Genomic DNA, 60948 nt, shown 5'->3' with positions numbered 1-60948 from the left:
GGTACGCATATAACTGTGGTTACATTGTCAAGTGACATTAAGGAACCTAGATGATCTTTTTCCATTTTATAAACTTTTCTTGTTCGATTTTAATGGCACACATATATCTATTTCAAAAATAAGTGAGTCTCTTGTTCATTTATTGAATGAAAATACATTAATCTCATGAATAAACAACATCCCAATTTAAAAGTGAGTGGATCTGGAAAGAGAAGATAAGAGATAACTTACGTGGGTTTTTCAAACAGTAAAGGGAGTATCACCATTTGCCAGTCCTCAGTCAACCTCTTTCTCTTACCTTCCAAAATCACACTTCCAGGGTTGAGGAAGTATCAATGAAGTAAAGACTCCTGACCATTTCGAGGCTGATGGCAGCAGAGAGACAAACGGAGGTTTAATTTGATTTATTAACAGGCTAAAAATAGATGAGAAAAAACAGAATGCAGAGACGTGTTCTCGTGCAAGTGTGCATGCTTTCATTCTGATCACTTTGTTATATCAAATACAAAAAACACCTTCTGCTTTCTCTTTTCCAAAAGAAAGCCGTTATACATATATGAGATCAGGAGTCTAATTTTATCTTGGCAAAGAGAAAGAGAATTTGAGGACCTGTAGTTTTCCATTTAGGGTGGTATCAACAAGCTGGTCCATTCAGAGGAGAGCAAGCCTGTTGAAATTGCTTTCACTTTCGTAGCTTTTTCCTTTCCAGGGAGCAGTAGCAGCCATGGCTGGTGAGTGGCTTCAGTTCTTCTGTTGTTTAAGGTTGTACTTTGAGAACACTATAGTTCAAGGGAAAGAAGGAGGCAGACTGGAGAGGGTTCTCCCAAGACCTAATTATTTTACTCTGGGTGTAGCGGGAGATATGTGAGCTTGGTCACAGCACTAAAAATGCAAACCAAGTGTCTTCATGAATATGTTACAACGTCTCAAAAAAAAAAAGAGAAATGTAGACACATCTGGATCTCTGTTCTTAAACTTTTCCTTTGATTTTTAGACTCTTCTTTTAACTCATACTGACCTGCAGTTCTCACCCATTTTATAAGTGTTCTGTTACGGTGAGGGTGAGAAGCCAGACGGTTGAACAGGATAACTTGCATTTCCTCCATATTTCTACTCTCTGTGTGAACTTTCAAATACAGCAGCAAATGGGTCAGCTACAATATGTACTCTCAGTCTCGGCATGCCGAGCTTCCCTGTCAGCCTTGATAAAGGAAACAAAAAAGGTGTTATTTTACAGATGAATGCATTTATGTTTTACTGCTGCACATATTGAATATAATGTCTTTTCAAACTAGTTTTTCAAACTAGTTATTGATAAAAGTGAAAGAAAATGAAGAGATCGTAGGAGATGCAAAGACTAAACTGAGTCAGCTGTCACTAAGTTCCTTAGCGAATTCACTTTGCTTCTCTGAATCTATTTCACCATCTATGGAAATGGCTAGGTGAACAAGACAGGAGCTTCTCCACGTGTGGTCCTTGCACCAGAGGTTTTGGCATCACCTGAGAAACTGTTAGAAGGGAAAATTCATGGCCCATTCTCACCTATGAAATGAAAATTGTTTGCACTAGGGTGCAGCAAGCGCTGCTTACTAAGCTTTCTAGGTGATTCTCATGCACATTAAAATTTGGGAACCACTACCCTAGAAGAGGCTAACTAAAGTTCTGTCTATATCTGAGATTCTATCATTCTCACAGACAAGAAACCATCCAAAGATGATCTGGTCCACATGGTGAAGTTGCTGGCCAGGAACGTTCTATATGGCATTTTTGATGACTTGATGGAGAATGGGCTATCTAAAGTTCTGCCTATATCTAAGATTCTGTCATTCTCACAGATAAGAAACCATCCAAAGAGGATCCAGTCAACATGGTGAAGTTGCTGACCAGGAACGTTCTAGATGGCATTTTTGATGACTTGATGGAAAATAATGTGTTAAATACGGAAGAGTTACGCAATCTAGGAAAAGGTTTGAACTTCATGGTGAACAACGCTGGAAACCTAGTTGATAACATCACTGAGAAAGCGCAAATAGTAGGCAAAATACTTAAGGACCGCCTATTGAGTCACCCAAAACAGCTGAGTTTAGGTGAGTATTGTCGTACTAAGAGCTAGTAACTCATTCTTTCTCTACTATTCTTATTCAGTTTTTGTCTTCTTTACTTTTCCCTTCTCCAAGTGGAGAATAAACTATCCCCATTTTAGCACCTTCTTCACCATTTTTTTTTAAATTGAGATGGAGTCTCGCTTTGTTGCCCATGTGGGAGTGCAGTGGTGCAATCTTGACTCACTGCAACCTCCACCTCCCTGGTTAGAGCAGTTCTCCTGCCTCATCCTCCTTAGTAGCTGAATTTACAGGCACCCTACACCATGCCTGGCTAATTGGTTTTGTTTTGTTTTGTGTTTAGTTGAAATGGGGTTTCACCATGTTGTCCAGACTGGTCTAAAACTGTTGATCTCAGGTGATCCTCCTGTCTCAGCCTCTGAAAGTGCTGGGATTACAGGCATGAGGCACCAGACCCGGCCTCCTGTCTATCATATTTAATGCCACATAATACTCTGATTAACCCCAATTACTTTTACACTGCTGTTTACTTTTTCTTTAACAATCCTCACCCTCATCATTCCCTTCAGTTTACTGATTCATTATAGTATTATGTCTCCCTCTGCTGAAATGTAAGCCCCACCATGTGGGGGATCTTTGTCTGCCCTGTTCATGAACATATCCTAAATACATAGAAATGATACCTGACACATAATAGGTGCTCAGTAAATATTTGTTAAATACGCATATGGTGCTGGAGACATTATTAAAGGCTGATAGCCTTTAGCTATTCTGGGATACTCTGGTTTCACAATGTGGACTTTAGTGTCGTTCCCAGATACAGAATGTACAATAGGGGATATCCATTATCTTTTGCTTAGCTGTGGCTTTGCCCCGGAAAGAAATGTCTGGAAATCTAGATTTCTATTCAAGGAAGTAATAGGGAATTCATGGGTTGGTGGGGTACAGACGTTTCTTTCTCTGTGTAGCACAGGTTGTTGCACTTTTGCTTCGAAAGATAATGAATATTTTAATCTTTCTGGACCATGTGGCCTCTGTCATGACTCAAATCATCTATTGCAGCTCACAAACAGCGTAGACCATAAGTACATGATGGGTGTGTTGATGTGTGTCCCAATACAATTTTATTTATAAAAATGGGTGTCAGGCTGAATCTGACCCACAGGCTGTGGTTTGCTGATTCCTATTCCAGACTGTAATATATAAATGAGTATATTCCCAATTCTTGGACATGCATCTGGAATTATTTTTGTTGTAGATAATTTTTATACATAGATGTACTTTTCTTTGCTCAGAATGAACAATGCCGTTGCATAAAAACTTTGATTAAAGATTTTGATTATTCATTGAATTCTATAAGCAGACAGATAACAAGCTCCCTTTTGTTTTATAGAAACTCGGCCTCCCTTTACACTTGGCTGAAGGCTACATTCCTCTAGAACAAACTTGTTGCTTAGTGAATGGGCCAAATCTTCATGCTTCATACAGTAGCCCCATGCTAGCATAGTCATCTACTCATTAGTGAAAGGGAAAGAGTGTAAAGTGTGTAGGTTCTTGAAACTTAGTTCTGCAAACAAATCTGTTTTTTTATATTGTTTCAGAATATCAACATGAGAGTGAGGACCAGGAATCTGAAGAAAGCTCTGCATCATCTTCCTCTTCCACAGGTAACGGCCTCCAAAGGCCAGATTCCAAAAGAAAACTCTTGGGCCTCTATTGTGAGAATGTATCCCAGTAAAGACCTGGGAAACCTGTGTTCTCAGTCAATTTTCATCCTTGGAAATGGCTTTCAGAGTAGAGCACTGATCCTAAACCTTTTCTTCATTCTACTGCAGAATCAGAAGAAGAAAATGAAGAAAGCAAAGATGAAGAAAGAGCTGCATCAGCTCATTCAATGGCTGTTCCTCCAACAGGTAAATTGCCACCAAAAAAGTGGTTCATGGGAACCCTCAGGCATCGTTTGGGGGTAAGATAGCCTTAGAATGAGCCCTATATTACAGAGGAAACACCACTGCATTGAGGTTCAGACAACATAGTTATTTCTCACCTCCTGTTGTAACAAGGTGTCTCAAAAGCAAGATGAGCACCTACATCCCTGCTCTTCAATTCTCCTCAGAACCCAGAAATGAAAGTGAAAGTGAAGAAACTGAGCAGAATGCTGTATTGGTCCAAGCATCAGCTTTAACAATGACAGGTGATATCTATCCATGGACATATAATGATATTATTTGAGATAAAGCAGACCTTTTAAAGGTCTTATGGGGTAGTGCAAAGAGAACTGGAATAAAAGCTAAGAACATTGTATATGGTGAGCCCACCACTACCACTGACTATGTGCTTTGATGTAAATATCCCCACCTTTCTGACACTCACATTTTTAAATGGAATTCATCATATCTTTAAAAAATGTGTAAAACTACAGATATATAAGAAACTATTAACTGCAGAAAACAGAATAAGGAAATGGTTAAGAAAAGCACATAAAAAATAATAAAAACTGCATATGAGTCACACATTCTATGCAGTCACCAAGGAAACTGATCAATTATCAAGCTACATTAAAGAATTGTAGTGTCTAGAATGACAGGATGAGCATAAAAGATAGTATTGTCTTCCGAGTGCCATATTTTCAAAAGTTCTGAACAAACTTAAAAAGGAATAAAAACTTTTCAACCTTTTATCATGGTTTTATCCACTCAGTATATATTAATTGAAAACCTACTGCATGCTGTCTAGTACTGTGTGTATAGCAGTAACCGAGATAGACAAAGCTCCTGCTCTCATGGAGTTTACAATGTAGTGAAGTAGGTATATAAAAGGCATATAAATAATAAATAGTGTGATTTCAGAGAATGCATAAAATAAAGGAGGATTAGGTCATAGAAAGAGGTGGTTGTGTATGTGTGTGTGTGCACGTCGTGTGTGTGTCAGCCAGGGGTGGTCAAGGGAAGACCAGCGAGCCAGGGTGTTTGTTTAGTCATGACCTCTCCCCAGAGGTGGCATTTCAGTACATACTTGAGCTGTGGGGAAGGAGCTGTGCCAAACTCTGAAACACAAGTGTTCTCTAGAAAGAGGAAACAGGAGCAAGGACCCTGAGACAGTAACGCTCTTGTTGTGTAAGAGGGTCACAGCCAATCTGACTGCAGAGTAGGAAATTAGGGGTAGTGTAAGTGGAGCTATTAAAGATTCATGCCAGGAATTTTATTTGCAACAGAAAACATTGCAGGGTTTTTTTGTTTGTTTGTTTGTTTTTTAGGACAACTGTTTATTAGTAGTTGACGATCCTTACAAATTCCAGGAGTGTTGCATAGCCTCTGTTCTTCCTAGCCATCTATTACAGTTAACGTGCATTCCTAAAACAAGTGCTTAAACTTACATAAGTTTATCTTAGTTTACATAAAATAGTTGACATTAAAAAGCAAAAGCAATATAAATATAATAAATTGACCTCTCTGTGTAAGAATTTGGTACTCCCTTTAACCAAAATGTAAATAAGGTGTTTCCAACTGAGGGTTTTTAAATAACAACCCTCAAAGTGAAAGACAGCTGTTAATCTCCCACTTTTCTCTCTCCATTTCTTTCATTTCCCCTTTCTTACCATCTGTTTCATTTTCTTTCCATTGAATTCTTTTTCTTGTTCCTCTGTTTTTCCCTCTTCTCTTTTTTCCTCTGTTCTTTTTCTCCTTCCTTTCATTTACTTCACTCTGTACTCTCAATTCTCCCTTTAATCTTCCTGCCCATGTTGAAATCATTACATACTAATAATGCCAAGTAAATTGCAACTGCAAGGACATGACCTAATGTCACAGCAGAAAAATGATAAATGATGCATCTTGCCTTCATTTACACTACTTAGAAGTTGTTAAACGAGGAGTGATAGGATAAGCATCCCATCAAAAAGGTCAGTTGAAAGTGGTTTAAATATTTCAGTTAGAAAGACAATAGCTTTTAGACTGACTTTATGGCAATAGAGTTGATGAAAAGTTGTTAAATTTGAGACCTAGTGTTACCGGGGGTCCTTGTTCCCAGGGCTCCCAAGATGGTGGCAGGCCGCTTCCAAAATGGCAGCGGACCACTTCCAAGATGGTGGCGAGCCTCGTGTTCTCTGACCTGGGGTTCCTGGCCTCACAGATTCCAAGGAAAGGAATCTTGGGCCATGTGGTGAGTGTTACAGCTCTATTAGAAGCCATGGGTCATGGAACAGAACCGTGGAACCCGGGGACTAGTGCTCAGTTCAATTAGGATGAACCCAGGCACTTAGCTGTGCAGGAACAATGGCAAGCCTTTAGCCCGATCGGGAGTGGCAATGGGTGCCTTGCTGGATCAGGAGCACAGCAGACATCCTGCTGGATCGGGAGGGATGGAAGTCAGTGACGGGTCTGCAACGGGGGCAAACAGCAGTGGCGGAAGGCGAGTGAAGACAGCTCAGCTTGAGCTGTAACAAAACATGGACCAGAAGAGAGTGCAGTTGCAAGATTTAATAGAGTGAAAACAGAGCTCCCATATAAGGCGAGGGGACCCAAAGTGGGTTGACCTTGCAGGCTCCAATGCCTGAGTTTATATCCTGATCCTTGTCCCTCCTGCTGTGCTCTCAGGCAATAGATGATTGGCTATTTCTTTACCTCCTGTTTTTGCCTAATTAGCATTTTAGTGAGCTCTTTGATTGGTCGGGTGTGGGCTAAGTTGCAAGCCCCATGTTTAAAGGTGGATGTGGTCACCTTCCCAGCTAGGCTTGGGGATTCTTAGCCCAGGAAATCCAGCTAGTCCTGTCTCTCACTAGTTTTGGCAGCAGAATCAATGGAAACTGACTAATGAATTGGATATGGGATGTGAAAGAAAAGAAATAATTAATAATGACTAGGTTTTTGGCTTGGCAACTGGGGTGAATGGTGCCATTTACTGAGTCAGAGAAAACAGGTGTGCAGGAGATACAGATTTGAAGGAGTGCACAATATCAGGAGTCCTGTTTTGAATGTTTGGTTTGGAACACGTGTTACCTCCAGTGGCAGATGTTGAATAGGCAAATGGATGGGCTCACAGAGAAATCTGGACTGGGAAAAATCTGGAGATTCATCAGCATGTAGATAGTATTTAAGAGATTGAGACTGGAAGATGCCACCTGAGAAAGAGCATTGACAGAGAATAACAGAGTGTCTGGCATAGAAAAACACAACTTTTGGAGACATTGTGGGAGAGGAAGAACGAACGACTAAGACAGACAGATTTAGGAAGAATGGCTGGAAAATGCAGCATTACAGAAGCCTAGAGAATGTTTTCTAAGAAAGTATATTTTCAACCATGCCATGCTAAGAAATCAACAAATGATCAGTGGTAGTTTTGATAATAAGTATTTTATTTAAGGATTGAGGATAACAGCCAGATTGGATTGCATACAAAAAAAAAAAAAAAAAAAAAAAAAAAAAAAAAAAAAGATTGCTTTTAAGGCATTATGTAGAGAAGTAGAGAAATGGGACAATACCTGGCAAGGAAACAGGAAGGCTTTTTTCAAAAAGAAAAAAATAAACCTTTATAGATATTAAGGCATGCTGATGCCAATGGGCATAAGTCTGTAGGAAAAGAGGAAGAGATTGATGACATAGAACCTGAGGCAGAATAAATACCTGATAAAAACCCTTGTGGGTAGGAGGCGATGGAATTCAGAACTCAGGTAGGGGCAGTGACCTTTGATAGGAGGAAGGACACATGTTTTATGCAGTAAAAGAGAAAGTAGAACAGGTGAGCAGAGATGTAGGTAAACTGATGGATTTGATGGTTAAAAGGGGAAATATTTCTTATGCAAAACTATGATAAGATATAGGTTTGTTGCCCTAAGGGAACAAAGAACCAGGGGAGACCTTGTAGCTATTTTCAAGTATTTGAGGACAACTATTCACTAACAAAATTTATAAACTAGCAATCTTTCCAGATACAATTCTATATACTGGAAATACAAATATAAAAGTCGACTTCTCTATCCTAATTAAGGTTATAGTAAGTAAACACAATTAAAGTACAATGCAATAGTTGTTTATGTAGAGGGTATTTTCATGTAAGAATGAAAAATAGGGAAAGACATATTGGTCATGGAAGAATTCATGGGCTTTTACAGGGAAATGAATTAAATGTTTTCTGTATGATTCTGAGGTGAGAAATACATATCAATACCTAGAAGGTACACATTTTATTACATACATAAGAGTTTAAGAATGCCTTGGAATGTTTTGCGTTCCATGAAAGGGGAGATGTCTCAGAGAATGGTAATAATAAAGAAAGGATATTTCAAGTGACATTCAAATATCTGAGTAGTGATTCCACTAGGCTAAATAAACATTAAACTTCCTTCCAAATCTTAGTTGCTGTATTTATATAATGCTAATGTGTTGGGTCTGAAAGATTAGTCCATGCCATGAGCACTAACAAAAACACGGAAATTTATAACGAGGCAGTAAGAAGCAGAAAGAAAATAGGGATGTACTCAATATTTTTGTTATAGGCATTTTAAATATGAAGCAATTTTCTCATTTTGTAAAACTTTTTCATGGACTGGCAGCAAGCAGCTTTGAGGAATGAGAGCCTAGCAAAAGGGTCTGCAGGGTTGCAAGGCAGCAGACATTACTGCTTAATGAGCTACACAATTTTTTCTCTTTCAGCTCCTCTGGAAATCCAGGGTGCCCAACCCAGTGGCAGGTTAAAGCTTTGCCCTCATGCTCATTTCCGTGAACTGAAGACGAAAAGGGCGGATGAGGTGATATGCTTTGAAATAGGGAGTCATAAGATTACTCATTCAGACAAGACACTGGGGACTTACTGGGATGCTTTAACTCTCGTCACAAAGGCCTTAAGATCAGGAAATGATCTAACTGATTGGTCTTCACATTACATTTTCTGTTTCTTCAATCTCACTTTGGGACACAGTCTAAACTCCTCTCCACCACCTAACTGAAGCCAACTTCGTACAGTGAACACTTGCACCTCGTACATGCTTTTAGTCTGGTTTTCTGCCTCTTTCCTCACGAGGGTGTATTTTCATGCAGAAACTTTGTGTCACTTACTATATATTTATACTGGCCTGTTGTGTATGAACTTTGGAGGCAAAAAGGAAAAGGCCTGGGGAAAGTCATTCTGTGTGTATTAATTGCAGATATATCCAGTGATGGAGAAAGAGGGCCGAACACGCCTGGCCCTCATCATCTGCAACAAAGAATTCCACTATCTTCTTAATCGAAATGGTTCTGAACTTGACCTTTTGGGGATGCAAGATCTACTTGAAAACCTTGGATACTCAGTGGTTATAGAAGAGAATCTCACAGCTCAGGTAATGGCTCCAGAGGGCAGAACAAGCTTTCCATTTTTTTTTTCTTTTTTTTCCTTTAGATAATTTTCAACCTCTTAATTGGTAGCTACAAGAGCAAGATGTATGATATTATAGGAATTATATTTTCTCCAGAATAGGATCCCGTGGATTTCAGCCTTCTCTAATGCACCATCTTATAACATGTATGTGTGTGTGTGTGTGTGTGTGTGTGTGTGTGTGTGTGTGTGATTAGATAAATTCTATGTAGCAGAGTTTTAGTGAAAATATTAGGTCTTTCTGATGTTCACAATCTGGGAGACTACTAGATGGTCTGGTTAAGACAAAAGCCCCACACCCTGCCACGCGGCCATGTCTGATTCCTACAGAATTAGCTCGTGAGATTTTTAAAATGTCCATAGCAAGTGACTAAATGTAAAGGCAGGTATAGGTGAAAAAAATCACACACACACAAATATATAATGAAAAAGTTGTGATTCTAGCTCTGTTTTGCATGACCTTAGACCATTTTAAACTAACTTTCTGCAGCTCCATAGTGAAGGAATTTCATATTTTTAATACTTGTCAATTTTATCTTTTAAAATAAAAACTTACAAGAACACCATTGTTAAACAGATTATAGCAAAGTGGCCCTGTTGGTGTCTTGTCATCTCACTTGGCCTTCATTTTATTCCATCTCCCAGCATCTTCAGAAACCTATGGTTTTACTGAAAACCACTGGGCAAGATACTACATAAAAACCCTACTAGCTTGAATATTCTATACTGTTAAATTTTCTAGTTTTATGTCAGAACACTATTTGTCTTATAATCCCATTCAGTCTAAACCATCTGATTCCTTAGGACTGGCTCATTTTTGTGAACCCCATGTACTATGTGAGTACGAACTGCACACGTGTGGAGACTTCCTCGATAGTGACTCAGGGGTCTCTTTCAGGAAATGGAAACAGCCCTAAGGCAGTTTGCTGCTCGCCCAGAGCACCAGTCCTCGGACAGCACATTCCTGGTGTTCATGTCACATGGCATCCTGAATGGAATCTGTGGAACTAAGCACTGGGATCAAGAGCCAGATGTTCTTCACGATGACACCATCTTCGAAATTTTCAACAACCGTAACTGCCGGAGTCTGAGAGACAAACCCAAGGTCATCATCATGCAAGCCTGCCGAGGCAGTGAGTCTCCAATTAGAAAGCTATAAATCTTGATTTTGAGACCCACAGGAGTGGCTGTGCACTTTTAAAATTAGCCTGGCGTTTATACTTCATTTTCCTAGGGATAAGCAAGATAAACAACATTTCAGTACTATTCCTAGGTCCAGTGCACTTCGAAATTGTATTAAGTCCATACTGTTTTTTAAAGAAACTATAAGTAGAATAATTAGAAACATCCCAATCATCTGGGATGATGTTGTCAACATGGTTGTTCTAAACTCAAGTGGGCTCTGTTTTGTTCCCGGTAAGTGAGGCAGTATTTCTAGTAGTAAGGTACTTGCATTTTTAAGTAATGCCATGAGAAAATGTACTAAAGTAAAGGTATTATGGTAAAAGAGACAGTATTGTGTATGTGTATGCGTATGCGTATGCATATGTGTATATGTGTGTATGTATATGCATATGTGTATGTGTGTGTATGTGTATGTGTGTGTATGTGCATGGGCATATGTGTGCATATGTGTATGTGTATGCATGTGTGTTTGCATATGTATATGTGTATTTATAAATACCTCATGTTTCATAAGACATAATGTCTCTCCCAGGTGGTGCTGGGATTGTTTGGTTCACTACTGACAGCGGAAAAGCCAGTGCAGATACACATGGTCAGCTCTTGCAAAGTAGCATCTGTAATGATGCTGTCACAAAGGCTCATGTGGAAAAGGACTTCATTGCTTTCAAATCTTCCACACCACGTAAGTGATTTCAGAGAGAATAGTTTCTAGATTTCTTTGTAGGCTGCTAGATAGTCGACTTGGCTATGATTATATCTTATCACTGATAAGAGCATTTCTTCTCTAATTACTAGGATATTTTAGGTGGAGAAAAGATTTAAAATGCTGAGACTTTCATAATTAGAAAGCTATAAATCTTGATTTGGGAAGAAACGTTCAAAGTTAACAGGACTTTGGAAGGACTTTGGTGAGCATCCAGACCTGGAATAATCTAACTACAAAAAGTGAGGTGTTATCTGATTTTGTTTTTTGAATGTAGCAATGGCAGAGAAAGGTATCATTTTCTCACAGTGTAGCTCCACAGTCACTTACCAGCAATTAAAGAAGCCAACCACTGAAACCATTATGCTTGCTTCACACATCCCAGTAACTCTTGGCCTATTATTATTAATCTAGTTTCAGGAAACTAGTTAACATTTAAATGCCTAAATGTTAACTAATTTTGGATAATGAAGTCAATGAATAAAAAATCAGTCCTTTGGCTGGAAAGTCACAATGCAATGCAAAAATAGAGAATATTCTTTATCACTCATGGTCAAAATTGCAGATTTCTTTAACAATCACCCACAATATTATTCTATCAATGATTTGGATAACAGGAGCAATTTTTAAATACTCCTTTGCACAGTTCACAGTTCTAAATGCTCTAATTTATGGATTTCAAATTTTAATGAACATTGAAATCACTCGATTTCTTGTTCAGTAGTTTGCTTATGCAGTAGATTTCTTATTCAGTAAATCTGGGGTGGGGCCTGACTTTCTGCCTTTCTTAAAAGCTTTGTTGTGATTAGGGCTGTTGTTTGTGGCTGCATGTGAGCACTGAGGGGCTAGAGGACACTCTGAGTCCATCCTGGGGAATAAACAACTCAAGTGGCTTCCCTTCGTCATGTATTCCAGTTTTAATAAGATTTTATTTGAAAAATAAGTTCTACACGTACAGCTGTTAAAGGAAGTTGAAGAGGTATATAAGGCCTGGTACAAATTCTGAAAGTATACTTAATTTATTTGGGGAAATACAATACAATATGCAAAATTCTTCCTTCCTTCCTTCCTTCCTTCCTTCCTTCCTTCCTTCCTTCCTTCCTTCCTTCCTTCCTTCCTTTCCTTCCTTCCTCTCTCTCTATTTCTTTCTCTTTCCTGCTTTCTTGCTTTCTTCCTTTCTTCTTTTCTTTTTTTCTTTCTCGCTTTCCCTTCTTCCCTTCCTCCTTTCCTCCCTCCCGCCTGCCCTTCCTTCCCTCCTTCCTTCCTTCCTTCCTTCCTTCCTTCCTTCCTTCCTTCCTTCCTTCCCTCCCTCCCTCCCTCCTCCTTCTCTCTTTTTCTTTCTTTCTTTCTTTCTTTCTTTCTTTCTTTCTTTCTTTCTTTCTTTCTTTCTTTTTCTTTCTTTTTCTCTCTCTCTTTCTCTTTCTTTCTTTTTTCTTTCTTTTGCATGTAATTTTGTGCTAGGCCTGGGCTCAGTGCAAGACATACGATGCACAATTAAAGCAGGTATGGTTACTGAACTTCATGGAGCTTATACCCAGAAAGGCAGGCACTTAACAAGAATAAATAATAATTGTTAACTCTGGTAAAAGCCTTAAAAAATATATGTTCACATTTGAGAAATGAAGGAGTTAACAAATCAAGGGTAAGACAGGAACTTTTTAGACAGGAAAGGCAGTGCGTATGGAGAACTTACAGACAAAAAAGAAGCTTAGGAGAGAGGGCTGGGCGGCTGGAACACAGCATCAGGAGAGATGCTAATATAGAGTCTAGAGAGTGAGGCAGGCACTGAAACACCTGAGGCCTTATATGGTCCTCCATACTAATAGTAATAGGAAACTCAACTAGGCTGTAAGCAATTAAATGATAAGATCTTTGTTTTTGAAGATCATTCTGGAGGTTCAGTGTGGAATACATTATAGTACAGCAAGAGTCGATATATGAGGACAGGTTAAATGCTAGCACAATATATTAAGCCATAGATGATACTAATAGTCTTGGGATACAGTAAGTTCTTGTATCTAAGAAGCAATTAGTATACAAAAATAATATGACTGACATCCAGTGGTTTGGTGAATATATGGTAGGTGAATAATAAGGTGTGATAGAAGTGACTCCAGCATGCAAGTAAACGGTGGGGCATTAGTTAAAATGGGAGTTTTGCAGGAAGTTTTGAGGTGCTTTGGCATATTTTGAGATGAAATGAAGAGTAGGGAGCTGCACAGTTGTATATTTCAGAGGAGAGATTTGCATGTGGGATAAAATTTTGAAAGATGCTGGTCTAGGGATAATATTTAATATCCTAAAAATGGATGAAATCATCTAAGAATTGAGAATCGCACAAGAGGAGACCTTGAAATGGAGGTTAAAATTACCCTAGAGTTCAATACTAGAGAAATAGGAACCAGTAAATTTGACTCACAAGGTAGAATCAGAGAATAAGAAAGAACATAAGGAGTATGTGTTGTTAGATTTACCAACAAAGAATCCGTTGGAGTTCCAACAGTTTCTGATGTGAATGAAAGATCAGATCAAGGTAAGGGTTGATGAATGACTATTAGATTTAGTAACTTGGAGGTCATGGTGACCTTGGGGAAAGCCATTTGGCAAAGTTGATGTTAGGTATAGGAAGGAGAAGCCTAATAGGAGTGAGCAGGATAAGGGAAATGGAATGGTGAATATAGACAGAATTGTAATTTTGACTTTAAAAAGTAAGGAGAAATCAGCAGCTGGCTGCAAGTAAAGCAGTAGTTAGAGAAGTATTGCCTTTTTTTTTCTAAATTATAGGAGCAATTTGGTCATATTGAAATGGTAAACAGAAGCAGTCATTGAAAATATTTTTATACAATATAACAAAAAGTACACAAAAATATATAGTATGAAACAAGTCAGGATGAAGAAAGGGCCCAGAATCAAGGAATGTCAAGGCTGTATTATTTTTCTCTTATGTAGTTAGTGCTGAAAGGACTTACACTCTTTTCCACCACTTGCAAACCCAGAGGATATCACTTCAGTCTAGCCTACTAGAAAAGTCAAGGGGATTTACGAGTGAGGGTCCATGATGGCTTTTTCTGGGTCTGCCGTGGAAGCTGGAGGTACCATCTTTAATTAGCATTGGTTTTCCTCTCTTCTCCAAAGAAACAAAATCAGATTTTGTCCCAAAGGTATTGCTCCAGGAATCTTCCACATGTATAAAAGATCACATCCTCCAATATTTTGATGCCTTTTATTTGCAGATAATGTTTCTTGGAGGCATGAAATAAGTGGCTCTGTCTTCATTTCCCAAATTATCTACTACTTCAAAGAGTATTCTTGGAGTCATCATCTAGAAGAAATTTTTCGAAAGGTAGGGGTCTTCTTTTATTTTCAATGTTATGCCCCAGAAAATTTTGGAGAACCATTTGTGAATTTTTATAGGGAATCCCAAAGCTCTTAATTCATCTTCACAATCCTTCCTGTATTCCAAGTTTATTCAAAGATGGGGTCTTCCAAAATGCTACATAGAACCAGTGTGGGTTTTCCCAATAACCTGACTCTGATAGATTTGCTCACCCAGGGAATTCTTTTTAGAGTAAGAATTCACTTGTGTATGTGCTATATCTAAGGAAAAGCTAAAAATACCTTCTGTTTACATTACCTAGCTACAGCCTTAATACACACCATGACTTTTCTCACTCCTGAAAGAGTCAGGTTTTCCTTTTAGAACATCTCTAAAGGCTTTCTTTACTACTTTAGGTTCAACGTTCATTTGAGACACCAAATGTAGTGACCCAGTTGCCCACCATTGAAAGACTATCCATGACACGATATTTCTATCTCTTTCCTGGGAATTAAAACTCATAAAAAGCAACTCAGGTAAATATATTCTAGAAGTGGATTTGGGTGCTCCCTGTTCATCTATTCAGAAAGTCTGGATAGAATGGAGAATAATGATGGCATGTCAGCTGCCTGCTAGTTATAGAGAAGGCTTGTGTTATTTTCCTTTTCTTAGTGACCCCCAGTGAAACCCTGGTTTTATATTACATCAGTCATAGCATAATGGTTGTGTAAGTAATGGTAGCCCAATAGCGGTCAGCTAGAAAATCCTTTATGTCTAATTTCTCTCAAGGAACTACTCAGCGAGTGGGGAATATTGGATAATGATGTACGCGGAAAGAAAAGTCATTGGAAATGTGATGTATATCCAGTGTTTGTCTCTCTTCACCCAAAAGTCGCTTTTACTGAGCCATGCTCTCCTCTGTGATGAGGTTTTCCTGTACCATATGTTAGACTAGCTGCTAAATCTATGCTGAGGCAATGAGGCCCTAGTACAGATCTTCCCATTTGGGGATGACAGGTTCGTAGCCCTTTTGTGAAGGTATTTCTCACAGTAGAGATTAGTTATATTTACATCTTACCTCTAATAGCCAAATTACTCATGTTCTTTTCTTCTACTTTCTCTAGGAAAATGAAGGCATTATGGTATCTATGAATCTGCTGTATGAAAAGGTCAATTTTTGATTAAGAATATTTTTGTATCAAACTGCTCGCTCTCCATCTTTTGCAAATACCAGGCTAAAATCAATCTCATATTTTTGCTAAATTAATGCTTAATAAATTTTTATTATAAAATTGTGCTTGCTTTCTCATTTTGTCATAAATAAGTCATGCTTATAGGAGAAAAAATTAAGTATTAAAAATCACAAGAAAAAATTAATGAAGAAATAATCATTGTCAACCTTGTTAAAACTATTCACAAAACTCAAGTTATTTTATATAGCCTACTTATTTTGAATATGCAATTTTGTATCCTTTCATTATATTGTTATAACATTACTACTAGTAATAAAACTGTCCTAAACATAACTTTTAAGTTTATAATATTCATCAGGCATATATAGTATATACTATTTAACTTTCACCTGACTTTTAGATGTTGATTTCAATATTCATTTATTTTATTTTATTTTTTGTTTATTTCAATAATTTTGGGGAACAGGTGGTGCTTGGTTGCATGAGTAAGTTCTTTTGTGGTGATTTATGGTGCACCCATCACCCGAGCAGTGTACACTGTACCTAATGTGTAGTCTTTTATCCCTCAACCCACTCCTACCCTTTCCCCTAAGTCCCCAAGAGACCATTGTATCATTCTTATGGCTTTGTGTCCTTACAGCTTAGCTCCCACTTATGATTGTGAACATAGGATGTTTAGTTTTCCATTCCTGAGTTACTTCACGAAGAATAATGGTGTCCAATTCTGTCCAAGTTGCTGTAAATGTCATTATTTAATTCCTTTTTATGGCTAAGGAATATTCCATGATGTGTATATATATATCACATATTCTTTATTCATTCGTTGATTAATATGCATTTGGGCTGGTACCATATTTTACAATTGCAAATTGTGCTGCTATAAGCATGCATGTGCAAATATCTTTTGTATAATATCTTTCTTTTCCTCTGGGTAGATACCAAGGAGTGAGATTACTGGATCAAATGGTAAATCTACTTTTAGTGCTTTAAAGAATCTCCACACTGTTTTCCATAGTGATTGTACTAGTTTACATTTCCACCAGCAGTGTAAAAGTGTTCACTTTCACCACATTTATATCAACATCTATTATTTTTTGATTTTCTGATTATGGCCATTCTTGCAGGAGTAAGATGGTATTGTATTGTGGTTTGATTTGCATTTCCCTGATCATTATAGACGTTGAGCATTTTTTTCCATATGTTTGTTGACCATTTGTATATCTTCTTTTAAGAATTGTTTATTCATACCCTTAGCCTACTTTTTGATAGGATTGATTGTTTCTTTCTTGCCAATTTGTTTAGGTTCCTCGTAGAGTCTCAATATTAGTCTCAATACAGACTGTGGGTTGTTTGTGCACTCTGCTGATTATTTCTTTCGCCATGCAAAAGCTCTTTAATTTAATGAAGTTCCATATATTTATCTTTGTTGTTGTTGAAGCAAGAAAAAAAATGTTTTGCATTTGCTTGGTCATAAAGTCTCTCCCTAAGCCAATGTCTAGAAGGGTTTTTCTGATGTTATCCTCTAGAATCTTAATTTCAGGTCTTAGATTTAAGTCTTTGATCCATCTTGAGTTGATTTTTGTATAAGGTGAGAGATGAGGATCCAGTTTTATTTTTCTACATGTGGCTTGCCAATTATTCCAGTACCATTTGGTTAATAGGGTGTCCTTTCCCACTTTGTGTTTTTGTTTGCTTTGTCAAAAATCAGTTGACTGTATTTGGATTTATTTCTGGGTTCTCCACTCTGTTCCATTGGTCTATACACCTGTTCTTATATCAGTGCCATGCTGATTTGGTGACTACAACTTTATAGTATAGTTTAAAGTCAAGTAATGTAATGCCTCCTGATTTGTTCTTTTTGCTTGGTATTGCTTTGGTTACATGGGCTCTTTTTGGTTCCATATGAATTTTAAGGGTTTTTCTTCTAGTTATGTGAAGGAAGAGGGTGGTATTTTTATGAGAACTGCATTGAATTTGTAGATTGCTTTTGGCAATATGGTCATTTTTCACAATAATGATTCTATCCATCTATGAGCATGGGTTGTGTTTCCATTTGTTTGTGTTATCTATGATTTCTTTCAGCAGTGCTTTGTAGTTTTCCTTGTAGAGGTCTTTTACTTCCTTGGTTAGGTGTATTCTTAAGTATTTTGTTTTTTTGCAGCTACTGTAAAAGGGGTTGAGTTCTTGATTTGATTCTCAGCTTGGTCAATGTTGGTGTATGGCAGAGCTACTGATTTGTGTACATTAATTTTGTATCCTGAAAGTTTGCCAAATTCATTCACCAGTTCTAAAAGCTGTTTGGATGAGTCTTTAGGGTTTTCTAGGTATAAGATCATGTTATGAGCAAATGTGACAGCTTGACTCCCTTTTTACTGATTTGGATGCACTTTATATTTTTCTCTTGTCTGATTGCTCTGGCTAAGACTTCCAGTACTATGTTAAATAGAAGTAGTGAGATTGGGCATCCTTGCCTTGTACCAGTTCTCAGAGGGAATGCTGAGAGTTTTAATTATGAAGAGATGCTGGATTTTTTCAAAAGTTTTTTCTGTATCTATTGACATAATCATGTTATTTTAATTTTTAATTCCGTTTATGTGGTGTATCACATTTATTGACTTCTGAATGTTAAGCAATCCCTGCATCCCTAGTATGAAATTCACTTGATCATGTTGGATTACCTTTCTGATATGCTGTTGGATTCGGTTAACTAGTATTTTGTTGAGGATTTTTGCATCTATATTCATCAGGGATATTGGTTTGTAGTTTTCATTTTAAATTATATCCTTTACTGGTTTGGGTATTAGGGCAATACTGGCTTCATAGAATGATTTAGGGAGGATTCCCTCTTTCTCTGTCTTTTGGAACAGTGTCAGTAGGATAGGTATCAATTATTTTTTGAATGTCTGAAAAAATTTAGCTGTGAATTTGAATTTGTCTGGTCCTGGACTTTTCTTTTTTTTTTTTTGGTTGGTAACTTTGTAAATTACCATTTCAATCTTGGTGTTTTCTGTTGGTGTGTTCAGAGTCTCTATTTCTTCCTGATTTAATCTAGGAGGGTTGTATATTTTCAGGAATTTATCTATCTCCTCTGAGTTTTTTAGTTTGTGCATAGAAAGGTGTTCATAGTAGCCTTGAATGATCTTTTGTATTTCTGTGGTATTGCTTGTAATATCTCACATTTCCTTTCTCATTGAGCTTGCCTGGATCTTCTCTCTTCTTCTCTTGGTAAATCTTGCTAATGATCTATTGATTTTATTTATCTTTTCAAAGCAGCAGCTTGTCGTTTCAGTTATGTTTTGTATTGTTTTTATTTCCATTTCATTTAGATCTGCTCTGATTTTTGCTATTTCTCTTGTTCTGCTAGATTTGGCTTCGGTTCTTGTTTCTCTAGCTCCTTGAGGTGTGACCTTAGAATGCCTATTTATGCTCTTTCAGACTTTTTGATGTAGACATTTAATGCTATGAACTTTCCTCTTAGCACCACCTTGACTGTATCCCCAAGGTTTTGATAGGCTGTGTCACTATTATTGCTCAGTTGTAAGAATTTTTTTAATTTCCCTCTCGATTTCATTGTTGACCCAATGATCCTTCAGGAGCAGATTATTTAATTTCCATGTATTTGCATGGTTTTGAGGGTTCCTTTTGGAGTTCATTTCCAATTTTTTTTCTACTGTGGTCTGAGAGAGTACTTGCTATAATTTTGATTTTCTTAAATTTGTTGAGACTTGTTTTGTGGCCTGTCATATGGTCTATCTTGGAGAATGTTCCATGTGCTGATGATAGAAGTATATTCTGCAGCTGTTGGATAGAAAGTTCTGTAAATATTTGTTAAATCTATTAGTTCTAGGGTATAATTTAAGTCCATTGTCTCTTTGTTGACTTTCTGTCTTGACGACCTGTCTAGTGCTATCAGTGGAGTATTAAAGTCCTCAACTACTATTGTACTGCAGTCTCTCTGATTTCTTAGGTCTAGTAGTAATTATCTTATAAATTTGGGAGCTCCAGTGTTAGGTGCATATATGTATATATTTAGGATTGTGATATTTTCCTGTTGGGCTAGTCCTTTTATCATTATATAATATCCCTCTTTTGCTTTTGCTTTAAAGTTTGTTTTGTCTGATATAACAATAGCTACTACTGCTTGCTTTTGGTGTCAATTTGCATGGAATATCTTTTTCCATGACTTTACCTTCAGTTTATGTGATTCCTTATGTGTCAGGTGAGTCTTTTTTAGACACCAGATACATGGTTGGTGAATATTTATTCATTCTGCCATTCTGTATCTTTTAAGTAAAACATTTAGGCCACTTACATTCAGTGTTTATATTGAGATGTGAGGTACTACTCTATTCATTGTGCTATATGTTGCCTGAATACATTTCTGTTTTGTTTTGTTTCTCATTGTGTTGTTGTTTTAAAGGTCCTGTGAGATTCATACTTTAAGGATATTCTATTTTGGTGTGTTTCAAGAATTTGTTTCCATATTTAGAGCTTCTTTTAGCAGTTCTTGTAGTGCCAGCTTGGTAGTGGCAAATTCTCTCAGCATTTGTTTGACTGAAAAAAACTGTCGCTTTCCTTCATTTGTGAAGCTTAGTTTCATTGGATACAAATTCTTGACTGATAATTGTGTTGCTTAAGGAGGCTAAAGATAGGACTCCATCCCTTCCAGCTTGTTGGGTTTCTGCTGAGAAATCTGATGTCAATCTGATAGATTTTCCTGTATAGGTTACCTGATGCTTTTGCCTCACAACCCTTAAGATTCTTTCCTTTGTCTTGACTTTAGATAACCTGATGACTATGTGCCTAGGCAATGATCTTTTTGTGATAAATTTCCCAGTTGTTCTTTGAGCTTCTTGTATTTTGATGTTTAGATCTCTACCAAGGCCAGGGAAGTTTTCCTCAATTATTCCGTCAAATATATTTTCCGTACTTTTAGATTTCTCTTCTTCCTCAGGAACACCAATTATTCTTAGGTTTGCTCATTTAACATAATTCCAAACTTCTTGAAGGCTTTGTTCATTTTCTTTAATTCTTTTTTCTTTGTCTTTGTTGAATTGAGTTAATTCAAAAGCCTCGTCTTCAAGCTTTGAAGTTCTTTTATCTGTTGTTCAATTATATTGCTGAGACTTTCCAGCAATAGAATCACGTTTTGCATTTTGCAATTATCTTAGTGTGCATTTTGCAATTATATAAGTGTGCCCTTAATTTCCTAATATTGTGATTATTTTTTATTTATACTATCTATTTCACTGGAAACTTTTCCATTTATATCCTGTATCTTTTTTTTTTTTTTTTTTCCTTTAAGTTGGACTTCACCTTTCTCTGGTGCCTCCTTGATTGGCTTAATAGTTGACCTTCTGAATTCTTTTTCTGGCAATTCAGACATTTCACTGGTTTGGGTTCATTGCTGGTGAGCTAGTGTGATCTTTTGGTGGTGTTAAAGAACCTTGTTTTGCCATGTTACCAGAATCGTTTTCTGGTTCGTTCTCATTCTGGTAGACTATGTCAGAGGGAAGATCTGGAACTCAAGGGCTGCTGTTCAGATTCTTTTGTCCCACTGGGTGCTCCCTTAATATGGGGCCCTCCTCTTTCCCCTAGGGATGGGTCTTCCTGAGAGCCAAGCAGCAGGGATTGTTATTTCTCTTCTGGGTCTAGCCGCCCAGCAGAGGTACTAGGCTCTAGGCTGGTAGTGGGGAGTGTCTACAAAGAGTCTGTGATGTGATCCATCTTCAGGTCTCTCAGCGGTGGATACCAGCACCTGCTCTGGTGGAGGTAGAAGTGGATTGAAGTGGACTCTGTGGGAGTCCTTGGTTGTATTTTTGTTAAGGGCACTGGTTTTGTGTTGGTTACCCTCCAGCAAGGAGGTGATGCTTTCAAGAGCACATCAGCTGTGGTAATATAGGGAGAATCAAGCAGTAGGTGGGAACATAGTGCTCCCAAGGGATTATGTCTTTTGTTTTTTGTTACCAGGATGGGTAGAGAAAAAACATCAGGTGGGGGCAGGGTTAGGCATGTCTCATCTTAGAGTCTCCTTGGGTGGGGCTTGCTGCAGCTGCTGTGGGGTTGGGGCTGTGGTTCCCAGGCCAATGGAATCATGTGCCTACGGGGATTATGGCTGACTCTGTTGAATCACACAGGTTACCAAGGAAGTGGGGGAAAACCATCAGCCACAGGCCTCACCCAGCTTCCATGAAGCCCACAACTCAAAATGCTAGTCTCACTCCCACTGTGTCCCCACAACAGCACTGAATTTATTTCCAGGCAGCCGGTGAGCAGGGCTGAGAACTTGTCCCCAATACAAGCCTCCCGGCTGAGAAAGCATGTGGACTCACAGTTCCTCAGCTCTCCCACACAGCCTGCAGTAGCAATCCACCTTCTTCAAAGGGTCTGTGGATTCTCTCAGCTTTCCTGGTATGTTCTTGTGGTAGTTCTTGCAGCAAAGTACACGATGTAGGTCTCCACATGCTGCTCTGTCTGTTAGCTTAAGAATTTCTGGAATAAAAATTCCCTTGTACATGTATCTGTAAGTCTCTGTCTGATAAAATTATTGGAATAAACTCTCAGAACTGAAATAACAGAGTCAAAAGCATTAAATTTTAACTTTTCTATGTAAGATATTTTAACAAAATTGTCCAAATGGGCACTCTCTGTGAGCAGAAAGTGACAGGACCCATTTATCTATAGTTTCACCATTGTGAATATATAATTAATCCTGTTGATTTGTCAAGCCAAAAACAAAATCACTTTAAATTTTCATTGTTTCCTTTATAAATTGGTTAAGCATCCTTCCATATGCATATTGGTCACTATAGATAAGTTACATGTTAGCTGGTGTCTCCTATTGCCCACAGGTTCTACACATGTTTGCTTTGCAAACTATCTTCTGGGCTACCTCACCAATTTCAAACCCCACCAAGCTTTTCCTCTTACCTGCTAGGCACATTCTCACTTTAGAATTTGCTACCATTACCATCACTGCCCAAAATAATATCCCTTCTCCTCACCATACTCATATGATGTGCCACTGCATTTATTTAAGCCCATATTGGAAAAATCTAATAAAAAGCTAGCCGGCCAAGGAAAAGTAGGGTTTGCAGAATTCCAAACCTGAGATCATAGAGCAAAGTATGAAAGGGTGAAATTGAAGTTGATAAATAATTGTATAATGACTGCCGTGTCCTATGTAACTTATCAAAATCATTCTGCTCTTCTTAGTGTTACAGTAGGATTACCACAGAAACAGAATCAGATTGTTTGTACCTGTATCATTCAGAATTTGGTCAGAGAAGCAGAATCCTCTGGAAGCTGTTTCAATGGTCTATGTGAAGCTGATGCTTCTTTGTCTATGACTGGAGTCTGTAGGGTACCTGACAGGGTAAGCAAGAGTGAAAATAGACTTGATGGGAAGGAAGCAAGACAAACTAAAACCCGGATGAATCAGCTACCAACCAAAAGACTGGACTAAACTCATTCCAGTCTCTCACTGTTGCTACACTTCCAACTTTGGAGGTGGGTGTGTTCTGCAGAAAGAGCTAATGTTAAACTCATACCTGAATCTAAGTAATCATCCGATTGAAGAATTGAGGAAGCTGAAGGAGAAAACTGACTGGACCCACAGGAACTGTGGGCCTGGCTGTTTCTCCAGCCAACCACAGAAGAGGCGACAGACCTAAGTTGCAACATGGCTCGTGTTTTTCACCTGTCTTTCATGTCTAATAAAATATGGTTGCTGCTTTACTCTCATCTTCCAAATCTCAGGAAAATCTCCTGTGACCTAAGCTAACTTGGAACTATGTACGGAGAGGAATTCTGAGAAACTTAGTTTCAACTTAGTTAAGTTGATACAATAAAAAACTAAAACATTGGCCTGCATATAGTACACTATAAATATGTATGTATAAATGGTCATATATATTGATCCACTGACTTCTCTTATCACTTCTACATTACCTTCGTAGATGAAATCAGGTAATTTCATTGTATTCAATGTCATCTATATGTCGCTATATTCCCAACTTTGTATATGCTCAATAGATTTGTCTTCTAAATTTCACATCAATATTTAACAAATTGACAACTGGTATATTTTGGGGACATAATTTCTAAACTGGATTTATATTTATCATGTCCTTCTACTCCTCAATTAACTCTTCTTTCATTGTTCCCATACTTCTTAGTGAGTGATACTTATATAGAACCAAAAAACTTGGAGGTATCCTTGATATCTTTTTCTCCTGCAAATCCCACATAAAATCAGTCACCTAGTTCTGCTAATTTTCTCTCAATTTCATCCATTTTTCCACATCCTGTGTGGTAGGCCCAGGCCAAGGCAAAAATCATCTCTCAATTGAACGATAACAAATGTCTCTTAATCCTTTAAAAAATGCAAGCTCTCTTGTTTAGGTCTGGAAAAATATTGGGGAATACAATTTACAAATTTTATGATTATAACAGTAATCAAATTAGATGGATTGGCTAATGGCATTATGTAATGGGATTTTGCTGTACTGTGGAGAATATTCAGTTCTGCTATAGAAGATAAAAAACCAAATCGAATGGATGGAATTCACAAGAAGTGCTAAACATGGACAGTAATATGCTAGAAAATAAGCATATGAGATATAGGCAAAACCCACAAGATCGGTTTATTATATATAATGAAAAAGAAGTAACTTGTGAGACATAGGTAGAATTCAGATGATTTGGTAAAACAGATAGTAACTTAGTAACCTGTATGACAACCAGAGATAGAATAAATAGAAAACGTGATGGAACAAAAATATGCTGCTTAGATGCAAAGGAAGAAAAGACCCACATCTTGAGAATGCCACTTCTTTTTGACTGAGAACTTTATCAAACCTCACACAACAAGGCTCTATTGACACACAACAGGGTTCTATTCTAGTCCTACCCAAGTAGTTTAAATAAGATACCCAGTATGGTTCTATTCTGGTCCTGCCCAAAAAGTGCAAATAAAACCAAAGGCTGTTCAATAAATGAATTGATGCTACTCTTGCATCAAGCACACTTCTCCTGCATCTCTCTGAAAGAGGATGTTTGTGTCCTTGGCTCTGGTTATCTTCTTCTGTGGCCCTTCTTTGTTCAGATATTAACTCTGGCCCTCATCTTTGAACCAGCACCCATGAAGGCTGATATATCAAAAGAGAAGTAAGATTTATGCATATTGTGAACCCTAGGACTCAGAGAGTGTAGTCCTTTCACCCTGCTTGCACCTATCTAAGTGAATTACCTTACCCCATTTCATTCTCCTTTTTTGCTCAGTATTTTAATGAATTTAATAAGCCATGTGGTTTGGTAATTTTAATTTGGTCAGAAAGCCTTTCTGTTCCTTGACCTCTGGGATAGCTCGCCAGTTAGTGCTTCCACTGCATCAAGGTAATTTCCCACATAATGCATTCTCAGCTAATGTAGTGTCTTTTTGTATTGAAGGAAGACTTGGGAAGGAGGCAAATGCTTCTCAGCATCATAATACTACGGTTATTATTTTTCAAGTCAGGTCAAAGTCTAATTGATGGGATAAATTTATATTCTTTAATGAGACTAAGCTATGTCTGCTTTAGAGAAAATGCAATATACTTGGAACTGGTGTGTCTGCCCTTAAGTAATTCAGGAAGAAATCCATCTTTAACCTTTACCGTTGTAGAGAATAAGGAAGATTCCTCAACCCAAGGGAATAGATTCTCCAGGTTTCAACAGTGTTAGCATAGACTGGGCAGAAGAAGAATGTCTAAGGCACCAGACTTTGAATAATTCACAAAGGAAAAGAGACATGAGGACTTTTATGATTGTTTACATTTCTAAAGAAAGGCAAGTAGAAGTGTTGTTATTGAAGGTGGACCTCTGGAAGAAGACATGGATTTTGAAGACAAACTGAAATACTAAAAGCAATTGAAACATATTAGATTCTTAAACTAGTGCATATATGAGCACGCATATACACTCCCCCACCCCGCCGGCCACCCACCAACACACACACACAGAGGCGTGAGAACAGGAAGTCAAACTTTTGTCCTTCCTCTCTGTCTTATTTTCGTTTTACTTTCATAGCCCTTGATTCTCAGAACTGCTTAATCCTTTTCTGGAAGTCAGTGTATCTTTGGTCTGACATGACAATTCTCAGCAAAATAACACTCCTATTTTCTGATTATTTCAGAACTAGAAAAGCAAAGTGTTGGCCTTCTGAGATTTGAGAAAAAAGCATATTGTTTATTTCTAGTCTCATGCACTCAACCAATCACTCAACTCAACACTTCTGACACTAGATGTATGGGGGTCTTTCCCCACACACCAAATAATTCTCCGACAGACACCAGCTGGGTTTCTTATAATTCAATTTAATTCTGACACTATCTAGATAGATAATAGGATCTGGATAGTGTCTGATATGTTTTGGTTGTGTTCCCATACAAATCTCATCTTGAACTGTAGTTCCCATAATTTCCACATGTCATGCGAGAAACCTGATGGGAGGTAATTGAATCATGGGGGCTATTTTACCCATGCTATTCTTGTGATAGTAAGTTCTTATGAGCTCTGATGGTTTATAAGGGACTTCTCCCTTCGCTCGGTTCTCATTCTCCCTCCTGCTGCCATGTGAAAAAAGACATGTTTGCTTTCCCTTCTGCCATGATTGTAAGTTGTCTGAGGCCTTCCCAGAGATGCTAAACTGTGAGTCAATTAAACCTCTCTCCTTTGTAAATTACCCAGTCTTGGGTATGTCTTTATTAGCAGAATGAGAATGGACTAATATGGTGCCAGATCCCACAGGTTAAAGGCTTATTCCCATAAAAATTTCTCCCACTTCAAAGGCCAATTGCAAGTAGTAGGTTATCAACAATACTTCCTATTAACCAGCTATAAATCATGTTTTACATTAGTGGCTCACAGAAGTCAGAGAAACAGTTTACTTAGAATTACTGGCTTATTAATCATGGATATAACCAAGGATGTAGATGAACAGCCAGAGGAAGAGGCACATAGGGTGAGGTCTGGAAGGATAGCTTCTGTCCCTATGGAGTTGAGGTGCACCATCCTCCCAGCACTCAGATGTGTTCACCAACTCAGAAGTTCCTGAACCCCATAGTTCAAAGTTGTTGATGGAGGCTTCATCATGTAGCCATGACTGATTGTAAACTCCATTTGTAGCCCTTCTCTTCTCTTTGAGGAATGGGGTGTGGGGATGAGAGCTCCAAGCATATAATCACTATTTAGTCTTTCTGGTAACCAGTCCCATCCTAAAACCCACCAAGTCACCTCATTACAACCAAAGATACTTCTATTACCCAGGAAATTCAAAAGGATTTAGGACCTCTGTGTCAGGACCCTACATCAAAGACCAAATATTCGAACAAAAGATTCACCTACCACCTTTATCTACAAAGGTTAGAGCTTTGTCTCATGAACCAGGGCAGAGATTAAACATTAGAACAAAAGATTCTTTTGGCACCCCTACTGCTCAGAAAATTACAATAGTTTTAGGAGCTCTGTGCTAGGGACTGGGGTTAGAGATCAATATGTGTATTTCTTATTATTTCACTGATCTTCTTCCCTGTCTGAAGAAAAGAAGACATTCCCTGAGCATGAGAAACCAGGAGACCAATTTTCCTAATTTTTATTCATTGGGCAGCAAGTGATATCTTCACAAGATAACAAGTGACAGAAAGGAGAATGTCTGCTAAAGTAATATTAGATATCCCCATCTCTTTTGCATCCTCCTCAATGCCACTCCTGCCTCTGATTCATTCTTGAAACAACAGCCTGAGTGGTCTTACAAAATACAAAGTCTTAAAATACAAAATCCTTAACAAGCCTTTCTGACGCCTCTAACTTCATTTTATATCATTTGTTTTCTCTGAACGACATGCAGGCAAACAATTTCTCACTTAAGAGCCTCAGGGCCTCCAGACATTCACATGTTGGCTTTTTTTTTTTTTTCTTCTGCTTGTAATACTGTAATTTCCTTTCATTGTCCATTGGGCTAACTCATATCCTTCTTCAGTCATCATCGTAAGAGGCACTTCCTCACAGAGGACTTCTCTGATCCTCAGTCTAAACTGGATATCCTATTATTTACTGGCATAAAAATGAGATTTTAAAAAATCCTTCAATGTACTTGTCACAAATTATGTATTTACCAATTTTTTGTTTAATATCTACCCTTTTCTAAAACTATAAGCTTTATTAGGGTAAATGATCTCCTTTTTATTCTCATCTGCATAGAACCCACCAAAGTATATAAAATAGAATTGCTGCTCAGAAATACTTATGGAATGGAAGAAATTCTCAAATAAAGTGTATATTCCCAAAAAGTATATGGATTCATCATGTTAAATATACCAGAGATTAGGTTAGGTGGGAAAGAAATCAAATCATTTATAGATAAGAATTTAAATATCTTTTAGGATTCAAGTTTAGCTTCATGGCAAAAGAGTAGATGTCCATGATTAGATGCATTTACTCCATTATGTTTTCAAGAGTGTTAAACATTAATCAGAACTTCCAAATAATCATGTTTCTCTCCCTTCTGTTTAATTGTGAACAAACTAAGAAGTTTACACTCTATTCAGAGAGTTAGAAATAAGCATAGCTCCTTTATTATTAAGTTGGTGTCCTAATAGGATTTTGAATATCTTTTGCCTGAAAGTGAGGCACTCTCCCATGATAGCGCCCTTCCCCCAGCTGCATTCACAGACCCTAATGTGGTAAAATTATTTCATAGCAGAGAAGAACATGAATACGATAGTACCCCCTTATCCATGTTTTGTCTTCTGTGGTTTCATTTACCTGTAGTCAATTGCGGTCTGAATATTACAGGATTTTGAGAGGGAGAGAAAGACCATATCTATGTAACATTTTTACAGTATCTTGTTGTATTTTTTATTTTACTATTAGATATTTTTATCAATTTCTTATTATACCTAATTAATAAATTAAACTTTATCATAGCATATGTACAGGAACAAGCACCGTATATTTAGTGTTTAGTACTATCCTAGATTTCAGGCATGCACTGACAATCATGGAACATGTCTCCCAAGAAAGATAAGAGGGGAAAACTGTATTTTCTAAGCATATACCCCTCCAAAAAGATGAAGAAGAGGCCAAACTGATTATATGCAACATATTCTTATTTCACAGATTAGATAATTTACTTTCTTTCCCCTTGTGAGGAGTGAAAAGAAGGAGAGGAAAAAGTACAGAAGGCCTCCTCCTAGAGTTGGCTTTTCCTGGATAGTAGGACTGATGCTTTCTGTGTAAGCCGAGGTACAAATTCAGGAAGAAGGAGATCATGGTTTTGCCAGCTTTCTTCTCTTTTCCTAGATATTTTCTCCTCCTCAGTTTACAGTTTAAACACTTCTTCGTATGAAAGAAGTGACATAGAAAAGTCTATGTCACTGTATAATGGTATATAAGACTGAGAGATCCATGCAAAAGCTGTTATAGCCATATATATCTTAGACGAGAAAGGGATTGAAAGTGAAGGGGGAGCCAGAAAATACAGGTCATAGAGAAGTCTATGTCACTTCACCTAAATCCACAAATTGCTACCCACTGCCATTTAAAAAGAAAATAAATGAGAAAAAAGTAACTTTTAAAATCGAAAGGATTGTAAATTATATGAAGAAGAAAAAAATGCATAACACTCTATACACAGAGTTAAGAAAAGTAAAATAGTGACATTCAAACATTTTATACTATTTTATAATATTAAAGGAAAACATAAAGAAGCAAAAAACCAATACAAGCAGCTTCGTTATGTTTAAGTGTGTGTGTGTGTGTGTGTGTGTGTGTGTGTGTGTGTAGGTACAGCAAGGTTTCTGATTTAGTAAATGCTAAGGAAAGCAAATTAGTCTTTCATTCTTTTTTAAACCAATACCATCACAAAATTCTTGTTTTTCATCCCAGTTATCGACGGTTTGAAAGCAGCTATGTTTGGTGTTTGGACCTGGACGGTTCTCCAGCTCTTTTTGTTTGTATTATCCGCGCCCACCTAAAAGGGAAGCACAGGTCAGAGGATAGACCCTGCTCCCAGGCCACACCCACTCCCAGCTTCTCCCTTACCTATGGCCTCGCGTGACGATGATGCCATTCTCAGTAGAGAAGGCGTCTAAGGGCAACCCTTGGATGTTTCAGTTCCAGCCTTTGGTAGGATTGGACAGGAAGTTATCAACGGCAAAGCCAGGGGAGCAAGGAACCTGAAGCTCCCAGATCTTGAAAGTATGTGGTTAGATACTCAGAAAGAAGTCCAGCTGAGGGAGCAAGTTGTCGCAGGAAAAAGAAAAGTGCACTGACTGGTTAATAAGCTAAAATTAAACTGAAAGATTCAGTGTGTATTAGGCATTTTTTGTGTTGCTATAAAGCAATATCTGAGGCTGGGTAATTTGTAAAGAAAAGAGGTTGAGTTGGCTCACACTTCTGCAGGGTGTACAGGCACCATGGTGCTGGCATCTTCTTCTGATGAGGGTTTCAGGAAGCTTAAAATCATGGTGGAAGGTGAAGCAGGAACAGGCATGTCACATGGCAAACGTAGGAGTAAACCAGCGAGGGGCAAGGTGCCATACACTTAAACTACCAGATTCTCATGAGAACTCAGAGCAATAACTCACTTATTACCCAGGAATGATGCTAAACTGTTCCTACAGGATCTGCCCCCATGATACAATTACCTCCTACCAGGCCCTGCCTTCAACACTGGGACTCACATTTTAACATGAAATTTGGAGGGGACAAACATCCAGCCATATCAAGGGGTGTGTGTGTGTGTGTGTGTGTGTGTGTGTGTGTGTGTGTGTGTATAAAATGGTATATAAGATTGAGAGATCCATGCAAAAGCTGGTATAGCCATATGTATTTTAGATGAGAAAGGGATTGAAAGTGAAGGGGGAGCCAGAAAATAGAGGCCATATGGGAACTAAACTTTTCAACTTCTGAAGGTTGCTGATTTTCTGTCCAGGGAAATGTCCTAAAATGGGTCAACCGATAAACTTTTATTAGTTAAACTAGGTTCTAATACAACAACAACAACAAAGTTTTCACGTGTTGACCAAAGTATCAGGTGTCAACGCTGAATTACACACTGTATCAAGAGCAACAAAGACAAGTTATGGGGAAGGAGCTTTGCACATTGACACAGACTGAGGAGGAGATCTTGGTGTCCCAGTGTCCTTTCTAATCCTAGATTACAGCAAGGAAGTATGAACAGAGCATCCTGCACTTCCACACATGACCCAGTCCCACTTTTGGGTGTGTGTGTGCTTGCATGTGCGTGTGCACCTGTATTAAAATTTACATAATGTAGAATTCACTCTTTATCCATGTTAAAGTGCACAAGTCAGGGACTTTTAGTTTATTTACAATGTTGGACATATCACTATCTGATTTCAGAATATTTTCATCACATGAAAAGAAAATGCCTCGCCCCTTAAGCATTCACAGCCTATTTGTTCCTTCCTTATAGCCTTTGGCCACTAATTTTCTTTTGGTCTCTATGGATTTTTGTATTCTAGACATTTTATGTAAATGGCATCCTATAATACATGGCCTTTTTTTGTCTGACTATTTTCACTTACCATAAGATTTCTAAGGTTCATCCATTTTGTAGCATATACAAGTACTTCATTTCTTTTAATGACCAAATAATATTCCACTGTATGCACATACCATAATTTATCTGTTGATCAATCACTCTGCCTTTGTGACTAATTCTACTATGAACATTCATGTGCAAAGGTTTATTTCATTTGAAGTTATGTTTTTATATTGAACATACATATTCAATTCTCTTAGGAAATACCTAGAAGTAAATTCTGAGTTATATGGTAATTCTCTGTTTAACTTTTTGATTAGTCTGTTGCTTACACCAACTATTATCATTTGCCCCCGGCAGTAGCAACTATTAAATTTGTCTTTAAATGTTTTTGTCATTAAGTAGCCTCCTCAGACCTGAGAAAGTTCTGACTTAGGCAAAATAAAGACAAGCCCTTTGAGTCAGGCTTTCAAGGAGCCAACACACGGGGTTAAAATAAACAACCACAATTCTTTGAAAATAAGGCCCACCCTGGACAGTCTCATGCTAATTACTCATACCAGGAATAAAAATTGGCATTTTCAAGACTGTCACCAAGGAAGTAACTGAGGTAAGTTAAAATGCTACAAACATCACTTACTGAGATTCAGCTGTCTTTTCCTTAAGCATTCTAAAATAGTTTATTCCTACAGTTTTTGTCAGTTTGTTTATTAATTATTGGGGAGACAGATTTTGGAGTTCTCTACTTTGATATTTTTACTGACATTGAATTGCTGTATACATTTTTGTAACTTCCTTTGAGTCTATACTTGCTTTAAAATAAAAAGTTAAAAATCCCCAAATCTTCCATATATATGAAAAATATTGAATAAACAATGGGTAATGGGAAATAAAATAATTTTAGTTATGACTCAATATGTCCCACTAGGCTCACTGAGAGAAGTCTTTGCCCCAACCCAAAAGGATTGATTATAAATCTTTTCTATCCTTTCTCTCCCCTAAACTACACTCCTTACATACACCCTGAAACACAACATTATAATTTCCATTTCTAATAAACTTCAAACCAAAATCACAATGAAAAAAAGTAAATACTACAAATTAAGAAATAAGAAAAAACTACTATTTTGAAATTATTTGCTTTTGGATCCTTCCAACAATCAAAACAATAAACTAAAAGTGTTTCGTCCCTTTTCTCAAAACACTTCATATGGTCTGGTAGCATAAATACATTAATTATGTTAATTATTATTAATTTAATATGGATTTATTCTACTTTTTCCTTAATATCATGAGACATGAAGTATCAGTTATTATTTTTAAAGTAGGTGAGCGTGGCTTTAATTCAAGTGCAAAAATTATAGTTTTTCATCTCTGCAGATGGTAATAAAAAAGTAGGGCACACATTTTTAAAGGTAAAAATAGATAAGACAATTTGAACACAGCAATTAACTCAGCAGCTTATCAGTATGTTTTTATTTTATTTCCTTTTAAGACAGCGTTGTTTTCTATATTTATATGAGAAATATTTAAATTGTAGTTTGTTTAAAGAGGCGTTTATTTCAAGTGTGTAGTAAGTGCTGATTCTGCAATTATTGCTAATTAGAGAATTTCCAAATTGCCTGAAGTGTTGAGAGCCTCATCATTTTGTCATTATTCCTTTCTCCTTTTACTTCAAATTTGTGAAATGAAAAATATAGTAAACTAAAATTAAACTTTCAAATACATAATACTATTGCTAAACTTTGTCTTTTAGCCACAATATATTACCACATTATAAACTTTCTATGTTTATAGTAGAGTTGGTACAAACTCAATAGTGACAGCTTTTATCTCAGTGACTCATCTATGCTAGTTCATTGGAAACATGTAAAGGTTATTTGTGCTACTAAATTTTGCTATCCCCCGAACAAACAAACAAACAAACAAACAAACAGTTTTCACTTCAAATATGAATGTAAAATATATGTTTGAAAATTAAATCACAATTTATATTTTAGCAGGGAGAAGATACTTACTTTAGCTAGGACTTTCATTTTAATTTTCACAGATTGTTAATTAAAATAACAGTGAAAGGTAAATGATAATAATTATTATTATCCTTTCTGTAACTTCTTGGAGAATCACGTAAGAAAAAATGGTAGTAATGAGGGTCAACTTATGGATAAAGTCACATGGTAAAGTGCTTTCCTTAAAATTTCTAAAAATAGGAAAAATAAGTCAAAATGGTTGAATCAAGGGTGGAGAATTAATAAAGATTACTGCATTCTCCCTTAGAGGATCTCTGAGATTTTGTCCTTATCACAAGTTGGGCCAGCCCAGCTTACATAAAATATATGATATGGCTACTTCATATTCAAGACCAATCAAATTCTCATATTAGTAAATATCTTTAATTATTTAATTCCCAATATTTTAGTAAATGTGGTAATAATTAGATAGGTCATTTTAATATTAATTCCATTTACTCAGAGAACTGTATGAGATATTGAGGGTTAGGGAAAAGAATAAGAAATGACATGTCTCATCACATACCCTGAAATTTAATGGATTTGTTTATGAAACTACATGAAATTTAAGGCAAACATAAAATGTTATAAGTGAAGGCTGTATGTTAACACCATAGGGCAGAGTTTTTTATTTGTTTGTTTAGTTTTTAAAAAATACTTTGTTTCCGTCTATGCGTTCAGTACTTGGCATTTAGCAGACACTCAATATATGTTTGTTTAATCAGTGAGGTTTCATGTTGGAAACAGTTAATTGTATCCATATTGATTCTTAAAAGACTGGTAAAATTTTTATTTTCCACATGTTTTATAAAATTAAATTATACTCCCAAATAAAATGTGAAGGCTGGTCAATAATACAGAAAAAGGAGCCATGCTCTTGCAAACATCGCATAAGGACAAGACACTAAACATTAGTAAGGATGTACTATGTGACTTTCAATGAGAATTGTAGAAAGCAACAGAAGTTTTTGAATATTGCATGCAATTCCTCCACTTTTCCCACATTTTCTATTTAATTAGAGCCAGCTGGACTTTGTATAACTGTTGTGTAACTATTTTGTATAACCACAGATTCTTCTCTTCTGATATCTCTTGACTATAGTCAGCATTTCTTTCGCTTTAAAATTCTAAGACTCCTGCCCATTCAATAGCTTGTTGCATTTTACAGCCTTCATTTTCTAATGTCTCACACATTTCTACAACTACTGTTGTGTGACTTCTCTCATAATTACTTCATGGGAAATGCTCTTGACAGGAACACCAATTATTCATGAGCCAAAGTAAAATATGTGTTTATTTAATTTGTTTCAAGCAAATATCACTGCAGATGTTTCCCTCCTATAATCTCTGGATTCTGAGGCACTTTATTCATAGATCCCTCAAAAGCAGGCTCTTCTCCTGCAACTCACTTTACATTTGGCTTTCTAAGTTCCTCATTTCTAGCCTCACTTGCAATGCTTTACATGCTTTACCTGGAATATCTTATTTATTTCTAAGGATTCAGTGCTCACGTATATGACTATGACTCCAAAATCTGTATTTCCTGAGGTCTATAACGATAAATCAAACCCATCATTCAATGCCACCAGTGGATGTATTACAAAAACAACAGGTTCAAATGTGATGTCAACCTGTTCCTGTATAGCTAATTTGTAATGAATACTGATTTCTCCTCATAGTGAATGGTACCAGCCTCCAACTCATTGTCAAAGCCAGAAACAGAGAGTTCTCCTTGACTTCTGCCTTATTTGGTATATCCACATCAAGTCAACCTGTAAATCCTATATCTCTAAAAACTCCATGATTTTCATTTTCCTTTAAAATTTTTTCTAGCTTTATTGGGTATAATCGACAAAAAATTGTATCTATTTAATATGTACAATAGAATGGTTTGATACAAGTATACGTTATGAAATGATGAGCAGAATCAAACTGATTAATATATCCACCATCTCAGATCCTTACCATTGAGTGTGTGTGGGGATGGGGAGAACATTAAAGATCCACTCCTTTAGCAAATTTTAAACATATAATACTGTATTAACTATACTCATCATGTTATAGATTAGATCTCCAGGATTTACTCATCCTGCATAACTGACACTTTGTACCCTGTGACCAACATCACTTTATTTTCCCACATTCCAGACCATGAAGACCACCATTCTACTCTGCTTCTGTAAGTCTGACTTTTTTAGTTCCACATATAAGTGAGATCATGCAGTATTTGTTTTTTGCACCTGGCCTACTTCACCTAACAAAAATGTTCTCCAGGTGCCTCCATGCTGTCACAAATGACAAGATTTCCTTGTGTTTAAGATTTCTTTGTGTTTAAGCATGTAAATCATGTTATTCTGTTGTGATATATATATATATGTGTGTGTGTGTGTATGTGTACATACACATACACACACACACACACACACACACGGAGCCTGTATACAAAGGGTCACTTAACTGGCCAACAAAAGGCACTTTTGGCACTCAATGTACATTGGCCCAGGTTTCTGTATACATACATACACACATACACACATGTATATATCTTAGTCATTCTAACAGTTGCAAAGTAATATCTCATTGTGACTTTAATTTGCATTTCCCTAATTGTAAGGCTGAGTATTTTTTCATACATCTGTTGTCCATTTGTATGTCTTCTTTTGAAAAATGTCTATTCTGATCCTTTGCCCATTTTTTAATCAGTGTATTTGCTTTCTTGCTATTGATATTTTTAAATTACTTATACATTTTTGATAGTAAACCCTCATCAAACGCATGGTTTGCAAACATTTTCTGCAGTTCCATTTATTGTGTTTTTTACTCTGTTGTTTCCTTTATTGTGCAGAAGATTTTTGGTTTGACATAATCCCACTTGTCCATTTTCACTTTTGCTGCCTGTGCTTTGAGGTCGTATCCAAAAAACCATTTCCCAGATCAATGTCATGAAGCTTTTTTCCCTACGGTTTCTTCTAGAATTTTTAGTTTCAGGCCTTTCATTCATTTTGCAATGATTTTTAAAATAGTGTGTGATAAAGATCCAATTTCATTATTCTTCTATGTGAATATAGTTTTTCCAGCATGATTTATTGAAGAGACTATCCTTTCCTCACTGTGTGTTCTTGGTACCTTTGCCAAAGATGAATTAACCATAAATGTGTGGATTTATTTCCAGGCTTTCTGTTTTGTTCCATTAGTGTATATTCCCATATGTATGGCAGTACCACACTGCTTCAATTACTTTAGCTTTGCAGTATATTTAAAAAGTAAGCAGTTTGATGTATCCAGCTTTGTTTTTCTTGCCATTCTTACAACTTTGGCTATTTAGTTTTTTGTGGTTCCATGTGACTTTCAGGATTTGTTTGTTTTTTTTTTTTCCAGTGAAAAATGCCCTTGAAATTTTAATAGAGATTACATTTCTCGGTAGTATGAACAGTTTAACAATATTGATTCCTCTGATCTATGAACAGAGGATATCTTTGCATTTATTTGTGTCTTCTTAAATCTTCATCAATATCAGAATTTTCAGTATACAGATATGTCATTCATTTTATTAAATTTATTGTTATGTATTTTACTCTTTTTGAATGGTATTTTCAATGACTTGTTTTGTAATTTCTTTTTTGGATAGTCTGTTTTTAGTATATAGGAATGCAATTGATTTTTACATGTTGATTTGTATCCTGTGAATTCACTGAATTCATTTATTAGTTCTAACTGTTTTGGGGAAGTATTTAGGATTTTCTTAATATAAAATCATGTTATCTGCAAACAAAAAATTTACTCCATCCTTTCCAATTTGGATGCCTTTTATTTCCTTGTCTTACCTAATTCCTCTAACTAGGACTTCCAGAACAATGTTGAATTAAAGTTGCAAGTTTGGAAATACTTGTCTTGTTTTTTGATCTTAGAAAAAAAGCTTTCAACTTTCAATGTTGAGTATGGTATTAGCTGTGGGCTTGTTGTGTTGCAGTACATTTCTCCTGTACCTAATGTGTTGATAATTTTTAACAGAAAGGATATTACTTTTTATCAAATACTTTCTCTGCATATATTGAGATGATCATATGATTTTCATCCTTCATTCTATTAATGTGGTTATCACATTTATTAATTTGTATATATTGAATCACCCATGAATGCCAGGAATCAATCCCACTTGATGACAGTATATCAGCCTTTTAATAGTTTGTTGAATTCAGTTTGCTGGTATTCTGTTAAAAGTTTTCTATCTATGTTCATGACAGATATTGGCCTGTAAGTATCTTTTTTAAGTATTTATCTGTCTGGCTTCAGTATCAGGGTGATACTAGCCTTGTGAAATGAACTTGAAAGTCTTCTTTCCTTTCCCTTTTTAATTTTTTTTTGGAAGACTTTGAAAAAAGATTGATATTAATTCTTTATTAAATGTCTAGTAGAATTCATCAGTGAAGCTATCAGGCCCCAGGGAGGAAAAAAAGAAAAACCTCAACTTCTTTGTCAGGCAAGGAAAGGAAAAGGAGGCAGGAAGGGAAAGTCACTCACTCAGTTGTGCTGCTTCATCTGGGATTTAACTGCTTCCTGTTCCTACTTTCAAGACTAATACCTGTCTCTCCTGGCGAGGCTTATTATCCATTTCTGATTTTATTTCTTTGTGTCTTCTCTATTTTTTTCTTAGTCTAACTAAAGGTTTTTAAATTTTACTCATCTTTTCAACAAACTAGCTCTTAGTTTTCTTCACTTTTCTGTTATTGTTCTAGTCTCTATTTAACTTATTTCTACTCTAATCTATCTTATTTGTTTCCTTCTGCTAACTTGGGCTTACTTTGTTTTTCTTTTTTGGTTTCTTCTTTAATCCATTAATTGTTCAAGAATGTTCAATTCATTTCTACTTATTTGTAAATTTTCCTATTTTCCATTTTCATTGCCAACATTTCCATTAAAGCTAATATTATTTATCTCAAGAATATTCTCATATATTCTTGCTGGACATCCTGTCTCTATAGGTTTTTCTGTTCTTATACTCTAATCTTTTTCTACTCTCCTTAGGGCAAAATATTTACTTCCAAATTTGATTATAAAGTCTGTCATAGTCAAGCCATGACTTGCCCAGTCTCTAGCCATGCTCTACCTTTTTCTCTATGATCTTGTCACATTCAATCCTCTTCATCTCTTCGTTGTTCCTTCTTTTTCGTGTGCATTCAACACACATCTGTGTGGCATGGCCATTTGATGTGCTTCTCTGCTACCTTTTAGTTTGGATAACTTCTTATTACCATTTTGTTCTTAATGTCAACTTATTATTTCCTGGTAAAAACCTTCTCTGAAACTCCAAATTAACCTATAGGGCATTTGGGTATCAGCACCTGCCTTTCCCCTATTACAGCATTTATCAGCCTCTATTTTAATAGTTGCCTAATGGCATATCTGTTGTTATACTAAAACACAAGGAAGACAATGTCCATTCCTGGTTTCATTACTACTATAATGTCTAGAACAGAATATAGTTTCAATAAACATTTGTTGAACAGATGGATACCTTGGTGACAAATGGATGAATAAATAAATGTTTTCTTTTCATTAATTTGTACAAAATTATCTAAAATACACATGTAAGTATACATGTGAGATTAGTGTAATAAGTATTATACTGATTTATGTATTAAAATGAAATAGAAAAACCTTATATATCTGAAGTATTCTTCTATGTGCTGCAGAGAAAAAAAGAGAGGTAATTTATCTCTTCCTAGAATATAAATATTGATTACTACATGCTGATCAATAACATGCTTATGAAACAGTACATTTTATTCTTCCAAGACTGAGACAGGAAAAAATGGAATTCCTGAACAGACCAATAAGAAACTCCAAAACTTAATCAGTAATAAATAGCTTAGCATCCAAAAAAAGCAGAGAACCAGAAAAATTCAGAGATAAATTCTATCAGATGTACAAAGAAGAACTGGTACCATTCCTGCTGAAACTATTCCAAAAAACTGAGGAGGAAGCTTTCCTCCCTAATTCATTTTATGAGGCCAGCATAATCCTGATACCAAAACTTGGCTAAGACACACACACAAAAAGAAAACTTCAGGCCTATTTCCTTGATGAACATCAATGCAAAAATCCTCAAAATAATACTGGCAAACCGAATTCAGCAGCATATTAAAAAGCTTATCCACCACAATCAAGTAGGCTTTATCCATGGGATGAAAGGTTGGTTCAATATACGTCAATCAATAAATGTGATTCATCGCATAAACAGAATTAAAGACAAAAACCACATGTTACTCAGTAAGTGCAGAAAAGACTTTCAATACAACTCAACACCCATTCATGTTAAAAATTCTCAAAAACTGAGTATTAAAAGAACATACCACAAAGTAATAAGAGTAATCTATGACCAAAGCACAGCCAACATCATACTGAAAGGGAAACAGCTGGAAGCATTCCCCTTAAAAACTAGCGCAAGACAAGGATGCCCTCTCTCAACACTCCTATTCAACATAGTATGGGAAGTCCTAGCCAAAGAAATCAGGCAAGAGAAAGAAATAAAGGGCATCCAAATAAGAAGAGAGGAAGTCAAAGTATCCTTGTTTAAAGACCACATGATTCTCTACCTAGAAAACCGCATAGTCTTGGCCCAAAATTTTTTCAGCTGATAAACAATCAACAGTTTCAGGATACAAAATCAATGTACAAAAATCACTAGCATTCCTATACACCAACAACAGCCAAGCCAAGAACAAAATCAAGAAGGCAATCCATTTCACAATTTCCACAGAAAGAATAAAATACTGAGGAACACAGCTAACCAGGGAGGTGAAAGATATCTACAATGAGAATTACAGAACACTGCTGAAAGAAATGAGAGAAGACACAAACAAATGGAAAAACACTCCATGCACATGGATAAGAAGAATCACTATCATGAAAATGCCCATATTGCCCAAAGCATTCTATAGATTCAATGCTGCTACTTGCAAACTACCAATGACATTCTTCACAAAACAAAAAACAAACAAACAAACAATTTTAAAATAGTTTGGAATCAAAAAAAGAGCGTGAATAGTCATAACTATCCTAAGCAAAAAGAACAAAACTGGAGGCATCATGTTACCTGACTTCAAACTATACTACAAGGCTACAATAACCAAAGCAGCATGGTACTGGTACTAGAACAGGGATATAGATAAATGGAACAGAATATAGACAGTTTATATATAAGACCATATACCTATGACCATCTAATATTTGACAAAGCTGACAAAAACAAGGAATGGGGAAAAGGCTCCTTATTCAACAAATGGTGCTGGGATAACTGGTTAGCCATATACAGAAAATGTTCATTGCAGCACTATTCACAATAGCAAAGACATGGAATCAACTTAAATGCCCATCAATGGTAGGCTGGATAAAGAAAATGTGGTATACAAACACCATGAAATACTATGCAGCCATAACAAATAATGAGATCATGTCCTTTGCAGGTACACGGATGGAGTTGGTTGCCATTATCCTTAGCAAACTAATGCAAGAACAGAAAACCAAATAAAACATGTTCTCACTTATAAGTAGGACCCAAATGATGAGAATACATGGATACATAGAGGGGAACAGACACTGGGTTCTATTGTAGTGTGGAGGGTGGGAGGAGAGAGAGACTCAGGAAAGATAACTAATGGGTGCTGGGCTTAATACCTGGGTGAAGAAATAGTCTGTACAACAAACCCCCATGACATGAGGTCACCTATTTCATGGGAGTTTCCATGATTGGTAACTCCTTTCTGTTAACCACTGAATAATATTTTATTGTTGGAACGTGCTAAGGCATGTTATCCATTCCCTTGATAAAGCACATTTTGGTTGCTTCCAGGTTTTGGCAGTTATGCTGTCAAACATCCGTCAATGTCAGTTTGCAGGTTTTTGCATGTATATAAATTTCCTACTCTTTTGGGTAAATGCAAAGGAGCACACTTGCTGTACTGTATGGTAGAAATATATTTAGTTTTGTAAGAAAGTGTTTGTCTTCCAAAGTAACCATACAATTTTGCATTCCCACCATCAGTGAATGAAGGCTGCTATTTCTCCACATCCTTGCCAGCATCTGACACTGTTTGTGTTTTGAATTTAGACAATTATTATAGGTATGTAGTGGTATCTCATTATTGTAATTTACAATCTCCTAATGATATATGATGTTGAAAAGATAGAAGCATCTTTTAATATGTTTATTTTTCATCTGTGTGTCTTTTTGGTGAAGTGTTTGTTTATGTCTTCAGCCCATTTTTTTAATCAGGTTGTTTGTTTTTACATTGAGGAGATGTAAGAATTCTTTGTATACTTTGGATAGCCACCCTTTGCCAGTCATGTTTCTTGCAATTATTTTCTCTCAGTCTATTGCTTTTCTTCTCATTCTTTTGACAGTGTGTTTCAAAGACTAGAAGTTTTAATTTTAATAAAGTTCAATTTTTCAATTATTTCTTTCACGTATCCTGCCTTTAGTGTTGTATCTAAAAAGTTATCAGCATATTCATCATTTAAATTTTCTCCATGTTATCTCCTAGGAGCTTTACATTTACATTTTATATTAGGTATGAGATCCTTTTTGAGTTAATTTTTTTGTGAAGTGTGTAAGGTCTGTATCTAGATTTATTTCTTTTTCTGCATGTGCATATCCAGTTGTTTCAACACCATTTGTTGAAAGGCCCATCTCCTCTCCATTACATTGTCTTTGATCCTTGTCAAAAATAAGCTGATTATATTTGTGCAGATCTATTTCTAAACTCTCTAATATTTTCCACTGATCTTTCTGTCAGTTATTTTGCCAATGTTACACTGTTTAATTACTGTAGGTTTCTAATAAGCCTTTAAGTCAGCCTTAATGTCCTCCAAATTTGTTCTCCTCCTTCAATATTGCACTGCTGTTCTGGTACTTTTGCTTGTATATTAACTTTAGAATCAGCTTATTGATATCCACAAAATAACTTGCTGGAATTTTTATTTGGACTGTTTTGAATCTAAAATTCAAATTGGAAAAAAGTGACATATTGAAAACATTGAGCTTTTCTATCCAAAGACATGAAATGCCTCTTCATTTATTTCATTTTTCTTTAGTTTTTAAAATCAGAGTTCTGTAAATTTTCTCACATAGACTTTGCACATTTTTTTTATTTATATTTAAGTACTTCATTTTGAGGAAGCAGGTGTTTTGAACAGTAATGTGTTTTTAATTTCAAATCCCTTTTGTTTATTATTGTTATATAGGAAAGCAGTTGACTAATTTTATTGTGGTAATAAAACACACAACATTACATTATTAAATGTATTATCTTAATATTTTTAGTATATAGTTCAATATTGTTTATTATTACATGGTTGCATAGCAAATTGCTACAACTTTGTCATCTTACAAAACTGAAACTCTATACCCACTAAATACTAATTCCTCTTACACCCTCCATCACCCACTTCCCACTCATGACAAAAACCTTTCCACTCTCTGCCTCTATGATCTTTATTACTTTCAATACTTCATATGAATAGAATCATACAGTACTTGACTTTTTGTGACTGGCTTATTTCACTTAACAAAACGTTCTGGAGGTTCATCCATGTTGTAGTATGTGACAGAATTTTTTTCTTTTTTAGGTCTGAATAGCGTAACTTTGTATGTATATATCATGTTTCTTCATCTATTCATCTGTCAGTGAACATCTGGGTTACTTCCACCTCTTGACCATTGTGAATAATGCTGAGATGAACATGAGTGTGCAAATAGTTCTGTGAGATCCTACTTTAAATTCTTTTGGATATATGACTAGAAGTGGGATTTCCATATCACATGCTAATTCTATTTTCTAATTTTTTGAGGAAACTTCATACTCTTTTCTATAGTACTTGAATTAATTCAAATACCCACCAACAGTGCGCAAGTGTTTCAATTTCTCCACGTTTTAACACTTGTAATTTTTCTGTAATTTTTATATTGACAATTTATTTCCGAAACGGGTTATTTTCTTAATTTCTTTTGCTGATTGGTCTTTGTTAGTGTACAGAAACACTATTGGTATTTTGTCTGTTAATTTTGTATCTTGAAACATTGCTGAAATTGTTTGTTGTAACAGTTTTTTGTGGATTTTTTAAAGGTTTTCTACATACTAAATTATGTCATCTGCACACAGATATAATTTTACATTTTCTTGACCAATTTGAATGCTTTTTGTTTATTTTCCTTTTTCTTTATTTTTCTTCTCTGGATAGGATTGATAGTTTGCAATGTTTTTTTATGATGAATAGTGTGGATTTTGTGAAATGGTTTTTCTGTGTCTATTAATATGATCATATGATTGTTTTCCTTTGGCCTGTTGATGTGATGAATTAAATGAATTCATTTTCAAATGTTGAAATTTCCTTGCATACCTGAGAAAAATTCCATTTGGTCATGGTGTTCAATTATTTATACATTACCATATTTTATTTACTAAAATGTTGTTGACAATTTTGCATCTATGTATGAGAGATATTAGTCTCTAATTTCGTGATTTCTCTAATTTTCTAATTTCTGATTTGGGCATTAGGGTGATCCTCTTCTTATAGAATGGGTTAAGAAGTGCTCTCTCTGCTTTCATCTTCTGAACAAGATTGCAGAGAATTAGTATAATTTCTTCCCTAAATGTTTCCTAGAATGCACCTGCGAATCCATGTGAACCTGGTGATTTCTGTTTTGAAGGCCATTTATTATTGATTCTATTTCATTAGTAGATATAGGTTATCCAGAGTGTCTACTTCTTTTTGTGTCACTTTTGGTAGATTGTGTCTTTCAGGGAATAGGTAGATGTCATCTAGGTTATCAAATGTGTTGATACAGTACAGCTATTTCAAATATTCTTTTATTACCTTTTTAATATCCATGAGTTCTGCAGTAATATATGCTCTTTCATTTATGATATTGGTAATTGCTCTCTTCTCTTTTTATCTTAGTTAGCCTGGCTAAAGATTTATTAATTTTATTGATCTTAATGAATCAGACTTTAGTGTAATTGATTTTCTCTATTGATTTTTTATTTTCATTTTTATTGACTTCTGATCTACGGTTTATTATTTCTTTCATTCTGTATACTTTAGATCTAATTTGTTGTTTTTCTTTCCAGTTTCCTAAGGTGTAACCTTACGTTGTTAATTTTAGATCATTCTTCCTTTATAAAATATATACATAAACCTACAAATTCCCTCTAAATGTGCTTTTGTTATTTCCCATGAATTTAATTGTGCTTTAATTTTGATTTAATTCAAATATGTTCTAATTTGACCTGAGATTTCTTCTTTGACTCATGTGTTATTTAGAAGTGTGTTGCTTAATCTCTAAGTATTTTGGCATTTTCCAATTATCACTGTTATTGATTTCTAGTTTAATTCCATTGTGATTTCAGAGTAGGCGTTGAACAATTTGTATTATTTTAATGCTGTGAAGGTGTTTTTATGGCCCAGAACATGGTCTATTTTGATGATTATTTAATGTGACATTGAGAATAATATGTATTCTACTGTGTTAGATGAAGTAGTCTACAGATATCAATTTTATTGAGTTGCTTTATTATGCTATTGAGTTCAACGATGTTGTTACTGAAAGTCTGACTACGTTACACCTTTTAAAGTTGTCTGTGGTTCTTGGATATTTTGGGTTTTTTTTCTTCTTTGCTTTTCAATTTTGGAAGCTCCTACTGACATATCTTCACGTTCAGAGATTCCTTCCTCACTCATGTTCAGTGTACTAATGCCCATCAAAGGCTTTCTTTGTTTCTGTGTTTTTTATCTCTAGCCGTTTTTCAAAATTGTTTCTTAGAGTTTCCATTTCTCTTTTTGCATTATTTATCTGTTATCACATGTTGTCTACTTTGTATATTAGAACCCTTATTAATCTTAGTATTTTAAAATTGATGGTCTGATAATTCCGACATCCCTGCCATTTTTGAGACTGGTTCTGAATCCTGCTTTTCTTCAAACTGTGTTTTTATCCTTTTAGTATGTCTTGCAATTTTTTTTCTGGATATCCTGACATGAAGGAGGGCACGGGGGACTGCAGTAAATAGGTCTTTAGGGAGGTGGTGGTGAAGTGGGGAGAAGGGGCTGTTTTGTAGTCCTATAGTTAAGTTGCAGTCTTTTTAGTGAGCCTATGTCCCTAGATATAAACTTCATCAGTGCTTCTCAGTCCTCTTCTCACTCAAAAGTAGGACCAGATGGCTGAGGCGGAGGGGGTGGCTAGAGTTCTGTATTTCCCTTCTCTCATTTGAAAAGCTAGAACAGGGCTGAATTTGACTATTTCCTTTCACACATGTGAAAGCTAGACAGGGCTGGATTTGCTTTCTGTACTTCCTGAAGTCAGTTGGGCTCTGATAAAATCCCAATAGGTTAGGCTCTGGTGAAATATTTTCTCTTGAGGGCAAGCCTTGTTAAGAAGAACAGAATGCTCTGGGGTATTTAAAAATGAGTACTTTTTTTTTTTTTTTTTTTTTTTTTTTTTTTTTTTTACCATGCTGCAAAGTCAGAAACAACAGGTGCTGGAGAGGATGTGGAGAAACAGGAACACTTTTACACTGTTGGTGGGATTGTAAACTAGTTCAACCATTATGGAAAAGAGTATGGCGATTCCTCAAGGATCTTGAACTAGAAGTACCATATGACCCAGCCATCCCATTGCTGGGTATATACCCAAAGGATTATAAATCATGCTGCTATAAAGACACATGCACATGTATGTTAATTGTGGCACTATTCACAATAGCAAAGACGTGGAATCAACCCAAATGTCCATCAGTGACAGACTGGATTAAGAAAATGTGGCACATATACACCACGGAATACTATGCAGCCATAAAAAAGGATGAGTTTGTGTCCTTTGTAGGGACATGGATGCAGCTGGAAACCATCATTCTCAGCAAACCATCTCAAGCACAGAAAACCAAACACCGCATGTTCTCACTCATAGGTGGGAACTGAACAATGAGATCACTTGGACTCGGGAAGGGGAACATCACACACCGGGGCCTATCATGGGGAGGTGGGGGGAGGGATTGCATTGGGAGTTATACCTGATGTAAATGACGAGTTGATGGGTGCAGACGAGTTGATGGGTGCAGCACACCAACATGGCACAAGTATACATATGTAACAAACCTGCATGTTATGCACATGTCATGTACCCTATAACTTAAAGTATAATAATAAAAAAATTAAAAAAGAAAAAAGAAAATGTAACCAATACTGCCAATATTGAAAAAAATATATGAATAAATAAATAAAAATGAGTACTTTTTTTTTTTACCATGCTGCAAACACTAGGGAATTTTCTCGCATCTTCACTGTAAAAACCTGATAGAGAGCTCTGAGAGGTAAAACTCACAAAAGTGTGAGGGCCCTCCTATTACTTGGTTCCCATAGAGTTTTCAACGCTCCAACTTTTCCAATGAAGCCTCCAGCAATTCACCAATTACAGTTCAGGTTTCCCTACTGTGTCATTGGTTCCTAAGGATATTTTTGCTTATGGGTTTCTGTCCTGGTAAGTTGTAATTTTTTGCATCCACTTGTTTGTCTCTCCAATTTGGGGTTTAGTGGTTTGCCCTGTGACCTCATTTCTGTGATGACTCTAAGAAGAGTTGTTGCTTTTACAGTTTCTTCAGTTTTTTACTTATTGTTAGAACAAAGACTTTCAAATTTCCTATATGCTAAACTGGAAACTAGAAGTCCATATTGTTATTTGAAAGGAAAAAAAAAAAAAGAGAAAACTTCATATCCAGGTAGGAGAGTAAAACTTTGAAAGCAATGCTGAATTCAATTCTACAGTGTACTATTGGCTTTTCCCAGTTCAGACTAGAACCTTTTTCATGAAGTTTCTTATTTCGCTGGTTTTCTTTTCCATCTCCATGACTTCCCCAAGGCACTTTGTTTTTGCTGGGTTCTATTACCTGTTATTGCCTCTTCACTCCTTGAGCGAACAGGGTAGACTTCAGTCTCCTGCTTACGTATTAGTTTCTCCAGTCTTTGAGTCAGTTTAGATATTGATGCATCTTGCCCTCTCTACCATTATGAAGATACCTGAAATCACTGTGAGCTTGCTGAAAATTTCAGCTTAAAATAATTTTTCTTTAGCAATGGCCTGTTTTTCTGAGTTAGAATGAACAGCATAAATCTTTGAAATTGAAGAACATGACATGCATACTTTATAGTGTTTGATAAAGCTCTCTAACTCATCTTCATTGTGTCTACATGACAGGCTTTTACCTTGAAAAGATGTCCACAAACTCTGCTTGTTCACAAAAGTCTGTAAAATCTTGACATCAAGTTTATTTCTTTCTATGTTAGTACATATCTCAAGAAGAAGTCCTTAAGGAGGGCATTACCCCATTTCTCACCAGATCTCCTTTAAACTGGAGTCTCTCTCTCTCTGTCTCTCTCTCTCTTTAGTTAATGATACAATTATCCTATTTTGCTTTGCAAGGCATAGCCTATTATCAAACAACAACAACAACAAAAGTGACTACTCTCTCCTATCTTGTTTAGGCATCTCCTACAGATGATTTCCTTGTGTTTGTTTATATAGTTTTCTCTCAATAAATTTTGAATTACAGAGAGAACAACACTTTCTAATCATTTTTATTTTAATGGTCTCTGGCATAATTCTGTTGAATGAAGGACTTGAGTAACAGTTTTATGACTTTGAGCAGGATATTTCACCATATCAATCCTTAATTTTTTCATTGTGAACTAAGGACAAAAATGCCTCGTTGTCTTATCCCATAGAGTTTAAGGATTAACTAAAACAAATCATGGGAAGATACTATGTGAACTGTAAACTGTCATACAGATGTGAGTGTTATAAGAATAAGAGAAGCATGTACATATATTCAAATTATCTATCTTCTTATTTCCCCTTTCTTTGCCAGGAGGACGCATAACTAAGCTGTCAAAATCGAAATAAATACAAAAAGTTTAACTAGGAAGATTAAGTGATAAAACAAAATTAAGTTATGTACCTAATAGTAGGTAGATACATTATGGTTCCATTATTTTAAGTTATATGCATTTAGAGAAATGTATGGAAAGACATGCAAGTCAGTATACTTTCAGAAGAGGTTTGCATTCTTTTTTTCACTTTTTTGTATTTTTTTACAGTGAGCATTTATTATTTTTACAGACACAGAAGAGTAATTTTCAAAAAAACAAAAGTTAGAGAGGAGGCAGAGGTGCTTTGATGCTTTCTTTTGCCACTTGTCCCCTGTTCATCTAAAGTCTGCATCGTACTTAACCTCAATATGTTATAAAATACTCTTGTAAAGATACCAATGGTTACTTGGTTGCTAAATGCAATGGATTCTTAACGTCTTTCAATTCACCAGACACCCCTGAGCTATTTCTCCAAATTGTTTTTCTCCTTTGGTCTCAGGGACATGTCTTTTCTTTGTAGTTTTGCTTGCTCATTTGATAATTAACTGCCCTCTCTTTAGCTGACATTTCTTCCTTGGTGCTGTTAAAATATAATTTTCAGAAAAGGAAAAAGTTGTAACTCTCATACAGATTGAAAATAAATACATTTTAATATCTACTCATTTAATGTGTTTACCAGACACATGTTAACAACTGGTTCAAAGAGAACTGTATAAGCAGGCACATTTATAGATCAGTAATGTTGAAAGAAATATGTAAAGGGTGGTAAAACTGGTGTTAATACAGAGTGGAAGGAAGTATGTTGAAGCTCTACCATGCAAGACAGAATTCACAGGTCTATTAGAGACCTACAACTTACGGAGTTGAAAATTAGCTCAGTCAATAAAAGGCTAGAATTAAGTAAAGCCGGGAAGATTTTCCTATATGGGGCAATGCATAGTTTTCTGTTGAAAAGTGCTCCCCCGCCCACACACACACAGTCTCCATTCAAATAGCATTGTTTCCCTAAATTCTAATCTTTTCTTCACTCATTCTACATACACCCTCTGCTTACTAATACTTAATTTAGATATGTTGATACATTGCCCAGATTTTCTTTTAGAAGCACATAGAGACTGGTTTGGTAGTCATTCAATTTCTTATGTTAATTTTAATTACAATAATAAGACCTCACACTTGCATAGCGATTTGTGCATTTTCAAGTTCTATCGCATCCCTTAACTTTCTAAATCCTCACATAAACCTATCCCCTATAAGAAGTTATCCCCTATAAGAAACCTATCCTTTGGTCAGTTAGGAAACCCATTTTACAGATTAAAATATTAAGTGACTTATCCTTGGTATTAGTAATATATTGAGGTTTGACCTCAGATCTTAATTTTTGTACCTTTGTTTTCTAATATTCTGAGAAATGAACATTAAGTGGGATTGGGTTGCAGGTATTTAAATAATTTTTTCCAGATTATACTAATATGGTTGGCAGCTATAGCTGAGAGCTACTTCTCATAAAGACTTGAGAACTGAGGAGTCAGTGAAAGAGTCATAACCTCTTTCACTGAACTGAACCCAGTTCAGTGTTCCAGTGAACTATTTCATAACAACCCGTTTATTCATACCAGTTCTTTGTAGTATTGCACAGTGACATCAACAAAGACTGTAATTCAAAGAACAATAGTGCAGCTATTTCATTAGGAAAGTTGAATAAGTGAAAGAAACCAAGCACAGGATGATTAATGTCATATAATTTCACTCATATGTGGATGTTTAAAAAGTTGACCTCATAGAAGCAGAGAGTAAAATGGTGGGATGGGGATTATGGTGTTGGAGAGATGCTGGTGAAAGAATACAAACCTTCCATTAGACAGGAAGAATACATTCAATGGATATATTATACAACATAATGGCTATAGTTAGTAGCAATGTATTGTATTCTTGAAAATTCCTAAGAAAATAGGTTTTAAGTGTGCTCACCACACACACACACACACACACACACACAGATAAGTATATAAGGTAATGCATATGTAAATTATCTCAATTTAGCATTCCACAATGTATGCATATTTCAAAACCATATGTTGTACATGGTAAATATGTACAATTTTTATTTTTCAATGAAAACTAATTAAATATTATCTTATAGAAAGAGTACATGCCCTGGAGTTGAGAAAAAATGTATTATTCTGCATCTGTGATTTATAGAAACACAGTGGTAATGTCTGTCTGTATTTTACAAAGCATTGCAAGGTCATTCACATACCAAAATGAAACTACCTAATTATCTTGTATCATTTGTATTCTTAATACCTGTTAATATAGTGGTCTTTGGATGGTAGTCATTAGCCCTACACATTGATTTATTTAAACAGTATTTTAGCAAGAAGAATCAGTGCCAGAAAATAAACCTTTTATATATATGCTAAAAAAATGTGATATTCATGTTTTCTATCTCTAAATAACCACTACAAGGAGATATGCATGCTCTGCTTCGTCATTTCAATGGTTCAGCGTATTAATCTTGAAAACCCCATTAGCGCCTTTTATTGCAAATTAGAGGAAGCTTTTAAATAATACCTGATGTGTTCAATTGCTATTAGAAAGTGTGTTGTATGTACACATATGCATATTTTGTTTTATTTTTTGACAATGGGAAAATACACTATATTCAACATTTAAGACAATAATAACATCTCCCTTTCCTATTTTCTAGGCATGTAAAGCCATAATCTCTTATCTTTTCTAAGATAATGGTATCAGAATGCAGTACTCTCCTTCTGAAAAGTCATGATATCCTAAAACTTCATGAATACACTTTAGAAAAATGCTGCAGTTCTCGACAGCTGCTTGCCTTACGTCTAGAATGTAACAGTATGCTGCCTGTTTACCTCAGGCCAAAGTTGTCATTTGAACTATCTGGGCCACCACATTTCCTCCGGCTAGAAGCCTGTCTTATATGTACTAGGGACTTCTGTTAATGCTGGTGTGTGCAGTTACTCTACACTGAACTGGATTTTTGTCTTCTATTTGAGGATTACATGCATGATATGCCTAGTCATTTTCTTCTTCATCATTATGTTACATGAAATCTGAACTGAAAAGCCTCCACATTGTGATGTGTGAGACCCAATTATTCAGACAGCAAACAGCAATTATATATAGATGTAGATATTGATAAGAAAATGTAAAGTTCAGGGAACTTTTAGGCCAGGTCACAAAGTAATAAATTCCAGGTAATTCAAGATCAATGAGAGATTAATATTTACATGAATAGTATTGTTTTTGGAAACAAACATGTTTCACCTTGATTTACGTTGCTAAAATGTGCCTATGGTCTTGAAGATTACACAATGGCTAAGTTGAGTTAGGTGAAGCACCATGCATTTGACAAAGTGTTCTCATTAACACCATGATTCTGAATTGCTTGTAACACTGTCGCTCTCAGGAAAAGTAAATGGAAGCACAGGCAGGCAAGCAATGGCTAAGAACCGGGATGCCCATGTCAAACTCTCTCCCTCAAAGTAAAGGGGAAGGGAGTGGTTTAAGTAAGGAGTCCAAATGAAGATAGATTTATTTAAGTGTAAAATGTGAATTTTGAACTAGATGAACATAAAGCCCTGTTCAGCTTTGTGAATCTATGTTTCTATGATGATCTTGAGTTATTAAAAGTAAATTATGGTAGATCATAATTAATAAAGAGCCATCTGTAACACGAAATCCCCCTTTTTGATTGGGCTGGGTGAGTTGGCCAAGATATTTATTTTAGGGGAGATAGGAGATGTGGAAGAAACTCATAACTGCTCTATCCCCTCTCCAGGCACAGTTTCTCAAACTTAACTGCAAATAAAAAATAGAAGGCCGGATTTTATTCAGTGCTAAATTAGGGTGTTGATAGAAGATTAGGTGACTAGTATTGCAAAAGTTTGAATAAAGTAAGAGACCTTCCTAATTGTTTGATTTACAATATTTAACAATCAAATTACCAGGAAGTAATTTTTCTGGAGGAGATTAAAAGCTAATTCTATTTGCCATTACTGAATGAGTGCTGATACAGGTCAATCACTATTTTAATATTTTACAAGAATTACTTATATAATCTTCATAACAATCTGATAGAATAGACACAATCATTATTCCCATTTTATAAATGAGCAAAGTTTTGCCCAGAAAGATAACATTACCAGGATCACACAGGCAGAAGTGAGAGAGTCAGGTATTCCAAGCAGATGCATTGCTTAAATATTAGCTCCTCACTTCTGACAGTTGATCTGATACCCTTTGGATGGCCTAGCATCTGGTGGACCAGGCACATTAATTCAGCGAGTGCAGTTTTCTGCCTAGATACTGTCTGTAGTGCAGAAGAGAAGACAAACTTGCCTGGAGGCTTTCTTCTAGAATCGGTCGCAATTTCTTATCCACAAAAAAGAGAGACCATGGCCATGGAGATGTGAAAGTGTGTATCTTATCCTCTACCACTGACAGTAAAAGATAACCCGATAGCCAGAAACATGAGAAAAACAACCTTGAGCATCTTCCATCATAAACATTTCACTGCCTTTAATTTGAAACTTTTTAAGCTACTTGTGTATTGTCATCACCCTTTCAAGCCCACTTCCTCCACCTTAGTGGGAACTACATACTCTACTCATGGTATAAGAATCAAGCCTTAAAGCAGGTAGAATTGCAGATTCCATATTTGCCCATCAACTTGCCAGAGCTGCTGAATAGTTTATGACTCACACTGAGATGCACATCTTGGGCACCGCTTTATATATTCTAATCTTGAATCTATCAACGTTCTCTTTTTCTGGACTGGCCTAAAATGCCTGCCATCTGAATTATATTTTTAGGTTCAACAGCAAAGTTTTATTCTGTTAAAAAATGCTTATTGAGAACCCATGGCTTGTGTAAAGCAATGCTTAATGAACAGGTATATAGAGATAAATAACTACATTTAAGCTCTCAGTGAATTTACAGTACATTGTCTTATCTCCACTCTACCACTGTTAACACACATCCATTATTTGGGGACAATAACAACAGCAGCCACAACACAACAGTAACTGTTAAGTAGGCATTGAGTGTTTACTATGAGCTAGATATTATTATAAATATTTTGCAAAATTTGTCTTGATAAATTTTCACAATAACTAAATAAATATGTTGCATTACCCTGATTTTGTAAATGAGGCATCAGAAAGATGTGGCTATAAATAAATAAAATAAATTTAAATAAATAAAATTTGAAATAACAAATGAGGAAACTCACGAACAGAAAAATTGCATAATTTAGCCAAGATCAACAGTCTAGACTCCTAAACACTGAGGAAAATAATAGCATGGCCAGGGAGAGAGGAGTATATTTTAATAATCTTAGAACCACCTAGAAACCAAGATTCAGTTTTTAAATATGAGAACTCTCACTTTGGAAATTCTAAGAGAGCGATGTGGAGGGCTAGAGATACAGCGTAACCATGTCTTAGCTAAGTAAAGGGGTTAGCTTAGACTTGAGTATCATGACAGGAATAAACTGCAGGGTGCACTGAAGATTCGTCTGTGTGGGCAAGTGGAATGAGCACCTAGCTAGTTTTTTGGACAGTCCGAGGCATCTTGGGAGCAATTAATAAAGATTCCTTTTCTATACACACCTAATGTTTTAACTTATTTGTAATGCTGTCTTTTAATATTTCTTCTGTACTGATTCTTGGGACTACATTTTAAAATTTATAAAATAAAATAAATCGCTATTCACAATGAACAGCTCTATAAAATCCATGCTTTGAGTACACATTTTCCTCTGACTGTTCTTGCTGACCTTAGAATACTGTTACATTGCTCGTTTGAGTTTGATGGTTGGGTCCGTAAATGTAACACAAGGTCAGTTCTTTTACATTGCACACATCTTCAAATAAAATGTTCAGCTCTGCTGGGCAGTGCTGGTGTTTCTGGTGTGCTTATCTCCTTCAGCAAGAAACAGGTGAGATTGCATTTACCACTATGTGAGGAATTATATGTGGATGTTTGAGATAAATGGCACCATAGCTTTGATCTCCACCTCCTTCCAGTGGCAGATTGAGCAACTGGCTAACCTCTATCTGCACCCAGTTCCTTACCCTCTGAATTTCTAATAAACACTAAAGCCAATTTCATAGAGGTTCGTGTGCTCTGCTTTGTACAACATATGTGGCAAATAGATTTTGTTCAAACTTTACTCAACTTATTAGTTTTAAGTAGATGGAAAGCAACATGTCAATCATGTGGAAATAGTCATGTGATTTATTGATAAGTCAATGAGTCATGTTGACCTACTGAATCTTTTTTTAGGATATTTTATTAAATTCTAGTACAAGTGCTTCTCATTTTTCACTGTTTTTCCTCAGGTTAAAATCCAAAATCTTTTAAGAAACACATAAAAATAAGTATACCCATTTAATTATCATTTTATGTCACCTAAGACTTGCAATTTTTTAAATTTCCTAGCATTCATCGAACATGTCACCATGGAATCAGAGCAAATTATTAAATTAAGCATTTTATTAGTTATGGATGTGTTCTAGAATTCAGGGCAAATACAATTTTGGGTTTGAAATCACAGTGATGCTGAAGACAGTATTATTCCTCCTTCACCTTCATCTGAAAATAGATGGCTTCAGGGGTTTGAAAAATAAAATATGAAAAAATGTGTTGTGCCAATTTCCACAAAATAAGCAAGGATATTAAATGTAGGCTGATTTGAGTGATAAATCTTTTTTGTACTCATCAAAATGCATCTTCCTTGTTAGGATTCTTCGAGTTCTCTTCTGGCCATTTCCTAAATCTACTTCTTATAATGTATTAATTGAGAATGCTGAAATCTCCAAATAGACCATTAAAAAACATACATTGAAAATAAATGGCCTTGAAATATTTGGATGAAAACTTAAATCTCCCATAGTAAATTAAATTATTCCTCTGATCTTCACATTGCTTTCGGTAACTGAATCTCAAACAACAGAAGTTGATTGTGGCAATACATGGCCATTGGAACAATATGTAAAAAGCAGCAAAACTAAAAATTAATACACTCTCATATTTGGAAGTCTGTAGAAACAGACTAGGAGTTCGCTAAGTCACAAAAATGAACTCAAATTGAGTCAGAGACAAATATTTTGTTCCAAGAATAATACCATGATGCAGAGGAAAATATAGATAGAAACTCTGTCAGAAACAAACTTTTAAATTTTTGTTATTTACAGTGTTTCCTGTGAACTAAGAATCAAACATGTAGTGTTTCTAAATGTTCCCCATCCCTCCAGATACCAATCTTCAGGACTGGGAACAAGAAATTAGAATTCTCAGAAATTGGGAATTTCTGCAACCATGTTATTCTGAAAATACATCCAAGATTTCTCAGATTCTTTAAAAATTATTATGAATATCTTTTATCAATGTCTAATCAACACAAGATTTTGAGTGTAGTGGTATTTACAAGGACCTGTAGTGTGTGGTGAATATTTACATACTGGAAATCACCAGTCACCCTTATTGGGCAGTATTTGAATAATGTAACATTAGGATCATCTAAGAAAGTTAAACGGCTCTACACAGTATCATGTGTTTAACTTGCTTTTTTAAGGTCTTATTTTGTTTCCTAAACTTGCATTTTTGGTCACCTTATGTGTAAGAATTACTCGTTAGCTGAAGATACGTCCATACACATCTGCTTATAACATGGCAAGAGCTATAGGTAAGACTGAGGAGGTCATGATCATTTCTCTCCTGCCTGCTCGTGAAAATGGTCACTTTAACCTTAGACCTTGCATGTCAGCTTTGCTTCCTCCAAACCAGTTAAGTCTGTTAATATTTAAGCTTTAATGCTTGCAGAATAATCATTTTCCTGATTTCTCAACTAATTTTTTCTTGACATCAAAAACTGAGAAAAAATAAAAATTTCCTAAAAAATAGGAAAATCTACATGGAGACATTAAAAGATAATATACATTTTTAAAGTATAATTGTGATATTAGGATTGTTGGGATTATGGGTTAAGTTTTTATTTAGTATTATTTGGTAATATTATATCAACTTTGCAGTAGTAAAGGCTTGCCCTTACTGAGATACTCTTAAAAATTGTTAAAAAAAAACTATAAGGCTATTTATTGAGATCATAAATCAAAAATACCAATATATGCTGTATGAAATGAGATTCAGGCAAAATGTAAGTGAGTGATGACATTATCTCTCAAACACAGCTCAACCTTTCTTACATTGAAGATCTCCCAGCCAATCAATCCTTGTGGCTCTGTCCTTTTATCCTTTAAGAATTGCCTTAAAGGTTAAGAAGAAGCCTGCATTTACTGCTTCAACCTGTAGTGATTTTCTACCCTAAATCTTACGTCCTTTTGGGACTCGTATCTTTAGCCATGAAAAAAAAATAAAAAATAAAATAAAACCTCAGAATGTCCACTTTTTCAGATGATTTTAACTAACCAATAACCTACCAAGATATTACAAAATGGCAGGGACCTACGTTAAACTCCTGTGATATTCTGCTGCATCTACCACAATCCCCTAATATAGATGTAAAATAAAAACTCAATAAGGATTAGTCAATAGAGTCAGATTGTCTAATAAAATAGACTATAGTTTTCTTGATAATTTGCACAGTCTTTTTAATGATTTCATATGATTTTGACTTAGAAAAAAATAAAGGCTCTACTTACTAAATTAAACAGAATCTCAATTTAATTGGCTGCCCATCAGATGACCTCCTTCTTAGTCTCATCCTTTTTCCTGTTCTAATATGAAATTCCTGCCAGTATTTTCTTGAACATGCTCTCTTTTTTCCCCTAAAATCTGTATGTTTCCACCTTTAAATTGGAGATTTCAAAAAAAGTCTTCCTTTCTCTGTTATCGTAAGTTTTTAAGAATTGCAAAGTACCTAGATTGCCTCTATATTAAAGTAAAATATAAATTTTATGTTATAGAGTCATACAAAAATGACAGTCATTTAGTTGTTTGGTTGTTCTGGCATCTTACAATGCATTGGTTCTCACTGTATCGCAATGAGTTACATAGCCTTCATTTTTAGTATATGTGATTGACTGTGTGGCTTAATATTGAATAAAAGAGCTGCTACAGCTGTTCACAACAGGCATAATCAAAGGTTTTTACTCTCTGTGGCATGTGGCATGTTAGAACCAAATTTTCACTGGAAGGCAGCCCTTGCAGAGAAATCTTCGTTCCAGGTAAAAAGTGGGAAGAAATATCAGTGGATCCATAGCACTTCTCTAGCCATAAGCATTTCTCTCCTATTTTTGGAATCAGGACATAAGTACGTTGTCAATTTATGTTGTCTAAACTAACGTATTCTTCTTTCTCAAACACATATTCACTTAAAAAATACACAAGGGCATAATGACCAGTTTTTTTCACCCATTATGTAAATGTAGACATAATTTTTATAGGGACTACAGGAAGATCATCTTTGTGAAAGACACAGACAGACCTTGGAGTAAAACCTCAAGATAATGTTTCTCCAACAGCACCATAAAACAGCTATCTACCTGACCTACTCACAAAAGAGGTCTTTCACTGCATCCTTTGCCCAACTGCATACTCTCACCTAGGTTTTTAAAACTTTCCTGAAACTGAATAGCTACGATTATATTTACACTATTTACCTCACATTGTTGTTAGAATCAAATCATTCAATAAGCAGGGAGGTGTTTTAAGAATATTGCTATCCAGATGTATTATAACAAAGGATGTTCTTAAATGCCATGTTTTCCAAAAGAACAGAAAAATTAAAAAACTTTTAAAACACAAGAAATACAGCATCTTATATACAACCTTCAGGGATATGTAGGAAATGTAATGAGAATATGTCTCTAAGAACAAAACAAAGGTAAGCAAAGCAAACTTTAAAAAAATAGGCTCAGATCCACAAAATTTCTATGAAACCATCGTCAGAACAGAACACTACTATATTTTCCATCTGTCATCTCAGACTACTCATGTCTCCAATCAGACATCAGGCTCTGTTTCACAGCTGAACCAAATTCTACAGTTAGAATGTTTGCTCCAAACATAGCTGGATCAAGGAAGTGTCACAAAATATTAGATTATTTTAGAACCAAGGGAAGTCTTTCCTCTTTACACATAGTATGAGATTGCCCTAGGCTGGGTGTGATGGCTCAGGCCTGTAATACCAGCACTTTGGGAGGTCGAGACAGGTGGATCACTTGACGTTAGGAATTAGAGACCAGCCTGGCCAACATGGCAAAATCCCATCTCTAGTAAAAATACAAAAAAAAAAAAAAAAAAAAAAATAGCTGGACGTGGTGATGGAAGCCTGTAATCCCAGCTACTCGGGAGGCTGAGGCACAAGAATCACTTGAACCCAGGAGGCAGAGGTTGCAGTGAGCTGAAATCATGCCACTGCACTCCAGCCTGGGTGACAGCTGAGACTTTGTCTCAAAAAAAAAAAAAAAAAAAAAAAAAAAAAAAAAAAAAAATCTGCATATTGCTAAGCAGTTTTCCCTACACCATTTATTAAATAGGGAATCCTTTTCATATTGCTTGTTTTTGTCAGGTTTGTTGAAGATCAAGTGATTGTAGCTGTGTTGTCTTATTTCTGAGATCTCTATTCTGTTCTTTTGGTTTATGTGTCTGTTTTGGTACCAGTACCATGCTGTTTTGTTTAACGTAGACTTGTCGTATAGGTCAAAATCATGTAGCATGAGGCCTCCAACTTTGTTCTTTTTGCTTAGGATTGTCTTAGTTAGACAGGCTCGTTTTTGATTCCATATAAACTTTAAGTAGTTTTTTCTAATTCTGTGAATAATGTCAGTGGTAGTTTAATGGGAATAGCATTGAATCTATAAATTACTTTGGGCAGTATGGCCATTTTCATGATACTGATTTTCCCTATCCATGAGCATGGAATATTTTTCCATTTGTTTGTGTCCTCTGTTATTTCCTTGAGCAGTGGTTTGTAGTTCTCCTTGAAAAGGTAATTCATGTCCCTTGTTAGCTGTATTCTTAGGTATTTTATTATCTTTGTAGCAATCGTGAATGAGAGTTCACTCATTATTTGACTGCTTGTCTATTGTTGGTGTATAGGAATGCTTGTGATTTTTGCACATTGATTTTTCTATCCTGAGACTTTGCCCAAGTTGCTTATCAGCTTGAGGAGCTTTTGGGCTGAGTAGATGGGGTTTTCTAGATACAGGATCATGTTGTCTGCAGACAGAGACAATTTGACTTCCTATTTGAATAATCTTTATTTATTTATCTTGCCTGATTGCCCTGGCCAGAACTTCCAATACTATGTTGAATAGGAGTGGAGAGAGAGGGTATCTTTGTCTTGTGCTGGTTTTCAAAGGGAATGCTTCCAACCTTTGTCTGTTCAGTGTGATATTGTCTATGGGTTTGTCGTAAATGGGTCTCATTATTTTGAGATATGTTCCATCGATACCTAGTTTATTGAGAGTTTTTAAAATGAAGGGATATTGAATTTTATCGAAAGCCTTTTCTGCATCTATTGAGATAATCATGTAGCTTCTGTCATTAGTTCTGTTTATGTGATGAATTACGTTTATTGATTTACACACGTTGAACCAGGCTTGAATCCCAGGGATGAAGCCAACTTGAAAAAAAAAAGAAAAACAAAGATTGCTCTTCTGATTCACTGAAATTGAAACAGAAAGGAAGAAAATCAGAACTTTCAATAATTTGAACTCCTCCTCTTAGCAGCATCTCCTGGTCAGCATTATAATAATTATTCAAAAGCAGTGATTCTGAATATACGAAAGCAGTGATTCTGCAAATACTCTTAGAAATTCTCAGATGATTGAAACATCTACTGTAAGTTCTCAAAACAAATGGAAAATATTATTGTATTATTTAAACAAAGTCCATATCTTTGTTATAAACCACTGACTACACCGCAGGGATACTACAAGGAAGAAAGGACCTAAGAAGATTTCAGGGTAAGAACTAAACAAATAGAAGTTTGAGGAAATTGATTTATTTAGTGGAAATGATTTTCATTTACTGATAACATGGCAAAGCTTAGAAATTCCTATATCTTTATTATCTAGGAATTCATCCCCAAATACTAAATTGGAGACCCACAAACATGCAATAGAAAGCCTCAGTTTTCTTTGAGAGACCTATGAGATGTAATGTCTTAGAATCCTGGTTTATTAACGCTAATGCCATTAAAACTTTTATAGTATTTTGAAACTTGAATTTTAAAAAAAGGATTAAGTTATGAAGACAAGTAAAATTTTTCTGTATCCTAATAATTAGCTTGATGTAAATGAACAGATGCAATTTAAAATTGTATATACTAGTATAATTATTTAAATGAATCTTAGTTAATACAGCTTATGAACTGAAAGAAAAAATTAACAAGTTTGAAACTTAGCAAATGCAGAAAGTAACAGAAAGAAAAGCAAAAATTTTTCATAATTACATCATTCATAGATAACCACAATTAGCTTTGAAGGTAAAGCCTTCCAGTTTCTTTAGCATATATGTTGTATGAGTGTATGGGTATATAGTTCAGTTTAGTTCAGTTTACATTTATGAATTTTTTTCCGCTTAAATGCATATTGAAACTTTTTTTCATGAGGTTAATTTCTTCTAAAACAATAATTTGAATAGATTATTAGTATTAAT

The 60948-nt window shown here is 35.7% G+C and overlaps 1 protein-coding gene across 2 annotated transcripts; it reads left to right on the top strand.

Annotated features, from left to right (window-relative positions):
* The first annotated feature begins 698 nt into the window (after positions 1-698).
* Positions 699-15909, top strand: CASP12 (caspase 12). 2 transcript variants are annotated; one of them, XR_013403340.1, is made up of 12 exons: positions 701-731; positions 1836-2087; positions 3665-3730; positions 3899-3976; positions 8714-8808; positions 9205-9378; positions 10312-10546; positions 11131-11280; positions 11394-11506; positions 14535-14644; positions 15034-15153; positions 15742-15909. XR_013403340.1 is itself a non-coding variant. In NM_001042431.2 (11 exon segments), coding segments are annotated over 10 exon segments (1266 nt in total). In that variant the 5' UTR covers positions 699-724; the 3' UTR covers positions 15133-15153; positions 15742-15909.
* Positions 15910-60948: the final 45039 nt, after the last annotated feature.

This window comes from Macaca mulatta, chromosome 14 (assembly GCF_049350105.2).
Source record: "Macaca mulatta isolate MMU2019108-1 chromosome 14, T2T-MMU8v2.0, whole genome shotgun sequence".
NCBI classification, from domain to species: Eukaryota; Metazoa; Chordata; class Mammalia; order Primates; family Cercopithecidae; genus Macaca; species Macaca mulatta.
This window is presented reverse-complemented; position numbering and strand designations above follow the sequence as displayed.